We start from the raw sequence: 59877 nt of genomic DNA, 5'->3' as shown, positions 1-59877 counted from the left end.
TCAAAACATTCAGAAAAGATTTGGGTCACATGAAAGGCTACAAAGAGAATATGGTATTTTTAGTCATTGTTTATCTATGTTTTAGTTATGCATTCAAACTACTGTCAGTGATGCGTTTTCATATCATTTTCCCCAGAGTAAGGCAGGAGGAAACAAGCAAATTACGTCGCTCTCCATGACCCATCCCAAGGCTCACAGTTCAAGCTAATCATTGACAGAGCTTTACAATCACAAGCTTTACTGAAGCGTTTGATAAGACAGGCGGGCAGTGAGCTGCCAGCGAAGCCAGGCTGTGCGGCTGGATCTCCAGGGAATGAATGGATTTTCCGCAGCGCCCATGAAAGAAACATACACTACAGGAAAAAAATGTGCAACCGCGGTCTGCAAAGATCTGTCATCCTGTCGGCATTTATTCTCCTACGAGCTGTTACTGGATTGTCTGGGGACGGAAGCGCTGTATGGTCTAAAACTCCTCATTTTAGTCCGGTAAATGAAAGTCAGCTGTTTCTCTATGACACTTTTCCTAAAAACTTTTTCTGGGGTGTTGGGACCGGAGCATTTCAAGTGGAAGGGAATTGGAAGACAGATGGAAAAGGACCCTCTATATGGGATCATTTCATCCAAACACACCTTAAAAATGTCAACAGCATGAGTAGTTCCAGTGACAGTTACATTTTTCTGGAAAAAGATTTATCAGCCCTGGATTTTATTGGAGTTTCTTTTTATCAGTTTTCAATTTCCTGGCCAAGGCTTTTCCCTGATGGGATAGCGGCAGTTGCCAATGCAAAAGGTGTCCAGTACTACAATGCTCTTCTCGATGCTTTAGTACTGAGAAACATTGAACCTGTAGTTACTTTATACCACTGGGATTTGCCTCTGGCACTACAAGAAAAATATGGGGGGTGGAAAAATGAAACCATAACAGATATCTTCAATGACTATGCCACCTACTGTTTCCAGACGTTTGGGAACCGCGTCAAATACTGGATTACAATTCACAATCCGTATCTAGTCGCTTGGCATGGGTATGGGACAGGTATGCATGCTCCTGGAGAGAAGGGAAACTTAGCAGCTGTCTACACTGTGGGACACAACCTAATCAAGGTACTGTACCACCTGTAAGCTGGCTTCATGTTAAAGCTTCCGAATGTAAGAGGCAGGAGTTAAAAAGAAATGCTAAGAAATGTATCTTGTGTTTAAATAATTCTTTTTATTGACAACAACTCAACTCATGGTAGTCTAACTCACAAGTTCTCGCCTCTAATTTCACATTTAAGGTCGAGCTTTATGTATCTAAGCTCTTAGTAATGTGTTAAGCCAATTTTTATCCTTAAGGGTTGCGCTTTAAAAATTTTTTTAACTCTTGGGGGCGCCGGGGTGGCTCAGTGGATTAAAGCCTCTGCCTTGGGCTCAGGTCATGATCTCAGGGTCCTGGGATCAAGCCCCACATCGGGCTCTCTGTTCAGCAGAGAGCCTGCTTCCCACTCTCTCTCTCTGCCTGCCTCTCTGCCTACTTGTGATCTTTATCGTCAAAGAAACAAAAATCTTTTAAAAATAAATAAATAAATATGACTTGCAAAATTAAAAAATAAGTTTAACTCTTAAAATCTACAAGTAGGCATTAGAGTGTGAGAATATGAGTTTCCTTTCATTCAGTGAAAAACCAGTACTTTAGAAATCTAGTTGCTGAACCCTTTTCTGACAATGTGTAACCATTTCAGAAATTTTTTACAGCTTGACCTTTTCCAGTCACCCTTTGTGGTTAGTATTGTTATTCTTAGTGACACTTAGCAGTAATAAGCTAAATACATGTTAACTAACTGATCTGTATTAAACACAGGAATGGAGAAAAATGCACTTCACAGTTGGTTTTATCTGTGTTACATGGCAGAAAAGATGAGGCTAACTGTTCTAGGAGGTAAAATTACACTGGTAATATAAAAACTGGGAAAACTATTCTCCACTCGGTTTTAAAAGCTAGAGTTAATGTTGGGAGATGTTCAAGTTACTAAAACAGTGAAAATGTAAGCAAAGTAATAGCAAATATTGGTTGGATGCTTACTGTGTACCAAAGACAATACTAAGCATTCTGTATGCATTATCACAGCTAATCCTCATAATAACTTTGTGAACTAAGTCCTATTAGCATCCTCATTTTAAAGATAAGGAAACTGAAGCTTAGTGGGATTACGTGAATTAATTCATAGATGACAACATAATTAAACACCAAATGTCTTTATTAAGAATGTTTTTAAAAGAGCGATATTTCAGGGATTTTTTTTTTTTAGGATTTTTTTTTATTAATTAAATTTATTTATTTTCAGCATAACAGTATTCATTATTTTTGCACCACACCCAGTGCTCCATGCAATCTGTGCCCTCTATAATACCCACCACCTGGTTCCCCCACCTCCCACCCCCCCCACCACTTCATTCCCCTCAGATTGTTTTTCAGGGATTTTTAAAGTGACTTCGTCTCACACTGAAGCCAATATCTAGAATCAGGTTAAACTTCTTGAGTCCAATAGTTTCCTTGGGGAAAATAAATTACTCTGGACTCTTGTCACATTTTGAAAATGAAGACAGTTTATTAGTACTGTTTCATAATGTGCTAGGAGGAGTAATTTGATTTTTGATAATCAAACGCGAAATGTGTAAAAGTAGAAAAAATGTATAGGAACATAAAATTACTCCAAGGTCTAAATTTGCACATTCAAAAATACCTACCCACCTTCTTTTCTTTTTGAACTTGCTGGGCGATTATATTATACACAGGTGTTGTACTATGGTTCAGTCGCATCTGCCTTTGCCATAAACAAATTGTATTATAACTTCAAGGTCATTTAAGGTATCTCTGACTAGCGTTGTCTATAGAACCTATGATTGATGTGAGGGTGTACTGTAATTTGGCAAGTAAGACCTTAAAGGGGAGAAAACGTAGAGCTATTAACGATGAAGATTGTGCATATATAAGTTAGAAAACTGTTCCTTTTATCTAGTTCTTTAAATTATTAAAATGTATGCATTTATAAATGCTACAGGCTTGTGTAGATTGAGAAACATCAGATTGTACCAGAGTATATATAGTGAAAAAGTTCAATTCCTCTCTCCCTTTCCACCTGACAATTTCAGCCTCGGGGAAGCTACTGTTGGTGGTCTTTTATATAATCTTTTTAGAGTTTAATAGGCACATACTTGCCCATATATGTTTCTTTAACCTTCTTAAAAGAAAAACGTTCTCAATTGTTGAAGTTTTCTGTCACCTTGAAAAATGTTCACAATAGGAATTTTCAGGAACAATATACTTTAGTGGTTAATTTAAAGCCTTAAAAACTGGCTATTGGATAAAAAAATACACGGGAAAAAGTTGTAACTAACCAATAGACATTGCTTTCAAACTTCACATATAAAATGCTGTATTTTCAGATGTTTTTCATTGTCCCCTAATTCAAGACAGACTCTGCCTTTAACACAAAATTAGTACTCTCCAATAGTGAAATAAATTTTATTGTTTTAAATTAAGGCATTACATTTTTAAATTATTGACTTTTCCAAATAATTTCTCCTATCTCTTTAAAATTTCTAAATCACTAGCTCAAATAAGGAGTGTAAGGGGTCCCTTGAAATCAGCCAGAAAGTGAAATATCCTTCTTAGCCCAGAGACATAGAGCTCCAGAGAGAAATCTTGCAATGGTTTGGTAGCCCGAGGTGAACTCATTTTTCCCACTGGTTCCTTCTCTGTTCTTCCTTTGACATGGAAAAGATTAATTTGATATTTTATGTCGTAATCAGGTATTTATTCCTTATTTTCCCACCTGTGACCCAGAAGCAGCATTCTTGAGGATTTGTTTTGAGTCCGAGTTCAAACATTTCACTAAGTTTAAAAAAAAAGCCTAATATAAAAATCAACTTGGGGCACCCGGATGGCTCAGTGGGTTAAAGCCTCTGCCTTTGGCTTGGGTCATGATCCCAGAGTCCTGGGATCGAGCCTTGCATGGGGCTCTCTGCTTAGTGGGGAGCCTGCATCCCCTCTCTCTCTCTCTGCCTCCCTGTCTGCCTACTTGTGATCTCTGTGTGTCAAATAAATAAATAAAATCTTTAAAGAAAAAAAACCTCAATCAACTTTATTCCTCACCCCTCAGACACTGATAAAAGATTTCATAGTGGCTCTTGGGGTCTTTCCAGTTCCAGGATAACCTTGAAAACTCCATTTCAGTCTGCAGTGTCCTGGTTTGGAGAAAACCTGAATGGCCTAGTCAGTTCTGAGACTGACCTGGACTTTAAATCCCAACTTTATTGCAGATTTGGTGATTACATTACAGTGAGTCTAAGCTTCAGGTCAAAAAAAAAAAAAAACCAAAAAACAGAACTGCCATAATCATACCCATTAAGAGATGCTCCACTCTGGGTTTTGAGGAGTATTTGGAACAGAGAGAGTACATTTTTTGACTTGGCCATCTCTAAGCATGGTAATCATGGCTTTAAATATATCTGCAATCTTGGCAACAACCTTGCCAGGTGCCTATTATTATCCTCCATGCTTTATGCACAGAGTGATTATTTCTAACATACATCCTGCCTTGCATACAATCCATTTAAGTGGCTCTCCAAAGCTTTTGGGACTAAAGTCCTGATTTTTCACCAAGATACTCAACCCACAACCCCTGGCCTCTATTCCAGGCTCCTTCCTGGCCACTCTCCCATGCCCATCACTAATGCCAGCCCATTGTACCCCATGATCTACTATAGTGCATGAATGGCAGTGTCTTGGTCTTACCTCATTCTTCCTCTCCCACTCAGCCTTTACTAACATTCTGTCCTGTGAGGATGCCCTTCGAACTCCCTACTTGACTCATCTGATGTCCTTCAAGACTCCATTTAGGCAGTCACCACCTCCAAGTTGTTCTTGACTTGTTGGGGTTAGTATCCCTCCTAACGGGTCCCATAATTAAGACAGGATTGCTTCTGTCATAGCACTCATACTATATGCTACTCTTTGGTCTCCCCAAGTAACCTGAGAGCTCCTGGAAAGGAGAGGCTCTTCTTTGTCTTTGTGTTTCCAGCACCGAGCACAGAATATTACATACATGCTGTAATGTATGTAATATTTTTGTTGCATGAGTAGTGTAGGATTTCTATCTCAAATCCTGCAATTGAAAAACCAATCTCGAGTTCAAAATTCATACTTCGTTGCATTATAGCTGATTCTTGAAATATTACCCATGTTGATCTACTGGTATATTAGTCAGGACTTTTTGGTTGGGAGGGACAGGAGCCTAATTCAAGACACCTTAGCAAGAATGGACGATTCCCTGGCTGAGTAGCCAAATCAAAGGACAAATGACCCCATAATGAGAACACTGTCAGAAGTCCTTCATCTCCCTCTCTCATGTCCTTTCCTTCTTGGGGGTTGGCATCCTTCTCTCTTCTGTAGAAGAAAGATTTCTCTCTTTCAAGTCCAGTTTTTAAAATCCTCGAGATGGATTCCAGCCTATATGGCCCTCTTGCTCTCATCCCTCAGATCAGCAAAGCCCCAAGTTTTCACATTAGTAAAGGCAGTTAAGATGTCTGTTTTCTTTCTATTTTTAAGCCAATCAATATGCATGAAAATTTAAATTTGTAGGTCCCCCCCTCAAAAGGGAACATCTGAGAGCCCCTAAGTAAACATGCACAGAAGTTGAGGGAGATGAGTTTGCTCGTAAGAGGGGAAGTCATTCCGTTTATTATGCCACAAAATAGCTTCCATGATAGTTTTGACTTCATTGCTTTAAATTTTTATCTTTCGTAGACATGCACTGTTTACATAGTGTCGGGATTTCTCAACCTCAGGACTGTTGACACTTCGGGTCAAGTAATTCTTTTCTGTGGTGGGGTGTTCTGTGCAATGTAGAATGTTCCTTGGCCTCTCCCCACTAGAAAATAGTAACTCCCTTGTCCCCAGGCTTATGACAGCAAAACTGTCTCCAGACATTGCCAAATGGCCCCAGCAAGTGGCAGGCAAAATTCCTCTCCTTTCCCTCTTCTGAAAAGCACTGATATGAACCTCTACTAGATAACTGGGCTGAAGACATGAAGCATAAATAGCAAGGATTTTGAAAGAGAAGTAGTATGAGGGACATAAAGTTCCCTCAATTTTAGAAAATCGTCTCGAGATTTTCACCAGAGCTGCAAGTTGTGTAGATAAACTCTAAATTAGTTTATGTCTAGTTTGGCTTTTCACACGTTGAGAATCAAGATTGCCCCACTAGCTCACGTTGTTGGTGAAACACTTGTAAGAACTGCCCCCAAGGGTTTCTCTCAGAGACTTACTTACTCACAAACCAAACACCAATTGTATTTTTTGAAAGCTTGTACTTTTTCAAAAGCAAAATTCAAGGATTCAAACAAACATAAACAATTTTTTATCCATTTTTGATGCCACAACAAAGTTCGGGTTTTTTGTACATGGCTTCATGTTGGGTTTTTTTGCTGGGTTTGGTTTTGAGGTTTTGGGTTTGTTTTGTTTTGTTTTGTTTTTGGTTTGTTAGCACATCCAAGTGCCACGTGTACCATTATTTACTAAAATGTTTTTCTTTAAAATGTTTATTTTGAAATGAAATTTTTTTTCCTGCAATACATGAGGCCAGTCAAATACCCTTAAAATAAGTTTGTAACATTTAACAAAAAATTTCATCTTCATTACACCTAAGGTGATGACTTTGCACAAAGTGCACAAAGAGGAGGATGTATCAGACTTGGAAAACACCACGTTAATATATTTGGTCCTAAAACCAAACACAGTGTGCCATTTTAAAATGTGTCATAAAATGCTTTTTCTTATGTAATTAAAATAGTTTGAATAATGTAACACTATTAAATGGGAAAATGCTAATATTTATGCACATGTTATAGGAGCCTCTTAAATATCCATAATTTATTTTCTGAGTATTTTCAATTTATTTAACATAAACTTTTCAATACAATTTTTAACAAAGTAGGCTTATGTAAAATAAAATATATGCCAACACTTTTTTGTATATTACACACTAATGATGAAATTGTTTTTCAAATTCCTCAGGGGTTCAAGAGATTGCTTAATACTGTGAAAGAGGCTTTCAGGACAAGAAATCTTAGGAAACTGTACTCAAGGTCAAGGCCTCACCAGGGTGTTCCTGAGCCTGGGATAAAACTTGATTTATTCCCTATTTTTCTACCTCTTTGCAGAATGATGTCTTAATATTTCTTGGCATCATTCCCTCAGAGAAGCTCACACCAGGCTGGGTATGTGTTAAGTATCCAACAAATAGTTCAATTGATTTTCAATTATTTCAATAGTTCAATTATTTCAATAGTTCAATTATTTTCTATTTAAGGAAGATCTACCTGTCCTAGAGAGGATTTAAAACTGCCACTGAATAAAATTGAATTGAATTGAATTTCAATTTCAATTACTGAAATTGAAATGAATTTCAGACAGACAGACAGACACACACACACACACACACACACACACACTCCAGCATGGATTCTGGCATTAACACATAGTCTTTTTAAAACAAGCAAATCAATAATGTATGCCTGTTTCTACTAAAAAATTTTACATTAAAAGCCCATCCTGAAACAAGCTGCAGAATATTGAAGACACCTGAAACTGAGTAATGTGTTCATGAAGACCCACTATAGTATTCTTTCCATTTTTATATGTTATGAACATTTACACTGGGTGGCTCAGTGGGGTAAGCCTCTGCCTTGGACTCAGGTCATGATCCCAGGGTCCTGGGATCGAGCCCTGCATCGGGCTCTCTGCTCAGCGGAGAGCCTGTTTTCCGTCTCTCTCTCCACCCACCTCTCTGCCTACTTGTGATCTCTGTCTGTCAAATAAATAAATAAAATCTTTTTTTAAATTTTTAAAAAATAAAAGAAGTAAAGAGATTATTTTTATTTTAAAAGAAAACAATTGTCTTTATGTAGTATACTTCTTAAAGGCCCTATTACAATTCCTAACCAAAATTTAGTGTTAAAATTCAAGACACAGCAATGATGTGAAAAAGCCACCATTCACATGATTAATAGCCAAGACTTCTTTGCCAACAGGATTAGTATGCTGCAACTACTTTCTTGAACAAGAGGGCTGCAGTGTTTTACAGGCACATTTAAATAGATTGAATGTCATTTTTTAAACCTCTTCTGTCTAAGCCCCCACCAATAGCTGAAGACTAAGTATAATATTTTGAAATGGAAAGGTTTTTTTTTACCCTACAATAGTTGCCAGAGCCAAAATTCAAATCTTACCCATCCAAATCCAAGCTAACAAGGTTTGATGACATGAATCAGCTACGTAGCTTCGGTGAAAAAGAACAATTTATGGTCTTGAAGCCCATGGAAGCCACTTGCATTGACACTGACTCACAGACATTTAACTTCACTTTGCCTATTTAAAGACCAGAACCACCCATCGACATGTTCCCCCCCCCCCAAAAAAAAAATCTATAAACAGTTTATCCCTGGGACAGCTGAGTGGCTCAGTTGACTAAGAACTGCCTTCAGTTCGGGTCGGGTCATGATCCCAGGGGCGGGGATCGAGCCCTGCATTGGACTACTTGCTCAACGGGGAGCCTGTTCCTCCACCTGCCACTCTCCCTGCGTGGTTCTCTCTCTCTCTGACAAATAAATAAATAAAATCTTAAAAAAAAAAATTTATCCTTGACTCATACATTAACCATGATATTTCCCATGTGTCCCCAGGATTCTAGAGTTTTATTTGCCCACAAATTTAGTGTCCCATTAAAGTAATGTTTGGTCCTTTCTGTGTGCCCTTGGCAAAACCATCTGAAGTTTAAATAAATGTTAACACAATTATTCATTGAATTAGTTAATCCATGATGCTTGTATTATAATCCCAACTCATCTCCCTTAAGATCTAAGACATCTCTAATAAAATATAGAAAGTATGGATCCAACAAGTTAAGACTTGCATCCTTAGAGGCATTTCTGATCAAATTTGAATAAAAAGATAAAAACTGCCTGTGGGTAAGAATTGTCAAAGGCAGTTCCCATAACCAAAATACCATGGTTAGATATGAGTTCTATTTTTAAAAAAACCTATTTATAAAAGACAGTTTGTTTTCTAAAATCTTCAAGAGAGCAATATTTACTTTTTCTAATTGTTAATTAGAAAAAGTTATACTTCAGTGAATGATTAACAAGAGTTTAAATAAATGTAATTATAAATGTTCAGAGAGTAACATTATGATCATATTTAAACAGCTTGATTTGATACAGATACTTTCATACACGGAAAATTTGGCCCAACTAGAGATCAGAAAATACTATAAACACTGAAAGCCGTACTAGATATGATGCAATAAATGAACTGAGGAAAACTTTACATTTGCTGGTAGAGTACAATAAGCCATTTACTTGTATATAAAAAATTAATTGCATATGAAAAATCTTACTGAGAAAACTCAACACTCATTTGGTCTATGTTCAAAGAAGAGGGAAACATTAAACCATTAAACATGAAGGATTCTGTTGCTGAAAAGTGGTAGGAAGCGGAGAAAAGATCCGGACCTTCTAACTTCTTCACCAGGAAAGAGTGACTCACTGACGTCATTCAAATGGTTCCTGGGCGATCTTCTGGAAAATATTTGGGGGATGTCTCCCAGCTGAGGAAACCCCGATCTTTAGTACTGGGGGCAGTGTACTGAAGGGTTCTTCATAGTGTCATATCTTGACCAGAGATTATGTGACTAAATCTTTAAAAAGAGGGCTGGGGCTTTACCGCTATCATTCTTTTATGTTATCTGTATATGTATTGTATGTCTCCTGCTTTTCCCTTTGAATATCAACATACTGGGACACCTGGGTGACTCAGTGGGTTAATGCCTCTGCCTTCGGCTCAGGTCATGATCCCAGGGTCCTGGGATCGAGCCCCACATTGGGCTCTCTGCTCAGCCAGGAGCCTACTTCCTCCTTTCTCTCTGCCTGCCTCTCTGCTTACTTATGATCTCTCTCTGTCAAATTAAAAAAAAAAAATCTGAATATCAACATACTACTATGGAGTAAAAAGGCATCCTTTTTTTTTTTTCCCCTAAGATTTTATGTATTTATTTGACACACAGAGATTACAAGCTGGGGGAGCAGCAGGCAGACCCGCTCAGCGGGAAGCCTGATGCAGGGCTGGATCCGAGGACCCTGCTATCATGACCTGAGCAGAAGGCAGACACTTACCACCCAGGCGCCCCCAAAAGGCATTCTTTAATAGACAATGGAATCTAGAATAACAACATTTCATTAAAGATGTCATTTATTTATTTGACAGAGAGAGAGAGAGAGATCACAAGGAGGCAGAGAGGCAGGCAGGGGGTAGGGGGAAGCAGGCTCCCCGCTGAGCAGAGAGCCCAATGTGGGGCTCAATCCCAGGACCCTGAGATCATGACCTGAGCCAGAGGCAGAGGCTTTAACCCACTGAGCCACCCAGGCACCCCTTAAAGTATTTTCATCAAGCTTTCCACCATGCTCTGCTTAGTTGTTAGTTCAGTTCTTCTTTGTATAAATATTTCTCAAACCAGCTGATGAATGAATAAGACTATTAATTCATTGTATGTGATATTGGTAACAGATAATTCAGCAATTGGATAAACACTGCAATTTCCAGGGCACCTGGGTGGCTCAGTGCGTTAAGCCTCTGTCTTCGGCTCAGGTCGTGATCTCAGGGTCCTGGGATTGAGCCCCACATCGGGCTCTCTGCTCAGCAGGGAGCCTGCTCCCCCCCCCACCCCTGCCTGCCTCTCTGCCTACTTGTGATCTCTGTCTGTCAAATAAATAAATAAAATCTTAAAAAAAAACACACGCACACACACAAAAAAAACACTGTAATTTCCAGAATTAAGGGCATTTATTAAAAGCCTGAAATATTTTTAGGTAATTTTAAAAAAAAATTTTTTTTAATGTATCTGAGAGAGAGAGCACGAATAGGGGCAGAGGAGCAGAGGGAGAAGGACAAGCAGACTCCACGGTGAGCAAGGAGCGTGATATAGGGCTTCATCCCAGGACCCCGAGATTGTGACCTGAACCAAATGAGCCAGCCAGGTACCCCTAGAATAACAATTTTTTACTTAAGTTTCAGGTTTTTTTCCTTTGAGATTTTTGGAACTTTAGAGAAACTAAAGAGTAACAGCGTACAACAATTAAATTAGCAGACAGAAAACATTTGTTTCTACCAATTTTCTTGACTTTTTTAAACTACAAAAATAGGGACACCTGGGCAGCTCAGTGGGTGAAGTGTCTGCCTTGGGCTCAGGTCATGGTCTCAGGGTCATCCGGCTTCCTTGCTCAGTAGGGAGCCTGCTTCTCCCTCTGTCTGCTGCTCCCCCTGTTTGTGCGCGCGCGCGCTCTCTCTCTCTCTCTCTGACAAATAAATAAATAAATAAATAAAATCTTAAATAAATAAATTATAAAAAGAATGCATTTTTAATGCAAAACACTCAAGCAATACAGAGAGACATAAAGTAAAAAATGAACAGTCTCCTTTTTCCTTGCTTCCCAGCCCCACACCAATGTCCAAATACTTTTCTATGTGCATATGAACACATACATACAATTACTTCTTTCACAAAATTTGCATCATATTCTTACATTAAGTTTTGATTATCGTCTCTGATAAATTGAAATCCAAAAATATCCTGCTTTTATCCCTATCTTCTCTTCTCTTTCCTATTAGAGGTTATAGTTCATCTGAAGGCAGGAGCTATCTTGTGAACGTTGTTTTCTTTTTCCGAACGCCTACCAAAGTGCTTTGTATATGTTAAATAAGGATTTGTAGACTTGAATTTAAACAATTGTTAGTGTGAATGAATGCAGAGTGCAGAGAAGGACATCATAATAGCTGGGGATTGAAGGAAAAAGGTCAAATGATATTTTGCAACTTGCTTTTGCTGTTGTGTGTAATTTCTATAAGGGAGGAAAAAAAATAAGCAGAAGGTAATGCTGGTGAATTCTTGGTTTGTCTGGGTACTGCTGTGGTGTCCCAACTGGTAAGGGTGCATGACGGTGTCAACGCCAGGACTCACAGCTCAGCTCTTCCCTGAGAGTGTCGCTGGGATCCGAAATCACATGGCTTTTAGGGCATGCTGGCCCTTGTTTTGGGGCCTCTGTGTCGATGGCATAAAAGTATGCTTCAAAGGCATACAGATTAAGGTGCATAATGTCCTAGAAATGACAGCAAATGAGGAAGCCGAAAGACTTCATTCTAATTCTAGCTTTGCCCCTGAGACCTTGGGCAAGTCCCTTATGTTTTGGGCTTGGGCATCTCATCCACAAAGAGGAGATTTTTGAAGGTTGGGTCAAGTTCAAGGTCCAGGTCCAGGGCCAAGTCTCAGGTCCATCCTCTAACCCAACATAGCAGGCAAGAGCACAGAACTTGGAGCAATAGGGTACCTGGGTGGCTCAGTCATTAAGTGTCTGCCTTCGGCTCAGGTCATGATCCCAGGGTCCTGGGATTGAGTCCCGCATCAGGCTCCCTGCTCAGTGGGGATCCTATTTCTCCCAGTCCTACTTCCCCGGCTTGTGTTTCCTCTTGCTGTCTTTCTTTCTCCAAAAAATAAATTAATTAAATCTTTAAAAAGTAAAAAAAAAGAACTTGGAGCAATACAGCATGCTGATTTGGTTTGTGAAACTGGGCAGGTTATTTATTTAACCTTCTTCCCCCTTGGTCCCCTCTCCTCTAAAGTAGAATGCTTAGAGTACCTACCATAATTCTCTTGAATGAGGATTAAATGAGATAGTACGTGGGAAGCACTTTAGAACAGTGCCCAGCACATCAGGCACGAGATCCATGTTAGTTCTTATGACTATTTATATGATTCATTTTCTATGGTCCTGTAATTTAATCACTGTTCCGTTCTATCTGATCATGAAAGTCACTCATCTTTAAGGACCATTTCATTGTGATTTTCTTGGAAATTGTGCTGTGGGGAATGCTCTCTTCCCATCTTGGCTTTAACATTTACAACAGTGTAAAGATCTGGATCCTCAGTCAAGATGGTCAAGTGTGGACGTGGTCCCTAAGGGCTCATTTAGCCTCTGACACCAGTGAGGACAATATCTAATGCCAGCTTTGCGGGTTCTCAGAAAGAAGCCCAGGGAATTACACATGAATGTTCCATGCCATGCTGGGCACTTGGACAATCCCATGGCTTTTTGAAAACCCCAAATTTCCTGGAAAGTCCTCCTTGACCTTTGTAGGTGATCCTGAATTTCAGACATAATAAATATTTTCTCAGCATGTGAGAGTAGGCTACAATACCGTCATTCTATCACTCTTCAGCTCTTTTAATCAATTCCAAGCAAGTACAGCAGAAATTAATTTAACATATAACTTTAAAACAGTATGTTGTGGTTCGTGTCCAATGGTCCTCAACTGCTTCAAAATTTAGAAGTGATGGGATGGGGCACCTGGGTGGCTCAGTCAGTTAAGCATCTGCCTTCAGCTCAGTTCATGATCTCAGGGTCCCAGGATTGAGTCCCACATCAGGCTTTCTGCTCAGTGGGGCGTCTGCTTCTCCCTCTCCCTCTGCTCCTTCCCACTGCTCATGTGCTCTCTCTCTCTGTTTCTCATGCTCTCTCTCTCAATAAGTAAATTAAAAAAAAAAAAAAAAAAAAGAGCTGATGGGACATACAGAAAGCAGGATGGTTTGGTAAGGTGATCAGAGATGCCTGAGTTCAAATATAGCTTTCCCCGTGTTCAGCCTCTATGAATTTCAGTTTCTTTTCTAAAATGGAAAAAATGACATCTGCTTCGCGGGGGCTATGCGACCAATATCGTCTGTCAGGTGACCAGCTAACTAGCTGATCCCTACTGGGCATTCACTCAGCAAGGATTCTATGCCAGGCTTTTCTCTGGGCTTCTCTCTGTACAATTGTGAACAAGACAGATAGTAAGCCCTCGAGAAGCTCATAGGCCAGGCACAGTTCTACAATGCATGGGCCTGAGACATACAACCTAGGGGACCCTCTGTGAGAAAATGCCCCCAAAAGTATGGACACAGGGGCGCCTGGGTGGCTCAGTGGGTTAAAGCCTCTGCCTTCGGCTCGGGTCATGATCCCAGGGTCCTGGGATCGAGCCCTACGTCGGGTTCTCTGCTCATCAGGGAGCCTGCTTCCTCCTCTCTGCCTGCCTCTCTGCCTACTTGTGATCTCTGTCTGTCAAATAAATAAAATCTTAAAAAAAAAAATGCTTCTAAATACAATCTGGCTTCCAACCCACTTAGAACATTTTATAGGGACCCGCGCAAGTGAGGGGTTCATGGAAAATCGGCCTTTGTTGCCGGGCCTAAAACTAGTAGGTCTTATTTTCATAATGGAATAATGGTGTTATTTGTAACTTCCACAGTGGCTTCTGCATTGACTGTTCCTTCCTAAATCCTCAGGAAAAGCTGCAAGTCACTCATCCTGGCCATTTTAGCTTCAATTATACTCTGAGATATGGTCCTTTTGCATGAAAAAATTACCAACAGGATCCCAATTGTTAATGTAATAATAACAGGAAGCTGAAAATACCATTCCGACCTCTGGAGAGTTGGCACGTCAATGTTCTCCTCGCGCAAGGAAATTGAACTTTAGTTAAGCATCAATTTGCTGCTATTGATTTCTTCAAAGCTCCCTTCCAATGTGGGAAACCCACAAGTGCTTCACTTAATTAATGATGAGCTTTATTCTAGACCTCTTTTCCCCTCTGCATTGCCAGTTTAGACTCTGACTCAAGCATTAGTTGAATTTAGTAATAATATCATTGAAATTAGAATTCTGTAATAATGTTAAAACCATGGGTTTTTTGGTTTTGTTTTGTTTTTTAAGATTTTATTTATTTATTTGACAGACAGAGATCACAAGTAGGCAGAGAGGCAGGCAGAGAGAGAGGAAGAAGCAGGCTCCCTGCCGAGCAGAGAGCCCGATGTGGGGCTTGATCCCAGGACCCTGAGATCATGACCAGAGCCAAAAGCAGAGGCTTAACGCACTGAGCCACCCAGGTGCCCTGGTTGTGGAATTTTAAAATAAATTTTCTTTAACAGTTTTTATTTGATTCTTTATGAAATAATTTTAACAATAATCATGTTCAGAGTTCCCATGAAGATATTTCCACCACAATGTGACTAAAATCATGCACGGCTTTGGAAATTTAGCTTTTGACAAAGGATGCGGGGGCTCCTTAAATATGGACACATGTGATGTGCTAGGTTTTTTATTCCGTCTTCAACCCGTGCCCTCCACAAGCATCCCACCATGTCCTCCTGACCTCTACCCCCACTTACATCTTGTTTCTAAAGTTGTGCCTGCTATCTTATTTGCTTCCTATCATTCAGAGAACTTATCTGAGTCTGGTCTTCCAGAGGCATCCAAGAAAGCTGCTACATTAGAGAAAAGGAGGAACAGAATGAGATATTCGGCCCCTGGCTGTCTCTCAGTGACATCAGGCCCTGATAGCTGGTTCAGAAAGAAAAAGCGGCTGACTTCCCCTTTAAGCTACTGAACCTAAAGAACAAAGGTTGAAGCTCCCTTAAATCAATCATTCCAAAGGTAGATGGCCTTGTACAAGATAGAGGGTAACCTTGAAAATCGCACAAGGACTATTGTGCAAGGTTGCAGGGCCCAGGCTGAACTCCTGCACCCCATTTTAGTTCTCCCAGTAGACCTCCTTTATGAGTGTCAGACCGAAGGACACACCTAGATATCTCTGTTCCATCAAGATCTATGTCTAACTCACTAACTCGGAGCAATACTTTTTACCTTATTACTTGGCAAACAGGATCAAGCTATAACCCTAAGGGCCACTCGAAGCCCCTCCCCCACGGTCCCCACAGGAGAGTGGAGAGCGGTCTTCAGTCCAGAGCAAAGATAACCCTAGATACCTCGATAGCCTCCGCAAATAGTAGCAAAGGTGAAAGACACACTGTGAATACGAAGGTCACCTTGGGGCATGACCACACACGTGTGTATGTAACTATATATGCGCATCTCCAGAAAAGTCTCTTGGAAGGGAATTGCAAATATACGTTGTCTGTTGTCTTCTAAGCGGTCCTTGTTTCTCATTAAAATGCTGATGCAACCAAGATTTTATCATAGGTTACATCACTTTCATATTGTCACTGAAATAGGCACTAGAACATCTGTCTTGAAATCCCCTTCTCCATTTTTTGTTCCTAGGATGACGGATGTGATAAGCACTTCCCGATGCCATCTCTTCCCTTTAGTGTCTGATGACATCGTATGTGCGAGGCAGCTGGTTTGTGACTTGGAATCTGGCTTGTTTAGTGCTTTACGGTTTTCACATCAGAGGGCCCCACAGCCCTGCTTTACGGTTTTCACATCAGAGGGCCCCACAGCCCTGAAGAGACGTATGGATCGCTGTGGTTTTTGTGAATGAAATTACTGAGGTTAGCAGGGGATTAAGGCACAGATCAGAATAGAGCTAAGAATGCTGCCTTTGGGTTCTAATGATTGCTTTTGTATCAAATCAGGAAAAAAAAAAAAAAAAGCAGTCTTCAAGTCTTTCTATGGGGATTCCAGCCCCAGAAAAGCCCACAAAGAGCAACTAAGTCCACTTGAGGTGAAGGCTGTCCCAGGCTCCCCTGTGATTCCTTCCAGAAGCTGAAGTCAGGCGGCGGCCTGAAACTTCCCCAGAAGGAGACCATTCTTAAGTATCCTCGGGAATGTTTGGGTGCTAAATGATTCTGGGATCTTCCAGTGAAAATTGAGTAAGGACTGGTGGAACATAGGTAATACTTCAAAGCATCTGCTCCTTCCGAAAATCTTTCAGGGGGTGATTTAAATGAGCTATTTTGCGTAAAGCAAGGAGGCATCCATCAGTCTGGGAATCCTTTCTTCCTATGTTAACACCTATCTCTCCCCATCCTAGTCCAATGTATGGGACATTTTCAGTGTCCACAGGATCTATTAGGTTGTTGTTGTTGCTTTAAAGATTCCTTTATTTATTTGAGAGAGAGAGCACACGTCCACGCACATGCACACGAGCAAGGGAGGAGCAGAGGGAAGGGGGTCAAGCAGACTCCCGGAACCGGAAGCTGGTCGGTTGTGGGGCTCCATCCCAGGAGCCCAAGATCATGACCTGAGCTGAAATCAAGCTTCCGACCCTCAACCGACTGAGCCACCCAGATGCCCCAGGATCTATTAGGTTTGAACCATTGCTCAGATTTGATGGTTTCTGGCCTACATAAAGGCATTTCAGATCATTCAACCCAATATAAAATATTTCTAATGAGCAAACGACAAGCTATGGAACAGAACAGAAAGCAGATACTGTGAGTTAAAAATAGTAAGGGTTTGTGGGCACCTGGGTGGCTCAGGGGGTTAAGCCTCTACCTTTGGCTCAGGTCATAATCTCAGGGTCCAGGGACCAAGCCCCGCATCGGGCTCTCTGCTCAGCAGGGAGCCTGCTTCCCCTCTCACTCTGCCTGCCTCTCTGTCTACTTGTGATCTCTCTCTCTGTCAAATAAGTAAAATTTTTTAAAAAATAGTAAGGGTTTGTGCACTTGTTTTAGAAACACCAAAGAGAGGAGAAATTGCAACACCTGGGAGGAGACATCAAGAGGCAAGCAAGTCTGAGGGGAAGAGATGCTGTCACACAGATAAAGGACAATTCTAAGCCTGTCCAGGTCACAAGGTGACCTTGAGCATTAACTAGCCTCGAGTCCTTAATTGTAGGCCTTGATATTTTTTCTTCCTGATACAGCTTGTGGCTCTTCACCAAAGTTTTCTTTTTCTTTTTTTTTTTTTAATATTTTATTTATTTGACAGACAGAGATCACAAGCAGAGAGACAGGCAGAGAGAGAGGGGGGAAGCAGGCTCCCCGCTGAGCAGAGAGCCCCGGGATCATGACCCGAGCCGAAGGCAGAGGCTTTAACCCACTGAGCCACCCAGGCTCCCCACCAAACTTTTCACTAATTTTTCACTTAATGACCTACTTTATGCCATTTTATATTTATATTTATATTTTATGCCATTTATATTTTCACACATTCAGTCTTATTTTCTCAATAAGATGATTGGCTCCTGAAGGCACATTCTCCTGCCGTTTATTTCAGCCTCTCCGGGCAGGGCAAACCAAGCATTAAGTAAGCACTCAGTGCATACCTATTAAACAGACTGGAAACCTATCCTGAGGCTCTGTTATCAGAAAGCTCAACTGGAAATATAAATTCTGGGAGGACCAATAGTAATAACAGGCATCTTTGAGCACTACCTCCTACATGCCTTATGGTCTGCTACATATTTAATATATACGTTAGCATTGTATCTAACAACTTTACAAAGGGCATTAGAATTAACTTCATTTCACAGCTGAAGATACTAAGAGATTTCAGAAAGGTGAAGTGAATTGTCCAAGGCCACATGGTAAGTTCCTGAACTTCAAGCCCGAACCCAAAACCCACACTCTTTCCTGCTTTGTATAGTCCCTGCCACCCTTCTTTAATAAGGATAATAATAACTGTTATATTAATAATAATAGGGTTATAAAAGAAGAGTTTTAAAATTAAAATCATCTTAATAATAATAATGTTATAAAAATAATAGTCATAGTAGTAATAATAATGGCTTATGTAGGAGTTACTCCATGCCAGATACTGTTCTAAAGTCCTTTACATATATTAATTCAGTCAGTCTTCAGAAGTCTAGAAGGTGGGCTCTATTATCCATTTACAGGATTTTGAGAGTGCATTATCTTGGATTCTAAGTTAGGGCTGAAAGGAGATTCCATAGAACAATGAAAGATCAGGACTCTCTGCCTGCCCCTTGACAATCATATAGGAGAGGCTTTCTGTTGAAGGCACGGGAAAAGGCAGACAGAGAACAGACTTTGAGATCATCAGGGTTCCCTGATAGCTCTCCCCTGGGTCACCCTGTGTGTCACTAGTTTGTCCATGAAAAGACTTTCTGCCAGCCAAATTACAATACGTGTGAGTAAGGACAAGAAAGATTAATGATATTTTCTTCTTATCAGGCTCATTCAAAAGTTTGGCATAACTACAACACAAATTTCCGCCCACATCAGAAGGGTTTGGTGTCAATCACATTGGGATCCCATTGGATTGAGCCAAACAGATCTGAAAACATGGTGGATATACTCAAGTGTCAACAGTCCATGGTTTCAGTGCTCGGGTGGTTTGCCAACCCTATCCACGGGGATGGAGACTATCCAGAGATGATGAAAAAGAAGTCGTTCTCCATTCTACCCCTTTTCTCTGAAGCAGAGAAGAAGGATGTGAGGGGCACCGCTGACTTCTTTGCCTTTTCCTTTGGACCCAACAATTTCAAGCCCCAGAACACCATGGCTAAAATGGGACAAAATGTGTCACTCAATTTAAGAGAAGTGCTGAATTGGATTAAACTGGAATATGACAACCCTCGGATCTTGATTGCTGAGAATGGTTGGTTCACAGACAGTCATGTGAAGACAGAAGACACCACAGCCATCTACATGATGAAGAATTTCCTCAACCAGGTTCTTCAAGGTTGGTTGCACATTAGCTCGATTTTTTAGACCTTTGAATACTTATACCATAGGACACTTAAAGTCATCTTCAGACATGATTATGGTTGTTGGGTTTTCCCATTGACCTATGTTAATGTTTATGTTAATTTTATGTTACTCTCATGTCCTTTTTAAATAAAAGTTTGGGTACAGAATAATACTAGACTGTAGATATATACCCTTAATTGGCAACAAGGGGCTTATCACGCTTTTTTTTTTAAGATTTTAAAAATGTATTTATTTATTTGAGAGGGGGGGTGCAGAGGGAGAGGAAGAAAGAGATTCTCAAGCAGATTTCGAGCTGAGCAGAGAGCCCCCTGCAGAGCTCCATCTCACAACCCTGAGATCATGACCTGAGCCAAAACCAAGAGTCAGACTCTTAACCGACTGAGCCACCCAGGCACCCTGATGCTATCTCATTCTTTTTAAAAGAACATATACTACAAGAGATATTCCCCAAAGTTTTCTAACAGTAGTAACGTGGTCTAAGATGCTGAAAGCTTTTCCTGAAATTGTGCTTTTTTTAAGGATACCTGGGTGGCTCAATCGTTGAGCATGCCACTCTTGATTTCGGCTCAGGTTGTGATCTCAGGGTCGTGGGTTCGAGCCCCATAACGGGTTCCATGCTCAGCGGGGAGTCTGCTTCTCTCCTTCTCCTCTTCCCCTTCCCCCAGTTGATCTCCAAATAAATAAATCTTAAAAAAAAAAAAGAAAGAAAGAAATTGTGCTCTTTTTATTCTATTACATGACTAAATGGTGAAAAGGTCTGAAGACAAACAATGAGCCATGAATGGCAAAGCTGAGTAATTTCTGTTGCTCCTGGATATTTCTCTGATCCCTACTCAGCCCCTCCTTCCTTTTCCACTACTCAAGTAGTGACATCTACAGGTGGCTGATTGAAATAATGAAGCAGAAGATAAGACCACGTTGTGGTAGGTCTTTCCCCTACAGAGCTTGGCTCCATTTCACCAAATATAAAGAAATTCTCAGCAGATCTTTCTAGAAGTTTGTAGCTCTCTTTAGAAGTCACATGCCAGGATGCCTGGGTGGCTCAGTTGGTGGGGTGGCTGCCTTCAGCTCAGGTCATGGTCCCAGGGTCCTGGGTTCAAGTCCCACCTCTGGCTCCTTGCTCAGCAGGGAGCCTGCTTCTCTCTCTGCCTCTGCCTGCTACTCTGCCTGCTTGTGTTCTCTCTGTCAAATTAATAAAGTCTTTGGAAAAAAAAAAAAAGAAGTCATGTGCCTAGGGGCACCTGGCTGGCTCAGTCAGTGGAGCATGCAGCTATCTCTCTTTTTTTAGGATTTTATTTATGAGAGAGAGAGTACGTGTGACTGGGGTCAGAGCAGAAGGAGAGGAACAAGCAGACTCTGTACTGACCACCAGAGTCTGTCACGGGACTCCATCTCAGAACCCTGAGATCATGACCCGAGTCAAAACCAAGAGTCAGCTGCTTAACCGACTGAGCCACCCAGGCACCCTTGAGGATGCAACTCTCGATCTTGGGGTGGTGAGCTCCAGTCCCATGATGGGAATATTTATTTACTCAAAAGTAAATAAACTAAAAATAAATAAATACACAAACTGATTAATTCATTAATTGATTATTTAAAATTTAGAAGTCGCAAGCCTAGAGGAAAGGTTCTGCTGGAGAACTTTCAGGGAGGGTCCTCGGGGAGAGCAAGATCTTGTTGCCCCAAACTTTGGGAAGAAGCAGCATGAAAATGAAAGCTTTTAAGAAAAGAAAAATAGTTTGAGGTTGATTTGGATATTTGTTACTTTTACTGTTGCTGTTGATTACCATATTTCATTTTTACCCAATTTCTTTTTTTTTTTTTTTTTAAAGATTTTATTTATTTATTTGACAGAGAGAAATCACAGTAGACAGAGAGGCAGGCAGAGAGAGAGGAAGCAGGCTCCCTGCTGAGCAGAGAGCCCGATGCGGGACTCGATCCCAGGACCCTGAGATCATGACCTGAGCCGAAGGCAGCGGCTTAACCACTGAGCCACCCAGGCGCCCCATTTTTACCCAATTTCTAAAAGTTATTGAATCACAGGTGCCTGGCTGGTTCTGTCAGTAGAGCACGAGACTCTTGATCTTGGGATTGTAGGTTCAAGTCCTACATTGGATATAGAGATTACTTAAAAAAAAAAAAAAAAAGTTATTGAATCAGAGTTTTTAATGCTAGAAAGATCCTGAGAGATGTTTTCCAACCTTTTCTGTTAAGAAACTTGCCCAAGAGCAGCCTCCTAGGAGCACAGCAGCCTCCTGTGCCCTGCCCCTCTGCTGGCGCATTCTCCCACAGCACTGTCCTTGTTTCTTCTTATATGTACGTTCACTTATGTTCATTCTCAAAGCTGATTTTTCAGTCCTTAAAGGGTAGTTTCATAGAAGATGAAATGGGACCTAACCCAAGCTTGAAATGAGACACTCTTGATCACGAACAGACATCTGCCTTGGTCCCAAAGGGTTCTGGGGGATTTCTATGTCTTCTGGTGCAGATTTGCACACTACTATTCTCAGGAATATTTTTAATTTTATTTTTTTTAAGATTTTATTTATTTATTTGACAGAGATAGACATAGCAAGAGAGGGAACCCAACCAGGGGGAGTGGGATAAGGTGAAGCAGGCTTCCCGCTGATTGGGGAGCTGGATGAGGGACTTGATCCCAGGACCCTGGTATCATGACCTGTGCTGATCGCAAACGCCTAACGACTGAACCACCCGGGGCTCCAAAGAAGAATTTTAAACTTGACCCTTGAACCGTGTCTTTCCCTTGTTGTAGGTAAGGGGGAGGCGCATTCCGGATGAAAATAGCTGCCGCTTTTCAAGTAGCAACGGGAATTTTCTATTGTCTATCACAAGCCTGCAAATGAGGATAAAAGTTGTTTCCCCATATGCTCCCGGCAACACGTCCCCCGGTAGATTGCGAATCAGAAACACAAACCAGAGTGAACATCTCTGCTTTTCTTCCTCTGTGCAGCTATAAGGTTTGATGGAATACAAGTGTTTGGCTACACTGCCTGGTCCCTCCTGGATGGCTTTGAATGGCAGGATGCTTACACCACTCGCCGAGGATTATTTTATGTGGATTTGAATAGTAAGCAAAAAGAAAGAAAGCCCAAGTCTTCGGCACTTTACTACAAACAGATCATACAGGAGAATGGTTTTACTTTCAAGGAGTCCACCCCAGATGTGCGGGGTCAGTTTCCCTGCGACTTCTCGTGGGGAGTCACTGAATCTGTCCTTAAGGTGAGTGACGGCTTATGAAGTAACTCTAAATGGGTGCAAATAGGTCACAGTGGGTTTTTTTTTTTTTTACGATTTTATTTATTTATCTGGCAGACAGAGATCACAAGTAGGCAAAGAGGCAGTCAGAGAGATGGGGAAGCAGGCTCCCTGCCGAGCGGAGAGCCCAATGCGGGGCTCGATCCCAGGACCCTGAGATCATGACCCGAGCCAAAGACAGAGCTTTAACCCACTGAGCCACCCAGGCGCCCCAGGTCACAATATTTTATTTTGTGGACTTGATGACAGCCGTCAGACAATAGCAAATATGATCATTTGGAGGTTCTGGAGGGGACTTGAGAGGAAGAGGAAGGAAGATGAGATTTGGTGCTTTCCCAGAGCCTTTCTTTCATATGCCAGAATTTCTCTTTGGCGATGGTGATGAGAGGCTGCCCTCATGAAGTATATGGTCTAGGGCGCCTGGGTGGCTCAGTGGGTTAAGCCGCGGCCTTCGGCTCAGGTCATGATCTCAGGGTCCTGGGATCGAGTCCCGCATCAGGCTCCCTGCTGAGCAGAGAGCCTGCTTCCTCCTCTCTCTCTCTCTCTCTCTGCCTGCCTCTCTACCTACTTGTGATCTCTGTCAAATAAATAAAAAAATCTTAAAAAAAAAAAAAGAAGTATATGGTCTAAAGGGATCTTAGTCATTGGTCAGTAGCATCAAAATTACAAATTTTTTTCTAGATTATGTTTTGCCAAAAGCCAGTTATTGGTGGCCCTTGATTTAAGTGGTTCCTGTTCTTTGACAGGTTTGAAAAATTTGCCTTATCTCTGTATCCTCGTGAGGTCTCCCATTCTCATTCGTCACCTTCGTTACATTACTCCTTAAATGCCGCCTTCTCAATAAGGCTTCCCTCCACTCCAAAAAAAAAAGAAGAAGAAGAAGAAGAAAAATCACAATCCTCTCATTCCCCTTTCTTCCCTGTTTCCCCTGTATATCCTATTCATCACTAGCTAACATACTATTATGTACTTCACACATTTTTTTCCTTTAGCCTTATCGAGAGGTAATGGACATGCAACATGGTGTAAGTTTTTTTTTTTTTTAAAGATTTTATTTATTTATTTGACAGAGAGAGATCACAAGCAGGCAGAGAGGCAGGCAGAGAGAGAGAGAGGAGGAAGCAGGCTCCCTGCTGAGCAGAGAGCCCGATGTGGGGCCCGATGTGGGACCCGATCCCAGGACCCTGAGATCATGACCTGAGCCGAAGGCAGTGGCTTAACCCACTGAGCCACCCAGGAGGACAACATGATGACTTGATACGTTTCTGTATTGCCCAAAACGATGACCACTGTAACAAAATTCCCATTTCTTTCTGCAGTGAGAACATTTAAGATCTATTCTCCCAGCAACTTGAGAGTATGTCATACTAGTATCATTAGCTATAATCAGCAGGCTGTACATCCGATCTTCAGAACCTAATTTTGTCACTGGAAGTTGGTGCCCTTTGACCAATATCTCCCTATTTGCCGCCCCCCACAGCCCCTGATAACTGCTTTATGGATTTTTATTGATCGTGTTTTCCCCTTACTAGAATGCAAGGCTTCCCTGCATGAGGGTGGAGAGGTTTGACGCTTTGCTCCTCGCTGTGTGCCTGACCAGGGCAGCCACGGAGCACCAGCCATGTACCACGCAAAATGACATTGTTCAAGTCAATTTTTAGGGCCAGATGAGCCAAATAGAGATCTATTCCAAATCCTTCATTTTACGGATTAGGAAAGTGAGAGCCTTTGGTTCCTAATTGAGACCTAAGTGACTTGCCCGAGGAAACAGAAATAGTGGCAGAACTGTTAACAGGCAACTCAAAAACCCTGTATTTGCAGTGCTCTTGTCACAATAATAGCAACTATCTTTTAAGCTCTTATTATGTGCCAAGCATACAACTGTTGTATATATGCACATCCTCTCTCCTAAATCATAAAGCCCTCATTTTACAAGCAAGGAAACTGAGGCTTAGGGAGGTTACATAACTTGTTCAGAGTACCCAGATCTGTTTCCTGACACCATGCTATAAGACGTCACAATGCCACACTACGGCCTGTATTCTAGAAGCAGATGAAAAGACAGCAAGATCTATAAGGGATGGGGTCAGACAAAAGGGCTCAAACCATGAGTGAACAGAGTTCTCAGGTCATGAATCTCAATGCCAGTTGATACTTAGGCATGATTTAGTAAAGGCTCAGAGATAATAACAGGAGAAAAGACACAGAGTAACCTAAATACAGAAGTGACTCATCTTCACTGTGTGTCCCCTGTAGAGCCAACTACTTAGCCAGTCGCTGTCTCCACCACATGGAAAGGCAGGCCATCTTTTCCCTACCACTTCAAATGGGTTTATATTTTCTATAATTCCACACCCAGAGAAGAAATATCCCAGGAGAGACAAGAGTTCCTGCCCGTACATGACACAACCTGAACATTTCTGCTTTACCTCAAAACCTATTTGTGCCCCAGTGATTAGCTGTGAAGGTCTACCTCATCAGGGGCCCCTACCTTTACTCTGAGGAACAAGAGTGAATCACCTGTGGCAGGGGAAGCAGTTCTGTGATCAACCAGTTCTGAGTTTCATGCTTATGCCTGGAGCCCAGTGAGGCATCAGCTTCCCTTGAACTTGGACTAAGAGTGAGGATGAATTGTTTGCCAAGGAAAATTAGAATGCTTTTTGAAAAATCAGCCAGAGGATGTATGAATAGGTGCCAAAAAAATTGATGTCTTCTATAGAGTGACAAAATTAAAGTAACACCTGAAAAATAGTAGTGAGCCTACCCACAAACATCCCCATCTTATTTTCCCCAGCCTCTCAGTATTCTTTTCTCCTCTAACATTTGGTATTGAGAAATTTCAAATGAGTACAATTAACACCCATGTTCCCTTCATCAAGACTGACCAATTGTTAACATTTTACCACATTGTTTTATCTCTCTTTTATAAGCCAGTGAAAAGTTGCAAACATTATTATTATATTATATATTATGTATATAATATATATATTATATTATTACCCAAAATATTTCTACTCAAATGTGTCTCCTAAAAATAAGGACAGTCTATGTCATTATAATATTGTCATACCCATAATATTTAATATTGATTCAATATCATCTAACATACATTCCATATTCAAATTATCCTAAATGTTCCCAAAATGTCCCTTATAGATTTTTTTAAAAATTTTAGATCAAGAATACAAACAAGGATGACACATTCATTGTCATTCATCTTTAGTCTCCTTTAACTCAGAATAATTCCCCCAAGAAAGGTATTGGGATTTTTGAAGAGCCCAGACCAATTGATTGTAGAATGTCTCATGTTCTGGATTTATTTCTTTATTGGGTTTGATACAGTTCTGGAAAGATACTATGTAAATGAAGTTGTCTGTTTCCCAATATATCACATCAGGAAGCACAGGATATCATTGTTTCATTATGGAAAATGTTAATGTGTTGTAGTAGTTACTACATTTCTTGACTAAGGTAGCATTTGCAAGATCTCTTCATTGAAAGGTAACTTTTCCATTTGTAATTAAGAAGTAATGTTCTGGGGGTGCCTGGGTGGCTCAGTGGGTTAAGCCTCTGCCTTCGGCTCGGGTCATGATCTCGGGGTTCTGGGATCGAGTCCCTCATCGGGCTCTCTGCTTGGCAGGGAGCCTGCTTCCCTCTCTCTCTCTCTCTGGCTGCCTCTCCGTCTACTTGTGATTTCTCTCTGTCAAGTTAATAAATAAAATCTTTAAAAAAAAAAAAAGAAGAAGTAATGTTCTGGTGACACTTTGAGACCATATAGATATCCTCCTTCCAAACAACAGGTCACTAAAATGGTCTTAATATTGATTCATAAACTTTACCTGAACTATTACTTTGCAGAGTATAAAATGGTGAATTTCTAATTATTCCCTCTTCATATATTAGGTAATTCTCTTAATTTCAATGCATTATAATTCATTACTGTCATTGTTTTCATTAGTCCTTTCGATGCTCAGATTATCTCAAAGGTGGCCTTTCAAACTGCTCCTGTGTCTTTCTGATATTTCCTTTTCAGTTTTTAAGTACATCCTTATTTTTTCTGGCATAAGATGTACCAGCATCACCTCATTCTCTTCCTGCCGCAGACTGGAAAAAACCATTTCTCCAAGGACTCCAGCATCCTCTCAGTGGGGAACAGAATTTTAGGACTAAGCTCTTGGGAGCTAGGGTTGAGATCATGGTTCACCACCCCCAATTAGATCTCTTAGCAGAATAATCATACCCACTTGCTAAACTGAATGCTTGTTGGGAGGTTTTTATTTTTTTTTTAAGATTTTATTTATTTACTTGAGAGTAAACATTAAGAAGTAATGTTCTGGGGGTGCCTGGGTGGCTCAGTGGGTTAAGCCGCTGCCTTCAGCTCGGGTCATGATCTCGGGGTTCTGGGATCGAGTCCCTCATCGGGCTCTCTGCTTGGCATGAGAGAGAGCATGAACGAGGAGAAGGTCAGAGAGAGAAGCAGACTCCCCATGGAGCTGGGAGTCCAATGCGGGACTCGATCCCGGGACTCCAGGATCATGACCTGAGCCGAAGGCAGTCGTCCAACCAACTGAGCCACCCAGGCGTCCCTGTTGGAGGTTTTTAAAAGACAGATTTTCATTTGATCTTGCCTTATCTCATAGCAAGATTGCTCTTTCTAAACACCCTTTCAATATTAAGATGCGCTGAGGTTTGAAAACACTGAGATTGCCAATCTAAGCTAGAAGGATTTTACTCAAATAATTATATGCAGATTTAACTTCATGCTCACATGATCGGTGTTCTCTCAGTTTAATGTTCTAGATAACTGGTTGGCAGATGGTAAGTGGGCAGTGATATGGTTTTGTAATTAGACTATGAAGGATGACACACGAGAAAACAATTAGAGGGAAAATATTTACCAAAGGTTAATTATCATTTTTTCCAGGTGCACTTAAATTCAACCACAGGAAGAAAAGTTACTTGGAAACAAGTACAGAACTTGTATTTTCTCTTATTAATTTCAAATTTGGAAGTGTTTTTTCTTAAGCTCTCTTCTGTTTTAATTTAGCCTCAAAGGCCTTGCAGGCAATTATTGCAACCATGGAAAACTAAACCCAAGTTATGGCTACCTTATGTTTGTAGATTGCTTTAGAGTTGACAGAGTGCTTTCCCAGAGTCATTGACTCGTCACAACACACCTGTGAGGCGGGTGAGATTACTCTGTCACTAGACAGAGTTGCCAAGCCCCAGTTTCAAAAGGGTAGTATGAGGAAAGGAGTCGAGAATTAGCTCCTCAGTGGGGGGTGGGGTGTAACACATCATCATCAGATCCAAGAGTCAATTTGGGAGTTTCTGGGGAAATTTTACTGTTTTTTTTCCAGTCATAATCCAAACATCTTGCCTTAAGAGGGTGTTCTGTATTCTGTTGGATGAAGAAATGTGGTGTTCTCACAGGCACGTCGGTGGGGACAACATAATACACATGTGACATCACTTGGACTTTTCAAATATAATGTGTTAGAGAGTTGGACTCAGCAAGTGCAAGCGGTGATTTGCTACCTCACTGGCTTCTTTCAGGAACTGTGGCTGGGTCAACCAGCCACCTCAACTCCAAGTCCTGGTCTCCATGAAATCCTCTACGACTAGAATTTTAACTTTGCTGTCAAGTTATGGCAGGGTTTGGAAGGTCCAGCTTTCACGATTCCTTCTGAGGGTACAAGCCCAATTTCCTGATGCATTTCAACAGAATCATGTGAGACCCCACTGGGTGACTTCAGTTTTTAGGACAAACGAACTAGGAAACAATTTCTCAGTGGGTTCTGAAAAACAACTTGTCTTCGAGGCCAAGCCCCTGTATGGTTCCTTCCCGGTTTTCTGGTCTCCCTGGGAGATTTCAAGAGCTAGAAGGGAGGTTCATCCAGCAGGACTCTTCTATGATGTCACCATGGGTACTGCAGGAAAGGGCCGGTGGTTTCGAAGGCTACATGCATCATTTATTTTCTCTATTATCAGGAATAGGCACAATAAGATGGGGCCCATCTTCCTCTTAGACGATGCATGCTAAGGGCCTGTCTGTGGGGTGTGATTCACTTGAATGTGCTCGTTTTTCTGGATGCCTGGGTGGGTGGCTCAGGCAGTTATCCATCTGCCTTGCGCTCAGGTCATGATCCCGAGGTCCTGGGATGGAGCCCCGCATCCGGCTCATTGCTCAGCAGGAAGCATGCTTCTCCCTCTGCCCCTCCCCCCTGCTTGTGCTCTCTCTGTCTCTCTCTGTGACAAATCAATAATAAATAAAATCTTGAACGTGCGTGTCTTTCACAGCCCAAGGTGGTGGCTTCCTCCCCACAGTTCAGCGACCCTCACCTATACGTGTGGAACGTGACAGGCAACAGACTGTTGCACCGAGTGGAAGGGGTGAGGCTGAAAACGCGGCCAGCTCAATGCACAGACTTCGTCAGCATCAAAAGACAGCTGGAGATGCTGGCGAGAATGAAAGTCACTCACTACAGGTTCGCTCTGGACTGGCCCTCCATCCTTCCCACGGGCAACCTGTCCGTGGTCAACCGACAAGCTCTGAGGTACTACAGGTGTGTGGTCAGCGAGGGGCTGAAGCTCCACATCTCCCCCATGGTCACCCTGTACTACCCGACGCACGCGCACCTGGGCCTCCCCACGCCCCTGCTGCGCAGCGGGGGGTGGCTGAACCCGGCCACCGCCCAGGCCTTCCGGGACTACGCCGGGCTGTGCTTCCAGGAGCTGGGGGACCTGGTGAAGCTCTGGATCACCATCAACGAGCCCAACCGGCTGAGCGACGTGTACAGCCACACCGGTAACGACACCTACCGGGCGGCGCACCACCTGCTGATCGCCCACGCCCTGGTGTGGCGCCTCTACGACGGGCGCTACCGGCCGGCGCAGCGCGGGGCCGTGTCGCTGTCCCTGCACTCGGACTGGGCCGAGCCCGCCAACCCCTACGCCCGCTCGCACTGGCAGGCGGCCGAACGCTTCCTCCAGTTCGAAATCGCCTGGTTCGCCGAGCCGCTCTTCAAGACCGGCGACTACCCGCGGGCCATGCGAGAGTACATCGCGCTCAAGAACAGGCAGGGGCTGTCGCGCTCCGCCCTGCCGCGGTTCACCGAGGAGGAGCGGCGGCTGGTCAAGGGCGCCGCCGACTTCTACGCGCTCAACCACTTCACCACCCGCTTCGTGATGCACGCGCGCCAGAACGGCAGCCGCTACGACGCGGACAGGGACGTGCAGTTCCTGCAGGACATCACCTGCCTGAGCTCCCCCAGCCGCCTGGCGGTGCTGCCGTGGGGGGAGCGCAAGGTGCTCGGCTGGATCCGCAGGAACTACGGCGACGTGGATGTCTACATCACGGCCAACGGCATCGACGACCGGTCTCTGGACAACGACGAACTGCGCAAGTACTACCTGGAGAAGTACGTTCAGGAGGCTCTGAAAGGTGAGGCGCGGGCCGGCCCCCGCACCAAGGGCACCCCGGGCTCGGGCGAACGGAGAACCAGGGCAGGAGGCGCGCTAGTGACCGCGCCCGCTCCTGACGGGAAATTCGGCAAGGTTAGAAAAGTATGAACACAAAACACAGAGCACAAAACCAAGTCACCTGAAATCTCACTCCCGCAAACAAGCTCTGTTGGTATTTTACTGGATTATACCGTCCCAGCAAACTAGACAGTTTTAGTACAAGTGGAAGTTTTGTATCCAAATAAAGTATCACACGATGTGTCCCATGTCACTAGAATTGCCTTAATTTTTTTTTTTTTTTAAGATTTTTATTTATTTGAGAGAGAGAGAGCAAGCATGAGCAGGGAGAGAGGCAGAGGGGAAAAGGGAAAAGCTGACCCTCTGCTGAGCAAGTAGCGGGATGCGGGGCTCCATCCCAGGCTGCTGGGATCATGACCCGAGCTGAAGGCAGACCGTCACTGGCTGAGCCTCCTAGGCGCCCCATCTTAATATTATTTTAATGATTGCTTAATATCGCATCATATGGACACATCTTTACGCATTTAAGCATTCCTGTTTGACCTGGGTTTTTTTTTTTTTTTTTTTAACTAAAACAAGTACCTTTGAATATAAATCTTTGTCTTCATTTCTGATTATCTTCTTAAGGACTGCCCACTGTGGAATTATTGGGTCAAATGTTATAAACAGCAGTTTCCATTCCCCTGCCCAAACAAGCTCTATTTTTTAAGTATTTTATTTATTTTTGCAAGAGAGTGTGGGAGCACGAGGTGGAGGGGTGCAGAGGAAGGAGACGCTCTGCTGAGCAGGGAGCCTGACACACAGGACTCGATCCCAGGACCCTAGGATCATGACATGAGTCAAAGGCAGACATTTAACCAACTGACACACCCAGGCACCCGCAAACTGTAATTTTTTTAATACTTTTTTTTTTTTTTAATTCCTCAATTTTATCTATTTTAGTGGAAGCAAGCATCAGTGTTTGAGAGTATCTTATATACTCTTCCCAGTACTGGCTAACATTTTTTAAATATTTCTAAATGTCTACAATAGACTTGTTAAAGCAACAAAAAGATCCCAGAAATATACTTATTTACTGAGCACCTAATACAGGCAGAAACTCATCACTGAACAAAGTAAAGATTACTGTCCTCATGAAGCCTCAATTTTTGTGGGATGAGAGTCAACAGATAAGATAAATAGCATGTCAGAGGCAAAAAGTTCTGCAGAGAATAGCAGGGAAGAGGGTGACCCGGAGTGGGGTGTAGGAGTAGTTACAATTCTAAGGCGTGGCTGGGGAAGTCTTCAAAGACCTGGAGGAGCAACAGGGCAAACCTGTGCAGTTCTCTGTGAAGTGTTCCAGGTGAGAGAAGAGCAAATGCAAAAACCCTAATATGGGAGCATGCCTGGCCTGCGTGAGGTTCAGAAAGAAGGTCAAAGTGGTGGAAGCAGGAGCAACAGAAGTAATCAGAGATGAGGTCAAGGAAATAGAAGAGGCAGATCAGACAGGGCTTGGTAAGCCATCAGAAGAACTGTGGCTCTTACACTCTGGAATTGGCAGGCTATGGAAGGTTTTAAACAGAAGGGCACATGATCTAACCCATACTTTTAAAAAATCACTCTGGCAGCTCTTTTTGGATACGTTGTAAAGGACAAAGAACAGAATCAGGGAGGGTTGGAGTAGTCTAAAAAAGAAATAATGGGGGATTGGATTAGGTTATTAAGTGGAGATGGTGAGAAGTGGCTAGATTTTGGATTTATTTTGAAGGTAAAGTCAACAGAATTAGATGGAGTGTGTGAGAAAAGAGTGAAGAATGAATCTGTTTTGGTTTGAGCAACTAAAGCGGCAGTGGCCATTTACTGGTTGGAGGAAACTGGTAGACTTTTGGAGTTGTTTGGTTTTGCACAGTTTAAGTTTGAGATGTCTATTAGACATCCAGTTGGAGATGTCAAATAGGCTAACTGGAGTCTCAGATTCAGGTAAGTCTGGGGCGGAGATACAGACTCGGCAGTTAAGTGCAAGAATGGTGGGACTCCTGGGTGGCTCAGTGGGTTAAGCGTCTGCCTTCATCTCAGGTCATGATCCTGGAGTCCTGGGATCAAGTCCCAAATCTGGCTCCTTGCTCTGCAGGGAGCCTGCTTCTTCCTCTGCTTGTGCTCTCCTAATGAGTAAATAAAATCTTAAAGAAAAAAAAAAAAAAAAAAAAAAAGCAAGAATGGTATTTAGAAACAATAAGCCTAGATATCACAAGGGAGCAATCAGAGAAGCCTGAGCTCTGGAACACTTCAAAGAGGTCAAAGAGATGAGAAAGCATTAAGAGTGACTAGAAGCCATGCTATTAAGATGACTAATGGAGAGCCAGAAGTTGTAGCACATTCATACGGAAATGACCCAATAGTGAGGGGTAATACATGAGAAGGGGAAAACAGACGGAGATGTCCTTGAGTAAACAAGAGAGAATAAACTTAGTGTAGAAGTGAAGAGTCAGCCTTCTAGGAATATGGAGAGGTCATCCATAGTAACAGAAGTATGATAGTAGGTGGACAGATGTGATGGCGCAAAATTGAAGAATTCTCCCCTGAGTACTTCAGTTTTTAAGTGAAGTAGGTTGGAAGGTCATCCTTTCAAAGCAAGGATGACAGTTTGAGGGAGAGGTATGTATCAGTCAAGACTAGGGGAAACCATGTGTGGTTATTGGGCAGCACCAAGAGCACATTTGAGGTCTGGAAATCAGGTCAAATAGACAAGATTTTTCTGCTTGTGACCAAATGAACATAATGGCAGTTAAATCCTTTTATCATGGCTCCAGTTCTTCTTAAGTTTGCTTTTGTGCCCTGCCCCCACCCGTTTTTGTATTACTTATGAATCAGTTTTACTTTGAATTTTTAAAGCTTAATTACACATATTTTTGCCTATTTTTCAATCATAAAAGAATGTCAGGGCGCCTGGGTGGCTCAGTGGGTTAGGCTGCTGCCTTCGGCTCAGGTCATGATCTCAGGGTTCTGGGATCGAGTCTCTCATCGGGCTCTCTGCTCAGCGGGGAGCCTGCTTCCCTCTCTCTCTCTCTGCCTGCCTCTCCAACTACTTGTGATTTCTGTCAAATAAATAAATAAAATCTTAAAAAAAAAAAAAAAAGTCAGAACCCTTTAATGACAATTGCTATTTCGAGTTTAGCTTATTTCAGTGGAAACTAAATTCTAACTCAGATATTTTATACTTCATTTGTGATTAATGTTCATTTCTGATATTTTTCAGCACACCTAATTGATAAAGTCAAAATTAAAGGCTATTATGCATTCAAACTGACTGAAGAAAAATCTAAACCCAGATTTGGATTCTTCACATCTGATTTCAAAGCTAAATCCTCAGTTCAGCTTTACAACAACCTGATTGGCAACAGTGGCTTCCCTTCTGAGAACATGAGTCCTAGATGCAATCAGACTCAAAGAAACACGGAGTGCATGGTCTGCTTATTTCTTGTGCAAAAGAAACCATTGATATTCTTTGGTTGTTGCTTCTTCTCCACCCTGGTTCTACTTTTATCAATTACCATTTTTCATAAGCGAAAGAGAAGAAAAATTTGGAAAGCAAAGAACTTACAACATATACCATTAAAGTAAGGCCACAGAGAAGTTCTTAGTGAAACTGATCCTATTTCTGTCGGCATGATAGAAAGTCTGAAAATCCACTCCAGTTCCATACACTGGTAACTTATAGAAGACAATCTGAAATACTAGTGGTAACCAAGGTGATGACAATCGAGGTCTCTGCTGCATGGTCCAAATGAATTTTCCATTAGGTGTTCACATTCCTGAATTCAGTTCTTGCATCTGAAGATAAAAGCTTTACCCAGACAGTAAGTTGGGAGGATTATCTGATACTCTGCTTCATTAAGTGTAATGAGCTGTTATCCATCATTCTTCTCTAGCTTTCTTCTATAACTACCATCGATAGTTATAACAAATTACATAGAAAAAAGTGCAACTTTTGCTAGACTCACAGCAGAAATTTATAACTCTTAACAGTGGATAGTCAGTGATTATTCTGTCACTTCTAATTCCCTTGTAGAAAATACGTAATAGGCTAAGTAGTGCTTATTCATCATCAGCTCCAGCACAGACTCTTAAGCACATTGATCCTAGTTTTTCTCAAAAGAAATAAAAATCATCACTTATAAAACATGGTATTTCGTGAGGCCCCTCTCATATCAGATCTGACTTAAAAACACAGAACTTCCATGACTCATTTCATGGTAAGATCACAGAACTAAGATTAAGAGCTAGACCCAACTGCCTATGGAGACAGCACTCAACCTCACAGTAAAGCAAATTCCTCTTTAGGCAAAATGACAGCATTCTTCCTCACTTGGTTTTTTGTGAGGCAACAAACAAGATCTTACATAGTTAGGAAAGCTAAATATTCTAAAATAATGTAATGTTTGTTTTATTATAAAGTTATCAAAGGATCATATTATTCCAGAAGACTTGCGCTCTCCTGGGGAGCTCCATTGTTCTGACACCATGTGAATATAGGCACCTCTCAAAAAGGTATAGAGCGCAGCTCAGTCTGGACCTTGCAACTGTGCCTCTGGATACAATTCAGAATGTTGATGGGTCTGAAGGAGTTAAAACTTTCCACTGCATCTTTTGAAGCTGGATTAAGTAAATTCTTAAATCTAAATTAGGAGCTTGACTTTCTTGAACTCTTATACTTAAGATTTGTTCAGTGTATTCTAAATTTTAGAGGAAGAAAACCTGAATGTAAACCCATTCATACCCATTCTTTAGGTTACTCAGCATTTAAATAACTACCCATTTTGCATAATAGCTAATCACTGTCCACACTCTCCAAGAATTTACTGAGTCAAAGGAAAGTTTTCTTCAAAAAATCTTGGTAGGAAACCATCCTAAATTAAGGCAGTTGTGATTGCTTTTCAGGTCTACCTGTCAGAAGCCAAATTATCAGAATGAGAGATTCAAACTGATAATGAATAGAAGGAAGTTTCAAAGATACTGTAATGAGGTAACACAATTGGTCAAGTAAATGCAAAACTGATGGAAAATCGGTTTGCTTTTTGGCTGGTCAAATTCAAACAGTAATTGTGGTTTCCTATTCTTCTTCTCCTGTATACACTCTCCCAGCTTTGGCGGTTAAGCTCTTTATGCTTTCAAGTAATTTTTGTTATTTCCTGTTTGAAAACTCCCATCGTTGACCTAAAGCTATCCACAATTACAACTGGTTGTTTTAATATTAACTATGTGGGAAGTTTTAATGTTAACTATGTGGAATGATGGTCATTTAAAAACACCACCTGGCTGAAGCCACATGGATTCAGATTCCAAAGTTTTAGTGAATATTCTCATATGAATTATCAGTTGAACAACTTATTGCCAACTTTTTACTTCTTAATATCCTACATCTTGAAAAAGGGATGCATATTCAGTCATAGGAATAACAAAGATTTAGAATTAAGGTTTTGCTTAACCAACTGAGCCACCCAGGCGTCCCTGGGTGGCTCAGTCGGTTAAGCGACTGCCTTCACCTCAGGTCATGATCCCAGCGTCCTGGGATTGAGTCCCATATCAGGCTCCTTGCTCTGCGGGGAGCCTGCTTCTCCCTCTGCCTCTGCCTGCTACTCTGCCTGCCTGTACTCTATCTCTCTGACAAATAAATCAATAAAATCTTAAAAAAAAAAAAAAAAAAGGTTTTGCTTTTCTCATGTCTCAATACTTTGTGCTCTGATTTAAAAGTATCTTGTATTCAGTTTGCCATTAACCTTCAATACTTTGTCTTGACATTTAGAGCTGAAGTTAAAACTTGTGTCCTTTTTCAAATCTGTTACCTCGCCTTAAACTCCCCGTCAAGTCGCAAACCAATGCTTACACCTGGGAACTCATCATACAAGAATCCTTAGGTAAATATTTAATCTAAGTCATGATTGATTATACTTAATGTTCAGGTTTATCCCAAACTCATTTAAAAATTGTCATTTTAAACTGAAAAGCTTTTGACTGGGTATTTTCAGAATTTAGGACTGGGACTTGCTGGGGGGTGGGGTGGGGTGTCCTCTTAAAATCTAATTAACGTGTGTTCTATTTTGTATGTGTGTATTAGTTTGTATATTCAATGTAACAACCCTGTCTTTCACAAACAAGTCTGGTACATATGGAAACTATTACAATATAGCCATGGTGTTTAAAGATCCTCTGTAATATTAGGTGGTCAGTACATTTCGACTAATTATTGAATTCTCAATGTCATTTATTCCAAATAAACTGGTTTATGCTGATCATTTATACTAACAATCTGGTCAATTTTAAGAACCATAAAATATGAATGGGTCTGGTGTATAATTGGATTCTACCCAATACTACCTCTGTCCATCTTCCCAAACTGTGCATCCTAGATAACTTTCTTTGGAGTAGGTTTTCTCATTATAAAATGTGGGTATCTAAACCTCGGAGTTGGGAGAATAACACACAAGTGCTTATTATCCATTGTAGACACTGAAGACATGGAATTCTTCCCAGGGGAAACTAGATTTTTCCTTACCACATCCAATTTAAGTGAAAAGCACCACTTAGCTACAACCAGCTTCCAATAGTTACCCTGTGAAGTCTCAGCCACCATGTCAATCCACTTTGCTGTGAGAAATTACACTTACTTCCACAGCTGCTACCACGGCCCACACACTGACATTCTCAATTTTAACACCCTCTGTAATAGTAACATTTGGAAACTTCTTCCTCAACCCTCAAAATCGGTTTTGAAATCCTCAATGCCTTCCAAAACACTTCTTTCCAGCCCCACTGATATTACAGTTTTTATACTTTAATCTCCCTGGCAATCTATGTACCATTCACTCAGCAAATAGCTATATACCAGACCATTACTGTTCCAGGTACTTGGAATATCCTAGTGAGAAAAGATCCATCCTCACAGTTTACATTCTAACAAGAAAAAAAAGCACACAATCAATACACAACAAAGTGAAGAAGATTACATTCTAAATGCTATGGACAAAAACAAGTGAAGCAGAGGGAAAGGTGTATATGGTAAGACAGCGGTGAGGGGTGAACACAACTGATAGGCAGATCAAAGCAGGCTTCACCGAAAATGTTTGACAACAGACCTGAAGGTTAAGTTGCCACTCCAGAGGGAAAGAACTTCTAAAGGTTTTAAGGCAGTGGTACTGAGAAAAGCAAGGTCAGTTCAGCCAGTCTATCAGAAAGGTTAAGAGGGAGTGGAGTTTGAGAAAAGCACTCTGGTTACTGCTGAAAACAGAGGACAAGAACAAAGCAGACCAGTTCAAGAGCTATTATACTAACCCAAGCCAAAATGTAGTTTATTTTGTTACAAAAAATTTCAAAACTTAAAGTAGGCACAGTGAATCCTGTTTAGTTTCAACAAGTTATCAACTTATAGGTAGTAAACAGCACTTAGAGCCCCACCGGTGCCTTCCCTAACCCCACTTCAAATATTTCAAAGCAAACTATAGTTGATTATTTCACTTCTATTTCTTAAAAACTTACCAAAGATTAACTCCTTAAAATATCTAGTTGGCTCATTTAAAATCAAGATCTCAGTAAGATCCATACGTTCCAAACAGTTGCTCCTTTTTTTCTTCAAGATCAACAAAGCGAGAGGGCACAAGTAGGGAGCAGGCAGAGAAGCTCCCCGCTGAGCAAGGAGTCCAACATGGGGCTCAATCCCGGACCCTGAGATTATGACCTGAGCCCTAAGGCAGATGCCTAATTGACTGAGCCACCCAGGTAGCCCCCCTCTTCTTCTTAATATAAATCCTTAAAACATACCTTACTTTGAAGGCAGAGCCTACACTTCTCCAATGGATTTCATGTATAGTGTTTAAGAGAAATCAAAGTTGAGTGTTTTGCCCGAGAAATCAGAAGGCTGGAGTTTTCAACAAATGAGACGGGAAAACTGGAGAGGCTGAGGGCAACCAGTATGGTAACACATTTCAAGTGTGACACATAGAATTAAGATTTTGGAAAGGTTATGTTTCTAAATATAACAAGGACTATCATGTGGGAGTAATGGCTGAGGTAGGGTAGAGTGTGAAGACTGAGAGCATTTTAGACACATTTATCACACACAAATTAACCCTATCACTTTGTCCCCCCCGCTTTTTCCAAGTTAAGGGTATACAGGAAAGTGGCTCAAGCACACTTACCTAACAAATATTCAAAATTTATGCCTCTGCAAAATTAGATACCTTCAGGAGCTCCCCCCAAAAAAGTTCTACATCCAATGATGAAGTCACATGCTGTTGCCTGTCACTGGTACTACATTCCTCTTGCCTGAAATGCCCTTGATATTCCTTCAAAAAACTAAAAGCCAATTCTCCCTCGAAGTTTTACTAGAAAAAACTCCTATTTTATTCCTTGTTACTATTCTTAGCACACTACAATTTACTTCCGAATGATTACCTGCCGAATAGTTGGGAAGGCTTATTGGTTTAAGAAAAAGTCCCAGAGACGTCTAAGTGGCCCAGCCTACTGCTCCCTCTCCTGTCCCTCCCCAGTCCACTCACGCTCTCTTGCACTGTGTCCATCAAATAATTAAAATCTTAAAAAAAAAAAAAAAAAGGAAAAGAAAAAGAAAAAGCCACAAATCAGTAAAGCTTTTATTACATCTTTAAAATATCACAAATAAGTCTGAAAAATCATCCGGCTTCTCGCTGTTTCTGCAGATGGACAACTGTAAGAGGGAATAAAAAGATCTATCAATTTCCATCAATACCCTCCAAAACTAAATTCTACTCTCAATAACCTAAAACATCGTTTAGATTACTAGTTTATAATAAAAATGTATGTCACTTTTCTTATTCTGCCATCTACTGTATTCCAGAATGTAACTCACCTTCTGCCATTACAACTCCAGTTTCAGACTCTTAGTAAATTAAGACCTCTAAAAATCAGTATGGAAACTTACAGACACTGCAAGAACCTACCTCAGATCTTATTCATCAGCCTGCTGAACTGTTCCTTTTTCAGAAACATAGATACCATCCAAAAATTTTCTGATATCCTTGTTTTTAACAGTTGTGGCTTGCTGAATCAAAGCAGCTATTAACAGTAAAAAACATAAGGAAATTACATTACCAGCCAAATTCATCTTAAAATAAAAGGATTTTATTATATGCCATACTTAAAACCTATTATCTTTGAGGTACTTTTTACTTAATTTCACAAATGAAAAAGCTCACTCAATGAGCAGAATACCATGTATTCAATTACAAGACAAAATTCTGTAGACATAATTAGGCATACTAAACAAACAAACCTGAGTTCGATACAAGTTCAATGTCATTTCCTTCAAGAATTAACTCATCTTTTTGGGCTTGAGATACAGAACAAGCAACACCTAAAAAGGGGAGAAAGCATTCACACAGGGTAAACATAAAATCAAATCTGTACAATACTTACTTTAAAAACATTTACAGTAGCAACTTATTGCATTTACAATTTTACACAACAAATGACACTTGTTGAGATTCTGATTTTTATAGGACCTGACTTAATCTGGACAAAATCTTGTTTGTGTTCCTGCTTGAATGAATCTTTTCCAGAGTAGTTAGACTTTCAGGGATTCAGTCAAGGAGTATGAGAAGATAGTTTTCAATTTAACTGTCCACAGCTTTCTTATCAAGTCTTATTCCTACTGTATAGATTTGGTACCTCTCAAGTTTTTTTTTTATATAAGGGTTCCCATTAAATGCTGCTGACCATAGCTAATACCACAAAGTATTTTTGTAAACTCATTAAATGGTACTAAGAATTCCTTCTTCCTACCCCAATGGAATCAAGAGAGCAGCATCAAGAGAGCACTAAGCTTTAAAATTTTTAATGTTGGGGCACCTGGCTGGCTTAGTCAGTGGAGCATATGTTTCTTGATCTTGGGATTCAGTGGAGATTACCTAAAAATAAATTGTTTAAAAATACGCACGTACAATTTTCTAATGTCAAAATTAAAAATACTTTTAATGCTTCTGTGTTTATTATGTATCAAGCAAGAAATGTTCCAAGTATATTTTAATTTTAATTCATCTAGACATGAGATGTTCCCAATTTTGGATAAATAAAATGAGCTAAAAGTAGATGATTTGCCCAAAGCCAATAGAACTGAGATTTGAACCTAAGCAGTCTATGCTATTAACCACTATTCCAATATTTTTTAGGATTTCAGTTTGCAAAGAGAATTAAACATAGCTAACACCCCCTGAAACTAACGTATAAGCTTTTAAGAATCACAATGAGTATGAATACAATACAAAACCTTAACATCAAGAGTTATTACATACATAATCAAAATGGACAATTCTGAAATAAATAAGGATTTATAGCCAGCCCAAACACCAGTCTTCACAGGTAAACATTTCAGAACCATATCTGAAGGTAGGCACATACCTGGCCTCATCCGAACCCTGCGGATATATTTTTCACCCAAGAAATTTCGGATTTCAACAAGAGAACCATTCTCCTGAATAACAACGTTGATGGGGAAGTGAGCATACACAGACCTCATCTTGTATCGGAAGCCCTATCAAGAAAACAAACTATTAGCAAAGCTGACAATTTGAAAGACAAATCCAGTTTTTAAATTTTGTAGGGTGCTTACATTATTTGTAGTTTAAAAATGAAACAGTCCTCACTTAGCACTCATTGTCAAGATTTTGTAACAGTGGTCGCTTGTACCAAATCTTCCAAATTGTATACATGCTTCTGACTTTCTTCAATAGACTCTCAAGTTCTTTAAGGAAGCATTTATTTTACTACCTCCTATGACCACAGTAAACAAAGTCAGCTTTTAAAAATGAGAACCCCAGGGGCACCTGGGTGGCTCAGTGGGTTAAAGCCTCTGCCTTTGGCTCAGGTCATGATCTCAGGGTTCTGGGATCGAGCTCCGCATCGGGCTCTCTGCTCAGCAGGGAGCCTGCTTCCTCCTCTCTCTCTGCCTGCCTCTCTGCCTACTTGTGATCTCTGTCAAATAAATAAATAAAATCTTAAAAAAAAAATAAAAAAAAAAGAGAGAGAGAGAGAACCCCAAAGCCCTTCATCTTGGGCACTAGACTAACATTTACTGAGTTACTAAGGTATACCCCAGTATACCAGATGACAACTCAGACAGGCCCTCTGCCCTCGAGGAACTTAGCCTGGCAGCCAAGAGTAAATAGGGGAAACATGACCCAACTGGCTTATAATGGAGCTGAAGGGTGCCATTACTGAGGCACATTCTGAAAGGACCGAGTTTTAATGTGAAGAAAAACATTTCAGCAAAGACAGCAAAATGAACTTTATCTTAAAGACTTGGGGGAAATGGAATTGTAAAGAGAATGACAACAAAAACACTTTTAGGAAAGTAGACAGGGACTGCTGAAAGGAGATCCAGCTTCTTCTGCCTCTTCAAGAGGCGCCTTTGGAGAGTGGCAGGCTAACAAATCAAAACCTGTCCTATGTGCTACGTTTCTATATTAAAAACAAAAACAAAAACACCACACATCCTACCCCCCCCCCCCAAAAAAACGCCATTAGCCTACTATCAAGACTCAATCCTCAAGACCCACAGATGCCGATTATAAACTGCCAAGATCACCCTTCCCCAAATACCTCCATGAACTACAGGCATAGTCTACTTTCCGCAGCAGACACTCAGGCTGTATGCATGCGTGACAGCAAAGAAGCCTCCCCTCCCGAAAGGAGGCCCTCTGACCGTCTGCTTACCAGTGTAACGCCCTTGATCATGTTCTGCACGTGACTACAGATGGTGCGAACCGTAGCCAGCTCTTTTCTGTTCCCCCACCATTTGTCAACTCGGAGCTGAAACAGAACAAACACGTCGTATGATTCCTTCCTGTAATACAGATGCCTGAGAGAAAAACCCACGTACTCAGGGAATTGCTCTGGATTCGAGCATTAGCCCCCATTAAAGCAATCACGTCTGAAGTCCTCCATTATGATCTTTTTTGATACTAGACGTCACGAAACACATTTCACAAGGGAATGCCAACCCAGAAATACTCATTTTTCAAGTTACATCCAACTTCACTCCTAGAAAACTAAAACATCAGGCTTCCAAGACCTGCCTGGTCCCTAAGATTCCTAATACTGTCACCCACTGGTGACCCACTGGTGACAGTATTAAGATCCTGATGCTGACGACGACTACGGTAGGAACACTGAGCTTTATCATCAGAATTCGCTCTCCCGACCTCACTGAAGCAGTCCCGCCGACACTAGCCACACCATCCCACACCCGATTTCAAGCTTAAACAAGGAATCTCGGTTCTGTCATTCCTACAGCCACCAAATCCGGGGTTACTACATCACTCCCTTCCACCCCAGCCACGGATGGGTCGGAAGGGGAAACAGAACACGACACGAGCCGCATCTCACCCTCTTCTTTTTCTTTCCAAGAAGACTGAGTTCTACGTTGATGTGGTTGAAGTCCCTTCGCAGGGTTCCTCTGGGGCCCTTCACGATCACCGTGCGTCCCTTCAGGGTGATGTCGACTGAAAGAGAGCATCTGTGAGGCCCCGGAACCAGGTACAAAGTAGGCAGTAAAGACCAAGAGGAGCACAAACATCAGGTCTCATACCATTCTCCGGGATGTCGACCGTCTGATTGCTGAGAATGGTCTTCATCCTGAAACACAGACCCCTGCGGTTACGAGGCCGGCGCGGGGCCTGTCTGCGGCCACACCACCCCGCACGGAGCTCCGCTGCCCCCGGAGACCCGCAAGCAGAACCCCCAGGGCGGACACAGGACGACCCACCCGGAGAAAGGCCCCCGCCGAGTCCTGCCCAGGAAACCGAGGCTGCTAGACAGGGGCTATGAGCACAGCGGGCGAACTCCCGCTCGGCGCACCCCTAGCAGTCATTACGGCGGCGCCAGCCCGGCAAGGCTGAGGGGTGGGGGCAGGCCCACAAGCCCAATACAGTTCTCGAATCCCAAGGCCGCCAGATCCATATGGCGCTCGCCGCGCCGGGAAACGACCAACACAGAGGATGCGAGCGCCAGACCCGGGCCCCGGGCTTTCCCCGAGCCGATGGCTTCAGATTCCCAAAACTCACAAATTTCCGAAACAACCTTACCTCGCAGTAGATGCAGCAAAGAGAGAGCGTCTTTCGTCATCACGTTCTTGTAACCCGTCTGGGCCCTGCGTATGACGTCATGAGCGCGCGACCCTACCAGGCTAAAGCAGCCAATCGCGGAGCAGCTCAAGTACCGCTGGGTCTGTGGTGGCTCAGGTTCCTCGTCATAAACCGAGCGACGGTGTGTTGATCTGTCTTTCCCAGGAATTAGTGATCCCTCGACCCTCCTAGGGAAAAAAAGAGAGGGATGTCTCTACGCTGCGGGGGCGCCGCCTGCACCGTGGGGCCCCGGGTGAGCGGCGGGGCGAGCAGGGTGCGGGCCCGGGGTGGGGGGGGCTCCCATCTCTTTAGAGCGCCCAGTAGTAATAAGGCCAGCACTTACTAGCGTTTACTTGAGCTAGACGCTGTTCTAAAAATTTTCATGTAGTATCTCATTTAATTCTCCCGACACACGATCGTGTAGAGTCTCTGGTATTGGTTTGTAGGTCTCTCTGGCAGGCGATGAGAGGTTCCACCCCCCCGCCAACCCGCCCCGCGTATCAGAGTGATCTGAACCCTGGATTATTAGTTGGAGCTTTATAGGAGCACGGCGTTGAGCACGCCAGATTCCTACTTTGTGTTCGGGTCAGTCTTTGTACTAGACACCGGTCTGGGCAGTGAGAACAAAAGCCTGTGTTCTGCCTTTAGAGGCAGAGTGATCCAGTGCGGTAGCAATACCGCAACACCCCAACAGGCATTCTTTTTTAATTGCTGAAGGTTCTCTTGCGTTGCATGTACTGACTTGTGAATTTTAGTGTTTTGGCTATCTTGTACACGTTCGTGTTCAGATCTAGAAGCCAGTGTTTTCTTATGGTCAACAAATGGACTACCATGTTCAAAAATAGAATGTAATCTAAAAAATTAAAACATTAGGTTTGGTTTCCCTCCTTCCAGTTCTTTAAAACCAGCTGCGCGTTACTTCTACGTTTTAACACTATGCCTATCACCAGAGAGGAGAGACTTAATGCAAATTTCCTTTCATACGTCCTTGACTCGACTCAAGAGTGGAAAATTCAGAGCTGTGGCATCTCCAGTTATTGCAGTTTAAACTGTATGAAAGACAGCCTTTTGGTAGTTAAGTGGGTTACATGAAAGTGTGACATGTTAGCCAGGTCCAAAGGTTTCCAAATCTGTTGTATCTCTAGCAGTAAACTGTTAGCTCCCATTCTCTTTTAGGTTTCCTTTGTTCTTGAGACTTAAATCCTAGATTCTGAGCTCCTACACAAAGCTTTTAAATTGTTCGACATAATTTCTGTATCATTTCTCTGGTTCTACCCTCACTTTTAGGTATTAAAGCTACTTCAAATCTCACTAAAAACATGTCCTAATGAACTCTCTTTAGATATTCGGAAGATATTTATGCAGTCCAGTCAGAGCAGTAAGTTCCTTGCCAGATAAAAAAAAGGAATTCTTACAAAATGGACCAGACCTTCAAGATTTTTTATCTGGTGATCTTGTGGACAAGAGCAAGTGGGATGAATATAAAGGAAACTTAAAACGCCAGAAGGGAGAAAGGTAATTGAAATTTTGAGATAAACTCCTTCATTGTGCATTATATTCACGGATAACCAAGCCCTGGATTATAAATTAAATCAGACTTGGCAAATTGAGCTAAAAATCATTAGAAGTGATACAGACATAGAATAGGTAAATAGCTGAAATTGTTGGAATCCTCTGATTCTATCCTATCCTTTTGATAGTTGTTCTTCAATCTTCCTAGGACCTAGCCATCCCATTGTGCATTCAGCATAAAATTTCTGCATAGAGCAAACATTATCACCTTGCTACTAGTCTATTTGATCTTGATGAAATTTCCATTGTTACTGCGTATTGATGATCTAACTTGTTGCTTCTATGTACATATGTCCTACGGATACCTTGCCTTAATTCAAAAGAATGGTGAGGGAATTTCACAGAGGGCAGATTGTTTTGGGAGAGACCTTACCCAACAACTTTTACTCCACAAGTGGATATAAGTCAAGGGGAACCTGAGGAAACATATTCTTCTCTCCAAATTTTAGATTTTTTTCAGTAATAACCATCATAAATCTAGAATGCAGAGCAGAAAGTACACTTGGGGGATCGCTCCTTTCTCTGACCACATATAGAACTTTTTGTCAATATTATTCACTGGGGAATGAGATGTTCAGAAACTTCCTCATTCTTTCATTAGGATGGTTTTACTCTGTGACTTTGCAAAAGGTAGACATGAGCATATTGCTCTGTTAGACACAATTATGAGTGTGTTCTGAAGTGGTTTGAACGAGTCTAAATGTGACTCTCTGTTCTTACTCTTCTGGCAGAAATTAGAAGAGTTAGCCCAGGATTATGGGGCAAAAAAACCCAACTCTGCAGTAAGAATTGTTATAGAGCAAATCTGCGTGATTATTTGGGAACATATTTGTTAATGGATAGTTATATTTGGCTTTCCTCAGGTTAAGACTACCTCCATGGCTAAAGACAGAGATTCCCATGGGGAAAAATTACAATAAACTGAAAAATACATTGCGGAATTTGAATCTCCATACAGTAAGTTTCAGAGTATTAAATGTCCCTCTTAACTGAAAGTCATAGTGTTTCTGCATATGTGTTACTTACACTTTAATAAAGCACGTATCAAAAACAGCAAGGAAAGTGAATAAAGATATTTAGGGATGCATTAGTATCAGGAATGGAACTATATTTAAAAATTATTTCCCCCCAGGGCACCTGGCTGTCTCAATAGAGCATGCAACTTTTGATCTTGAGGTTGTGAGTTCAAACCCCATGTTTGGTGTAGAGATTACTTAAATATAATATTACTTAAAAATAAAATTAAAAAAAAATTTTAAGGACGCCTGGGTGGCTCAGTTGGTTAAGTGTCTGCCTTCAGCCCACATCATGATTCCAGGTCATGGAATGGAGTCCAGCATTGGCATCAGGGTCCTTGCTCAGCAGGGAGCCTGCTTATCCCTCTGCCTGCTGCTCCCCCTGCTTCTGTACATGCTCTTTCTCTGTCCCTCTCTCTCTGACAAATAAATAAAATCTTAAAAAAAATTTTTTAAAGTCATTTTCCTTGCAAAAAGAAACAAAAATTAATTGTATTTCTTAATTTCAGATTTAATAATACAAAAAAAAAAGATTCTTTCCCCCACAATTTGGGAAATGGGGGGTTTTGTATATATTTTATATTACAAATTAAATACACTTATTGGAAAAAATATAATGTTAAATGTGAAGCATCATGTATGCCATCCCAAATGTTAACTACACCATTTCATTTTTTAGCATATTTCCATCCAGACCTTCTTTGCACATGTAAAATATATACATTCATGTTGGTGGTTCTTTTTTTAAGTTTTATTTATTTATTTGACAGAGAGAGACACAGCGAGAGAGGGAGAAGCAGGCCCCCCACCAAGCAGGAAGCCCGATATGAGGCTCGATCCCATGACGCCACGAAGGCAGAGGCCCAACCCACTAAGCCACCCAGGCGCCCCACATTCATGTTGTTTTTGATTTAAAAATGGGATCCTAATATATATACAGTTTGGCAGTTTAATAACATTTTTGAATAGTGAATTTCTTCATAAATACATTGTAAAGAATGGACAGTTTAAGCCTGATCACTGATTTGCTTAGTTGGTTAATATTTGCAACTTGATTGTATTCCATTCCTTATTATTCCCAGGTGTGTGAGGAAGCTCGATGTCCCAACATTGGAGAGTGTTGGGGAGGTGGAGAATATGCCACTGCCACAGCCACAATCATGGTAAGAACAACCTCGGACTCAAAAGTTTTAGTCTAGTAACCGAAAGGAATATTTTATGTCTTTCTCCTCAAAATGTGCGTTCTGAGTCTCTGACCAGATTTTTTGTTACATATGAATTCATGAGAAATATGAAGGAAAAAAGTCTGAAAGTCTGATAGAATAATCTAGGCTGATGTGCTCTCATCCTTCTCTGAATAAATCTGTTATTGATTTTTCCATATATCTGACAGTTAATCACGTGCTGCCTTGAGATATCTCCTCTATTAATTTTTGGAAATGTTATTCATGATTGCTTAACTTTTTTCCCCTATACAATAATAAGCATTTATTTTTCTCTCTCATGACCCTTTAGTTGCCTGGGGTACAGCTGATCTCAACTGGGCTAAAACTGGACTGCAGGAAGTAGGTTGAGGTCTCAGGGTTCAGGTCTGCTCCACAGAGCTTTATTTTCCTTAGATCAGCAGGTCTCTATGCCAAATTCTTCATCATAAAGAATGAAAAGAGCACCAGAGGGCAAGCCAACCATCCAGGCACATTTGAGGCATCTTTTTGGCCATGGCTGCTATCATTCTGTTAGCCAAAGCAAATCACATGGCCAACCTGAACAGCAGGGGAGGTAGAGACATAAGCTCCTCTCCCTGGATGGGGGCCCTGCAAGTTAAATGACAAAGAGTGAGACATATAGGCTTAATAAGGTGGAGTCAGAATTGATCCCGGGACCCTGAGATCATGACCTGAGCCCAAGGCAGAGGCTTAACCCACTGAGCCACCCAGGCGCCCCACTATATGAGATTTTAACCAGTTTGAGGGTGGGACATTAACATTATCTTTGAATCCCCCCCCGTATAGCCTTTCCTGATCACATCACCTTTTTTTTTTCCCCTTTAACAGTTGTTTTTTTCAGGAGCCTCCACACTCAGCTTGGAGCTCAACATGGGGCTTGAACTCTTGACCCTGAGATCTATACCTGAGCTGAGATGCTTAACCAGCGGAGCCACCCAGACGCCCCTCCTTTTAACAGTTTTTAATTCTGAACTTCTCATTTCCTTTTCTTTCCAGTTTTGTTATATATATCTGTATTCCTCAACAAATTCTTTAATTTGAATGTTTCAAATTTTGTATAAGCGGAATCAAACTATATGCATTTTTTGGTAACTCGCTTTATTCTCTCAGCATATGCTCTTTTGGGTCATCCATCTGTGTGTTTTAAATTATAACATTTCTGTTCTAGCTGATGGGTGACACATGTACAAGAGGTTGCAGATTTTGTTCTGTTAAAACTGCAAGAAATCCGCCTCCGCTGGATGCCAGGGAGCCCTACAACACTGCAAAGGCAATTGCAGAGTGGGGTCTGGATTATGTTGTCTTGACGTCTGTGGATCGAGATGGTTAGTGGGTCATCATTGCCTCTTCCAGAAATTGGCCCTTAATAACTTGTGACATCATCTTGAGCAGTGGACTCTTTTGTTTCTAGATTTGCCTGATGGAGGAGCTGAGCATTTTGCGAAGACTGTAGCATACTTAAAGGAAAGGTACTTGTTTTTTTTGCATTTGCTTGTGTAATTTGAGGACTTTTCTTTAGCCCATCTGAATTCAGTTTCTTTAAGGTGTTTACCTTAAAGTGGAGGTCATTAACCTTTTAGGGGATTATAAACCCTTCTGATCACCTCCTGGAAATTATATGGTCTTTTCTCCAGAAAAAGTCCGTCCAAACATACAAATACATATTTGCATAAAATTTTAGGAATTCAGCAGCACAGACTTACAGACCTTTAGGTCATAGAACCTGTCCATCATATTTGAGTGGCAGTTTTAACTTGGGGTAATTTTTAAAAGGTGGATAAATCTGCAGACTTCCCCAGCACTAATAGTGAATAAATCACCATCTAGAAGTATATAGAAGGAGATAATTTCCCACATTGTTAAAGTATGCAATACTTGGTATAGATTTTATCCATATTCATATACCCTGGGAAATTTACCCATGATCCACATTTTATTAATATTTAATCCCAGGGCGCCTGGGTGGCTCAGTGGGTTAAGCCACTGCCTTTGGCTCAGGTTATGATCTCAGGGTCCTGGGATGGAGCCCTGCATCAGGCTCTTTGCTCAGCAGGGAGCCTGCTTCCCTCTCTCTCTCTCTGCCTGCCTCTCTGTCTACTTGTGATCTCTCTCTGTCAAATAAATAAATAAAATCTTTTAAAAAAAAATTTAATCCCATCTATTTAAAAAGCACTGAAGGAGTTACGCTTGCTTCCTTACAGCATAGTGCTAGTTGAGCACCTGGCACTTAGTAAATGTTTTTTAATGATCCCCCAGTATTTTCTGTTTTTTTAATAGTTTACTTTAAAAAGTTCTGCTTACAACCCACTAAACTGATATCACAAACTACTGATGAGTCTCAGCTTTACAAGTAAAAAAACAGTGAGTTATAAGCTGTGTTCTTTCAACATCTCTTATCTATGAAAGGGTACGTATGTGGTCCTTTCTACATCTCTTCTCTCAGGAAATAGCTCCAGAAACTTGGCCATTGGGTTTGTGAAAGAATTTATCAGCTGTCCTAGTCATTTCTACTGCTGTCAAAGGGAACAGCACTATGACCTAGTTCACATTTTAATGCTTGAATGCATAGATATAGTCAGAATATAAATAAGAAGATTAATGTTTAACTTGTATTTCATTTAAGCAAACTCATGACTCAGCAGCTCAGAAAATCGTTTTTAAAACCCACAGCACTTGTGAAATATTTGCCTGAGGAAAAGAAGATGACACTATATGATGAATTTTTAAAGAAACCAGAATTAAAGCAATCGAATACTATTTGCATTCACATAAGAAATGTCCCAATTTGGGGCGCCTGGGTGGCTCAGCGGGTTAAAGCCTCTGCCTTCAGCTCAGGTCATGATCTCAGGGTCCTGGGATCGAGTCCCGCATCGGGCTCTCTGCTCAGCAGGGAACCTGCTTCCTCCTTTCTCTCTCTGCCTGCCTCTCAGCCTACTTGTGATCTCTGCCTGTCAAATAAATAAATAAAATCTTAAAAAAAAAAAAAAAGAAAGAAATGTCCCAATTTACTTTCCAAAGAATAAAAAGATATTTTATATTTCATGTTTTATGTTTACATTTTAATTGTTTTGAGCAACATTATTATCTTAATACCTGCTTAATAAAGTATAAGTCTATTAATCTCAAAATTTATTCTGATCACTATTTGCAACAGATCTGTATTAACTGCTGTGTACATAATATTTGATGTTCAGAATTTTTTTTTTCTTATAATGGTTTCTATATGAACATTTGGATGTTCATGCCTTTCCTTGGCATTGAACATTTAGGATTTAAAGATTAGGATTGGCATTGAACATTTAGGATTCTAAAGATTACTATGTTGAAACCGATACCAAATGATTACTGGTAATTTCTGTTTTGAGCAATAACCTTGTCAATTCTTTGCCTCAGTTTGATGCTTTTATTTTTTTTCCCCCATAGGAATCCAAAAATTCTTGTGGAATGTCTCACTCCTGATTTCCGAGGAGATCTAAAAGCAATAGAAAAAGTTGTTCTATCAGGACTGGATGTGTATGCACATAATATAGAAACAGTTCCAGAATTACAGAGGTGATTTCATGTACAGAGCAACACTGGCAAGTTTGGAGGGCGAGGATCTACTCTATTTTCTCACTTTTTTCAGGAGAGGATTTCCTATTTGACTTTTACAAAATGAGCTCTTTTTTTTCTTAACAAAAGCAATATATATGTATTATAGGAAAATCAGAAAATTTTTTGAAAATCAGAAAATAGCCAACAAAAAGAGCATAAGCATCAAGCATACTATTTCCACCCAGTAGTATCAATTACTGTAACCTAAGTGTGTGTATTTATATGCACGTGTGTATGTTTTGGTGCAGACACATCATGAGCGTCTTTTCCTTTTTTAAATAGTATCATATTGCAAGTGCCAATGAGTTCTTTTTTTCAAAGAATAGTTTTCAAAAATAAGAAAAAATAATACAAGAGCAACTACTCTGATTGTAATTCTAGAAAGAAAAGACTTAAAAAACACATTTGGCACTAAAATATGCAATAAGTGATACAAAAGAAACACTGTTCTCATTCAGATGTATTTTCAATCTCCTTAAAAGTAGGTACTGTTCTTTCTAATAATGTTAATAATTAGGAAAATTTACAGATTGCTATGCCACATTAATGACCATATTCATATTTCAAAAAGAAAATTAACCTTCAGGCAAAATTAATGTTTATTTAATTTTAGTAAAGTATATTTGGCAGTGAGCTTAGTAGCTGCTACACATTATCTGTATTATAGAACTTGAAAAAGTATGGTAAACAATAATCAGCATTTCCACTAAATCATAAACATTAGGGAACATGACAAAGTCAATGGAGAAATACTTTCTAGAGTAATTGTGTTTGGTGTTGTCGGTTTTGTGGTTATTTTTTTTTTTTTAAAGATTTTATTTATTTATTTGATAGAGAGAAATCACAAGTAGATGGAGAGGCAGACAGAGAGAGAGAGGGGAAGCAGGCTCCCTGCTGAGCAGAGAGCCCGATGCAGGACTCGACCCCAGGACCCTGAGATCATGACCCGAGCCGAAGGCAGCGGCTTAACCCACTGAGCCACCCAGGTGCCCCAGTTTTGTGGTTATTTTTAAATTCACAAATTGGTTTCCTTTCTTCCTTCCTGTGAACTGGTCTCTGATTAAAAATACCAGCAAGTCAGGGGCGCCTAGGTGGCTCAGTGGGTTAAGCCTCTGCCTTCGGCTCAGGTCATGATCCCAGGGGCCTGGGATCGAGTCCCACATTGGGCTCTCTTCGTCCCACATTGGGCTCTCAGCTCAGCAGGGAGCCTGCTTCTCCTCATCTCTCTCTCTGTCTGTCTCTCTGCCTATTTGTGATCTCTCTCTCTGTCAAATAAATAAATAAAATCTTAAAAAAAAAAAAAATACCAGCAAGTCAGTTACACAAAATAAAGGTGCATTAGAATTCAAACAAATACTGGATTAACATCAACTAATCAGCAACTCTGTCCTTTCAGCCTTCTCACCATTTAAAATATGGTGGCTTGGCGGCTGTTGAAGTCTAACACACAGCCTGTTCCAGCCCTGTCATTTCTCATGATGCTACCACCAGTGGGTGCCAATTTCCTTGGTTTCACTTGAGAAACATTATCCTTTCCAGTGAAAATTCCAGAATCGTGCATTTTTACCTAAGAGGTGTCGGTGTCATATCCTCACCAGCAGAGGGCAGCTTGGTCTTTAGAAAAGAACTGAACATAAAAGTTGCAGACCTCTGAAATGTGGATTCATGTTAAGCAGTTTTTCCTTTGTCCGGTATTAAGATTTTCTTACTTCTACTCTTTTTCTCTTCTTTCTTGACTATCCCTTACAATCACTCATTTTCCGCTTTGAATTTGGGTTTCTCAATGAGTAATTCATAAACTGAATTATTCTGTTCTAGTTTTCTCTGCCCCAGGCTTGAAAGGCCTTAAAAGTAGACAGAATTTGGGGCCCACTAAAGCCTGATTTTCCTTACAAAAGTAACAGCTAGATATTTGTTCACAAATGCTGGTATTGAACCACATGGTGTAATATGATGTCCGGAATGTCCTTTCCTGGTCTTGGAGATGGCTTGCATAACTGTGTACTTAGTTGAACTTGTGGTTATTCTTGCTGACAACAGCTCTGCTGTTTTCAAGGAAAGTTCGTGATCCCCGGGCCAATTTCAACCAGTCTCTGCGTGTACTGAAACATGCCAAGGAGGTTCGGGCCAATGTGATTTCTAAAACATCTATAATGTTGGGTTTAGGCGAAAATGATGAGCAAGTATATGCAACACTGAAAGGTAAAAAAAATTGAAAAACGAAAACTCTTTTTCATTTGATTTGAGTAATAGCAGGAACCCCATTTTGAAGGCCATGTTACATTTCCTCCATAGTGTCAACAAAAGTGCCAGTAAGAACAAAGTGCAGGATATGATTATAACAGCAGCATAAAAGGGAAAGGAAGTATGTTTTCTTTTCTTTTTAAGATTTTATGTATTTCCTCGAGGGAGAGGGAGAGCACAGAGGGAGGATAAAAGGGAGAAGCAGACTCGCCGCTGAGCAGAGAGCCCAATGTGGGGATCCCAGGACCCAGAGAGCATGACCTGAGCCAAAGGCAGATGCTTAACCAACTGAGCCACCCAGGCACCCAGAAGTATGTTTTCTTAGAACATTATGGAATGATACGCAGAAATCTCAGGACATGAAATTGGTACCTCATTTTATTCTGTACCCTTTAATCAAGTGAAAATAAGATTTTATCCACATGTCTTATGTAGTCATTGCCTAGTTGTAAGAGCCAGCCAGGGGCCAGGAGCTTTCACAGGCCTGTCGAGATGAGTAAGATGAAGCCAGGCCTCTGAGGAAGAGCTGACTGGTAACATTGTCAGATAACATGATGTGCTTTGGACTTGGCTGAATCTTAGTCTCATAAGCCCATATGCTTTGTGATTCTTGGGCTTTATAAATTGCAAAAAAAAAAAAAACAACAACACAACAACAAAACAGCCTGTTACTTACATGAGGATCCTTTGCCTACTTGCAGTTACTTATTGGTTCTGTGAGTACCAAGTGTGAATAGTAATGAAAAGTTCCTCTTTACTAGAGTAAAACTACAGTTTTACTAGAAAGATTCTGATATGTGAGAGGTCAAATCACATCCCCCAGAGCATATCTTGCACAGTTAGTAAAACTGCGTTCAGCAAGTCTGGCCTATAATACAGGTGATGTCAGGCCTTTCATATACTGTTCATTTCTTTTCTGCCTAACAGACTCTCGCTTGAAACCCCTTCACCCATATTTGAGCATTTATTGCATAATATTAGAGTACCTTGTCCTTCTTTCTGTCAGCCCCTCATGAGTATCTTTCTCATTCCTATGTTTTCAATCCTTTTCATATTCCCTGGCTCTTTTGAATGGATAGATACAGTCTTACTCCCCAACTTATGACCCTAGATCTCAGGGTTCAGAATTTGAATCCCACTTTGGGTGTAGAGGTTACTTAAAAATAATCTTGGGGTGCCTGGCTGGTCCGGTCTATGGAGCATGCAACTCGACCTCAGGATTGTAAATTCATACCCCCTTTTGGGTATAGAGATTACTTAAAAATAAAATACATATTTTTTAAACTAAAAAATCTTGTTAAAAATCTGCTAATGTAATGTGTGCCTTTTTTCTGTAGCACTTCGGGAGGCCGATGTGGACTGTTTGACCTTAGGACAATATATGCAGCCAACAAAACGCCACCTTAAGGTATTGCCATCTTGAGTTGCCGAATGTTCGCTGGCAGTTTGAATTAAATCTTTGTCATCCATAGGCACAACTGAGAAGCTGCTGACTTTCTAGTGTAACATTCCATGTATATTTCCAAGTCCCAGTTCCCATTTGTCGGCATAAAGCCAGCAGATAATACTGGCACATTTTTGCTGCCCTGAAAATTGTGTGACTTAAGTGAATGTACAGAAAAGGAATTAAATAGTTGGGAAATTGCATTCATTCACACATGGTCATCTCGTGATTGGTTTTAGAGTTACGTGAGAGCCAGAGGTGAAGTAAAAATGAAGACTCTGTCTTCTTATTTCTGTATTGAACATTCATTCATTCAAGAAACTTGTTGACTAGTGACCGTGTGCCAGACACAGGGCTGAGCACAAGAGATAAGACAAGACCAGGAAGTCTGGTCCTCAAGAACCCGATAGGTGTGATTAATTCTTGATTATACCTGTTAGTCCACAAAGGGGGAATACAGATATATAATCTCTGTAGGTGATCTCATCTTTTTCAACTTTCAGAACAGCTAATGTACTACGAAACTGATGTTTTCCCTCCGTAATCAAGTGCTGATAGAGAGGCCTAGTAACCAGTAGGCAGGTCATCTGTGAGAAAGGAGAGGCAAAAGCCTCAAGGCAACTGGATAAATTATGAAGTGAAAACCATCCTGAATGCATGAGCGTAGATTTTCTACAGAATCACAATGCTTTAGGGAAATTCTAAAATCTATCTGAATGAATTCTCTAAATGTAGGTTGAAGAGTACATTACTCCTGAAAAGTTCAAATACTGGGAAAAAGTAGGAAATGAACTTGGATTTCATTATACTGCTAGTGGCCCTCTGGTGCGTTCTTCATATAAAGCAGGTAAGTTACACTGCGGGGGATAGTTTTATTCAGACCGTAAGTTCCCACGGTAAAATTATAATAGCTGTGCTTGCCTTTTGAAGGAAGAATTGTTTTTTTGGAACATCTTAGGTACTTTGCTCCATAGAGGACTTGTTAAGGAAAAATTTCTCTTAAACCTGTTTTTTTCCTGAAATAAAGAATCCCCTCCCCCTTTCTAGCTCAGCCACTGTAATGAAAACAGGAGTAATTAGCTTATTCTTTGTGTGGCTTTCAGTAGTAGGTTATTCAGAAATGACAAATACCAGTGAAGTATATAACACCGTTTTCTGAAAAATATGTATTCATTTGACAGCCATGCCAGCTGCATCTCTAAATAAACTCCTAATTTCAGATCAGTTTAAATCCTAGAAAGTATCGGTTTGATGGCATTGCTGCATACCCATTAATATCTTTATGGTTTTCTCCCAGAGGCGATAGGAAAAAATTTTAAGATTCTTTTCCATATAGAAATTTCGACTCTTTTTGCTAGCCACACTGCAGTTCTTCACTTTGTAATTTCAGCTCTTATTTTGATTAGGAGCTTGAGCTGACTTACAAAAAGAAAAGCCTTTTCCAAGGGTTAAAAAGTCATGTGATCGTGGCCATCAAAAAGTCTATGAGAACATATCTGAAGCCCAAACCTAATCCAAAAAAATGTTTATAATGTTTTCCCTGTCAGTTGGACTTCACAATTATAATTTCTTGAAGAATAAGTGTTATTTTTTTGGATAGGTCCAAACTACGTGATTACCGTAAATGATCTTTTAGATGATTGTGTTACATATTGGGCTTAAATCACAGATATAGGGGCACCTGGATGGCTCATTGGGTTAAGACCTCTGCTTTCCGCTGACTTCATGATCCCAAGGTCCTGGGACTGAGCCCTGCATCTGGCTATCTGCTCAGCAGGAAGCCTGCTTCCTCCTCTCTCTCTGCCTGCCTCTCTGCCTACTTGTGATCTCTGTCTGTCAAATAGATAAATAAAATCTTTAAGAACAATCACAGATACATTTAAATTAGGCACACATTCTTTTGATAAAAACTAATGTTCATGTATGAGTGATATTCAGTGTGCTCCTGTAAAGAAATTCAAGACATTTCAATGAATTAACCACAGCTTATCCTAGTTATAAAACTCAAGACTTTGAATCAACACTGACTCACAGGATGTGGGGACTTTGGAAGCCAATAAAGTGATTTATTCTTCAAGCAAGAAGAATTCTGCCAGCAAGCTGAAAACCTTTGTAAAGGATAGAACTAACATCAGCTTCTGGAGTGGTTAGAGTAAAGCAAAATCATTTGAAAGGGGTTTTTATTTCTTTTTTTTTAAGGAAAATTTTTAACATTTATAAGAAAGTAAATTATGAACTTTTTAAAGTTACCAGTAAAAGATCGAATTCTACTATGTAGAGCATTAGACTCCGCTGATGGGTTAGGGTCCGAGAATGTTGGTTCTACTCCTGCCAGATTTAGATAAGTTCTGGAGGAGCGTGGCTAACTCTTCATTACTTGGCTGGGTTGTGAACCTTGGGATTCTTGACGATTGGGTACAGATACGCTCATTGCAGTTATACTAGGATATTAAGATGACAAAGCAAAGTTCATCAGACTCCTCATAAAACCAGGCCTGCGGTGCTGGGCTCTGCCAATAAGCACTGAGCCGTGCGGGAACAGTGAGACACTAAATGGAACCCTAATGACCTGAGAAGGGAATGTACCCCCTCTAAGCAGCCGTCTTAATGCACAGGCACACCGAGGGGGTGGGGAGCAGGCCCGTTGTAAATGAAGAGCTCTTGCCTCCCTAGAGGGGGATAAGCTAATGGGATTCCATCAGATGAGTCGGCTCAACTGCAATGAGGTCTGTTTTATAAACATCAGATCCAGGCTAATAACGTAGCAGAATTGCTCTCTGAAATGAATCGTGCCAACAGCAATGCTTTGTCAGAGACAAGGAATAGATAGTGCAAGTAGAGTGGAATAAATAAATGTTCAAAAGCAGACCCACAGACATAATAGGGTCATCTTTACAATACTGAAGTACTAGAAAGAATAACAGAGACTGTAGTGATAAAAAATTTTTTTGTAAGCAATGGGGGTAGAGTTTACTTTTTTTAAAAAAAGAGAGGGAGAAAGAGATAAAGCAGGGCTCCTGGGTGCCTCAGTCATTGGGCATCTGCCTTCTGCTCGGGTCGTGATCCCAGGGCCCGGGATCAAGCCCCGCATTGGGCTTCCTGCCTGGTGGGAAGGCTGCTTCTCCCTCTGCTGATCACCCTGCTTGTGTTTCCTCTCTCACTGTGTCTCTCTCTGTCAAATAAATAAATAAAATCTTTAAAAAAAAAAAAAAAGGAAGATGCTAACGGGGTGCCTGGCTGGTTCAGTTGGTGGAGTGTGTGCCTCTTGATCTCAGGGTCACGAGTTCAAGCCCCACAGTGGGCGTAGAGCTTAACATTAAAAAAAAAAAAAAAGACTAAAAAGAAGGGAAACATGGAAGTATAATTCTGAAATTTACATTAAATTGATATTAATGTATTTTCATTTTTCCTTAATAGGTGAATTTTTCCTGAAAAATCTCGTGGCCAAAAGAAAAAAGTCCTCTGAAGTATAACAAGACCTTCAAGATCACAGGAATTTTTAATATCTGATTCCAGTTGGTAAGAGAAGTGGTACCTGACTTCAGTGGACATACCTCAGTCTCATTGTTTTAAGAAACACGTTGAGGGGCGCCTGGGTGGCTCAGTCGTTAAGCGTCTGCTTTCGGCTCAGGTCATGATCCCAGGGTCCTGGGTTGGAGCCCCACATCAGGCTCCCAGCTCGGTGGGAAGCCTGCTTCTCCCTCTCCCACTCCCCCTGCTTGTGTTCCCTTTCTCGCTGTGTCTCTCTCTGTCAAATAAATAAAATCTTTAAAAAGGAAAAAAAAAGAAAAAAAAACCACATCGATAGCTGTGCATATTTAATTAAATAATTGACTTGTCTTTTAGCCTTTCTTCTTTGTTCTATTAACAATGGCTTGATGTGATGTAATCATAAAATATCTTTCTAAGAGTTTTACTATTAACAGTATAATTTAAAAATACATGAAAAACTTCCAGAGAAGCTTCCAAGCCTGTTACTTGTACATCGTCATCACATTTCACTTGTGAAAAATGACACACTGTGATGAAACTGCACAGGTTGAGGCTCCTTACAGTTGGTGTATGTCCTTTACCGAACACCGCAGCAGCGCTGGGATAATTTAGAAAGGCTTTAGAGTTTGCATGTCGTTTCTTTACATTGGGATGACTGCTTCAGACCTGCAAAATAGTTTCACATTAGTTACTTGGTTAGGACCTTTGGGAAACCAAGATCACGATGGTATCGAAGACAGAGAAATATAACCTGAGAAAAAGAGTAATAACCCTCATCCAGTAGTATGCTACATGCACATGCACTAGCCCATTGATTCCTTCTGTTTTTCACCCCACTCTGGTGAGGTGGTTGCATACGATGGTAAGGACCTGAAGGGGAATTTTCTTTCCTAGGTACTAGATCTCAACTTCATCTTTAGACTCTAAATCCTGTTTTTGCTACTACATTCTTGCAAAAGAAGTTTTTAGACAGCTAAATTGTAAAATATATAATATGAAATACCAATTTTATTTTGAATTTTTAAATGGGCGAACTAATTTTTTTTTTTTTTACAAAAGTAATGCATAACTTTGAGCATGAGTTACATTTTCATTTAACCCAGGGGGAGCCATATATGCTTTGCCTTAGTTTCTTTATAGACCCCAGTAAATTTTGCTGTGTAAAATTAACCCAACTTGAAACATCTCTGGCAACTGCCTCCTTAAAATCTGTTACTTCTCTTGCCATTTGCAACTACATGGATGGAACTAGAGGCTATTATGCTTAGCAAAATAAGTCAATCAAAGACCGTTATCATATGATCTCCCTGATAGGAGGAAGTAGAGAGGCAATGTGTGGAGTTTGGGGGGTAGGAAAAGAATAAATGAAACAAGATGGAATTGGGAGGGAGACAAACCATAAGAGGCTCTTAGTCTCACAAAACCAACTGAGGGTTGCCTGGCGGAGAGGGTTAGGGAGAGGGTGGTGGGGTTATGGACACTGGGGAAGGTATGTGCTATGGTGAGTGCTGTGAAATACAAAACTGGTGATTCACAGACCTGTACCCCTGGGGCTAATAATACATTTTATGTTAATTTAAAAAAATTATGTTAAAAAATAAAAAGTAAAAATAAATATGTTATTTCAGAGGCACCTATTTGCTCAGTCAGTGGAGCATATGACTCTTGATCTCAGGGTTTCAGGTCCGAGCCCCCATACTTGATGTAGAGACTGCTTAAAACTTTAAAGTTTTTAAAAATCTTTTTTCACAGGAAAAACGGATTACTTTTCAGATTCTGATTCTATGAGGTAATCTGGATATTTTCTAATTTTGCACAATGCAGATGCATGGTAATGAAATATTTTAGCAGAATAATTTT

At 41.0% G+C, this 59877-nt stretch overlaps 3 protein-coding genes across 4 annotated transcripts; 2 read left to right on the top strand and 1 right to left on the bottom strand.

Moving 5' to 3' along the window:
- Positions 1-236: 236 nt before the first annotated feature.
- Positions 237-36569, top strand: KLB (klotho beta). The gene is made up of 5 exons (XM_059163283.1): positions 237-1104; positions 19002-19512; positions 22513-22781; positions 29118-30261; positions 33535-36569. The coding sequence occupies exons 1-5, from the start codon at positions 367-369 to the stop codon at positions 33897-33899; spliced, it is 3027 nt and encodes a 1008-aa protein (XP_059019266.1). The 5' UTR covers positions 237-366; the 3' UTR covers positions 33900-36569.
- Positions 36570-38905: 2336 nt separating this feature from the next.
- Positions 38906-42941, bottom strand: RPL9 (ribosomal protein L9). The gene is made up of 7 exons (XM_059163322.1): positions 42895-42941; positions 42693-42808; positions 42021-42116; positions 40707-40839; positions 39583-39663; positions 39251-39365; positions 38906-38997 (listed from the first exon to the last, which is right to left on the bottom strand). The coding sequence occupies exons 1-6, from the start codon at positions 42938-42940 to the stop codon at positions 39259-39261; spliced, it is 579 nt and encodes a 192-aa protein (XP_059019305.1). The 5' UTR covers position 42941; the 3' UTR covers positions 38906-38997; positions 39251-39258.
- Positions 42942-43523: 582 nt separating this feature from the next.
- On the top strand, positions 43524-58486 carry LIAS (lipoic acid synthetase). Of its 2 annotated transcripts, XM_059163297.1 has the most exons (11): positions 43524-43682; positions 44772-44944; positions 45865-45958; positions 47100-47180; positions 48412-48568; positions 48655-48712; positions 50667-50795; positions 52894-53039; positions 54419-54489; positions 55261-55372; positions 57943-58486. In XM_059163297.1, exons 1-11 carry the CDS (start codon positions 43638-43640, stop codon positions 57996-57998), a joined length of 1122 nt encoding a protein of 373 aa, XP_059019280.1. In that variant the 5' UTR covers positions 43524-43637; the 3' UTR covers positions 57999-58486. The 2 variants fall into 2 exon arrangements, with proteins under 2 accessions (XP_059019280.1, XP_059019291.1); XM_059163308.1 differs by lacking the exons at positions 45865-45958; positions 48412-48568; positions 48655-48712.
- Positions 58487-59877: the final 1391 nt, after the last annotated feature.

The sequence above is a fragment of the Mustela lutreola genome, chromosome 1, assembly GCF_030435805.1.
Source record: "Mustela lutreola isolate mMusLut2 chromosome 1, mMusLut2.pri, whole genome shotgun sequence".
In the NCBI taxonomy this organism is placed as follows: domain Eukaryota; kingdom Metazoa; phylum Chordata; class Mammalia; order Carnivora; family Mustelidae; genus Mustela; species Mustela lutreola.
This window is presented reverse-complemented; position numbering and strand designations above follow the sequence as displayed.

Excerpts from the sequence above, each read along its gene's own strand:
- KLB (XM_059163283.1), top strand. The coding sequence starts at position 367 with ATGTGCAACCGCGGTCTGCAAAGATCTGTCATCCTGTCGGCATTTATT. Across the intron at positions 22,782-29,117 it reads TCACTGAATCTGTCCTTAAG|CCCAAGGTGGTGGCTTCCTC; the intron begins GTGAGTGACGGC and ends TGTCTTTCACAG. Across the intron at positions 30,262-33,534 it reads CGTTCAGGAGGCTCTGAAAG|CACACCTAATTGATAAAGTC; the intron begins GTGAGGCGCGGG and ends GATATTTTTCAG.
- RPL9 (XM_059163322.1), bottom strand. The coding sequence starts at position 42,940 with ATGAAGACCATTCTCAGCAATCAGACGGTCGACATCCCGGAGAATG. Across the intron at positions 42,809-42,894 it reads GGTCGACATCCCGGAGAATG|TCGACATCACCCTGAAGGGA; the intron begins GTATGAGACCTG and ends GCTCTCTTTCAG. Across the intron at positions 40,840-42,020 it reads TGATCAAGGGCGTTACACTG|GGCTTCCGATACAAGATGAG; the intron begins GTAAGCAGACGG and ends TTTTCTTGATAG.
- LIAS (XM_059163297.1), top strand. The coding sequence starts at position 43,638 with ATGTCTCTACGCTGCGGGGGCGCCGCCTGCACCGTGGGGCCCCGG. Across the intron at positions 47,181-48,411 it reads CTGCCACAGCCACAATCATG|CTGATGGGTGACACATGTAC; the intron begins GTAAGAACAACC and ends TTTCTGTTCTAG. Across the intron at positions 54,490-55,260 it reads CAACAAAACGCCACCTTAAG|GTTGAAGAGTACATTACTCC; the intron begins GTATTGCCATCT and ends CTCTAAATGTAG.